We start from the raw sequence: 70,525 nt of genomic DNA on the forward strand, positions 1-70,525 counted from the left end.
CAGGATTTGAAATAAGAGCTCTGAGACATGAATTCCTTCTAAATATCAAATTTCATTAGGATCCGATCACCTATTCGTAAGAGAAAAATAGCCCAATTTTCACGTTTTCCAGGAATTCCGGTTTTACCCTCCAACTCCCCCCAATGTCATAGGATCTAGTCGGAATTTAAAATTAGAGATTTAAAGCACAAGATCCTTCTAAATATGAAATTTCATTAAGATCTGGTCACCCTTTCGTAAGTTACAAATATCTCAATTTTCAAAATTACCCCTCCCCCCAACTCCACCAAAGAGAGCAGATCCTGTCCGGTTATGTCAGTCACGTATCTTAGACAGGTTTTTATTCTTTCCATCCAGTTTCATTCTGAACTCTCCACTTTAAGTTTTTTCTAAGATTTCTGCCCCCCCCCCCAACTGCCACCCCCCAGTGACGCTGGATCCGGTTGAGATTTTAAATAAGAGATATGAGTTACGAGGTCCTTCTAAATATGAAGTTTCATGAAGATCCGATCACTCCTTCGTTAGTTAAAAATACGTTATTTTTCTAATTTTCAGAATTGACCCCCCCCCCTCAATAGATCAGATCCATTCCGATTATGTAAATCACTCGGTCCGATTATGTTAGTCAAGTATCTTAGACAGGTTTTTATTCTTCCCATCCAGTTTTATCCTGATCTCTTCGCTTTAAGTATTTTCTAAGATTTCCGGTCCCCCCAACTGCCCCCCCCAATGATGCTGGATCCGGTTGAGATTTAAAATAAGAGATCTAAGTTACGAGGTCCTTCTAAATATGAAGTTTCATAAAGATCCGATCACTCCTTCGTAAGTTAAAAATACGTCATTTTTTCTATTTTTTCAGAATTACCCCCCCCCCCCAATAGAGCGGATACGTTCCAATTATGTAAATCACGTATCTAAGACTTCTGATTATTTTTCCCACCAAGTTTCCTCCCGATCCCTCCAATCTATTCGTTTTCCATGATTTTAGGTTCCCCCACCTCAAACTCCCCAATGTCACCAGATCCGGTCGGGATTTAAAATAAGAGCTCTGAGACATGATATCCTTCTAAATATCAAATATCATTGAGATCCGACCACCTGTTCGTAAGTTAAAAATACCCCATTTTTTTCTAATTTTTCAGAATTAACCCCCCCCCCCAACTACCTCAAAGAGAGTGGATCCGTTACGGTTATGTCAATCATGTATCTAGGACTTTTGCTTGTTTTTCCCACCAAGTTTCATCCCAATCCCTCCACTATAAGTATTTTCCAAGATTTTAGGTTTCCCCCTCCCAACTACCCCCCCCAATTTCACCCGATCCGGTCGGGATTTAAAATAAGAGCTCTGAGATACGATATCCTTCTAAATATCAAATTTCACTGATATCCGATCACCTCTATGTAAGTTAAGAACACCTTATTTTTTCTAATTTTTCAGAATTAACACCCCCCTAAATACCCCAAAGAGAGCGGGTCCGTTCCGATTATGTCAATCATGTATCTGGGACTTGTACTTATTTTTACCACTAAGTTTCGTCCCGATCCCTCCACTCACGATGTCCTTCTAAATATCAAATTTCATTGAGATGCGATCACCCGTTCGTAAGTTCAAATCCCTCATTTTTTCTAATTTTTCAGAAATAACCCCTCCCCGCCCAACTACCCCAAAGAGAGCAGATCCGTTCCGGTTATGTCAATCATGTATCTAGGACTTGTGCATATTTTTCCCACCAAGTTTCATCCCAATCCCTCCACTCACTCGGTTTCCGATTATGACTCGGTCACCTGTTTGTAAGTTCAAAATACCTCATTTCTTTTAGTTTTTCAGAAATACACCCCCCCACCCAACTACCCCAAAGAGAGCAGATCCGTTCCGGTTATGTCAATCATGTATCTAGGACTTGTGCTTATTTTTCCCACCAAGTTTCATCCGAATCCCTCCACTATATGTGTTTTCCAAGATTTTAGGTTTCCCCCTCCCAAATCCCCCCCAATGTCACCCCCCAATTTCCGGTCGGGATTTAAAATAAGAGCTCTAAGACACGATATCCTTCTAAATATCAAAATTCATTGATATCCGATCACCCGTATGTAAGTTAAGAATACCTTATTTTTTCTAATTTTTCAGAATTAACACCCCCCCCCAACTACCCCAAAGAGAGCGGCTCGGTTTCGATTATGTCAATCATAAATCTAGGACTTGTGATTATTTTTCCCACCAAGTTTCATCCGAATCCCTTCACTCTAAGTGTTTTCCAAGATTTTAGGTATCCCCCTCCCAACTCCTCACCCCCCCCAATGTCACCAGATCCGGTCGGGATTTAAAATAACAGCTCTGAGACACGATATCCTTCCAAACATAAAATTTCATTAAGATCTGATCAACCGTTCGTAAGTTGAAAACACTTCAATTTTTCTATTTTTCCCGAAATAACGGGCCCCCACTCCCCCCAGATGGTCAAATTTGGAAAAAGACTATTTCTAATTTAATCTGGTCCGGTCCCTGATACGCCTGCCAAATTTCATCGTCCTAGCTTAAAGATACGTGACTAACATAACCGGACCGGATCTGCTCTCTTTAGTGGAGTTGGGGGGGGGGTAATTTTGAAAATTGAGGTGATTGTAACTTACGAAGGGGTTACCAGATCTTAGTTAAATTTGATATTTAGAAAGATCTTGTGCTTTAAAGCTCTAATTGTAAATTCAGATCTGTTGAGATTGGGGAGTGGGAGGGGGAAACCGGAAATCTTGGAAAACGGTTATAAGCGATATAGATTCGTGATTGACGTAACCGGACTGGATCCGCTCTCTTTGGGGGAGTTAGGGGGTGGGATTCAGTGCTTTGGCGAGCTTGGTGCTTTTGGACGTGCTATGACGATGAAAATTGGTGGGTGTGTCAGGGAGCTGCACAAATTGACTTGATAAAGTCGTTTTCCCTGATTCGACCATCTGAGGGGCTGAAGAGAGAGGAAAAATTAGAAGAATTGAGGTATTTTTAACTTACGAGTGGGTGATCGGATCTTAATGGATTTTGACAGTTAGAAGGACCTCGCGACTCAGAGCTCTTATTTTTAATCCCGACCGGCATTAAGCCTCTGATTTTCCTTTTAAAGCAATCTATTGATTCTTAAAATTTTGCTTGAGCTCATGCCATATGAGCTCTTGGCTCTTGGCCCTTCTGACCTCGTCACAAATACCATATGAGCTCTTATCTCTTGTTTTCCCCCCTCCAGAAGACAGATCAAGGATGCTTGCTCATTGGTTTGTTAGTTCGTTGTTTTTTCTTATGGCACTTGGTATTAACCAAGTGACATATAGCAATCGCAAATTCTGTCGGTCTGTCGGTCTGTCTGTCTGTCGGTCCCGGTTTTGCTAATTTAGGCAATTCCAGGTAAGCTAGGACGATGAAATTTCGCAGGCGTACCAGGGACCGGACCAGATTAAATTAGAAATAGTAGTTTTCCCGATTTGACCATCTGGGGGGGGAGTGGGGGCCCAATCCCTCCACTATAAGCGTTTTCCAAGATTTTAGGTTTCCCCCTCCCAACTCCCCCAATGTCACCAGATTCAGTCAGGATTTAAAATAAGAGTTCTGAGACACGATATCCTTCCAAACATCAAATTTCATTAAGATCTGATCAACCGTTCGTAAGTTAATAATACTTCAATTTTTCTATTTTTTTCCGAATTAACGGGCCGCCCACTCCTCCCCCTCAGATGGTCAAATCGGGAAAAAGACTATTTCTAATTTAATCTGGTCCGGTCCCTGATACGCCTGGCAGATTTCGTCGTCCTAGCTTGCCTGGAAGTGCCTAAAGTAGCAAAACCGGGACAGACAGACCGACAGAATTTGTGATCGCTGTATGTCACTTGGTTAATACCAAGTGCCATAAAAAAGCAAAACTCCACATGTTCATAAATAGGAGTTTGGTTTTCTTTATGCTGAATCTGATATCGTTATTCTGATTAAGATCGCTTGAGTTTCGAGGTTGTTTTCCTTCTTTTCAAAAATCAGGCAAATTTTCTCAGGCTCATGGCTTTTAGTGGGTAATATTGAACTTAATGAATTTTGTATATTTAGAGCATCATCATAAAAAGCCAAATCTTCTTATGCATTAATTCTCATCAACATTTCTTTGTTTAGAGTTTTGGTTAATATTGGTCCCAGCCGCGTTCTTGCCTACAGTTCGCTTCCACGAACAGTTTGATTTATTCATCAATAGCAATATATGTTATGCTGGATTTAGTTATTCCTTTGAAACCCTCTGCGTTTTGGGTTTTTATTTCTTTGTAATAAAGATTAATTGTCGTTAAGTTTGAATTACAGCATGCATTCATTTGTCCTCGTCATAAATTTTGTTATGGATATTTTCAATTTCTTCGAAAACTTTTTTAGAATTTGTTTTTTAATATGTTCATAGTTATAATTTGGCGGAGGAAAAAGAAAAAAAAACCTATTTTCCTACATTTGGCAATTTGGAGAGATAATTATTTGAACGAGGCTCTAACTTACGTACCAAACCAAAAACGTAGGACAAACAGTACACCAAAACACAGTCAACCAAACAGAAGGATTCTCAAACATGCAAGGATGTGGGAACATTCGTAAAGTAGTGTTTTTTGCTTAAAAACTAAATGTTTGGATTGTAAACTGAAATTTGTCCAAAATATGAGTATTTGGCCAAACATTCATTGACGGTAGTTTTACCCTGTGAATTTCTAATAAAACTTTTATTATAGAATTCAAGTGGTTGGGAAAGGTCATTGTTACCGATACGAATTGAGTTACGTTTAAATTTTAATCCATAGGGTTAAAATCATCACGACCCCCATCTTGTAGACACTCTTGATATATACGTACATTAATCCACCACTTTAATAAAATGATATTTTTAAGTTACAAATTATGTAATTGTTTATTTACATAAATAAATGTATTTAAATGAGATTTATTGAAAACAAGTCTATTTTTTTTATTAAGGAAAATGTTCCAAATCAGTAGAACCAGATTTCTTCACGTTTTTTTTAGTCACAATTTGAATATCCATCCAAAACTTTCGATCGCAGGATTTTTGTGCAGTAAAACTTAATAACAGTGTTATGATAGAGTTTTAGGTGGATGGGAGAGCAAATTATTATCCGTATGAATTGAAAATTTGCTTAAATTTTTATCTTCTCTTGGGCTGAAGTCCGTCCTGAGCCTCATAATGTATACTAATCCACCATTTGATTCAAGTGTAAATTTTAATGCTACATTTTGTAGTTGTGTGTTTTTTTTTATTTTAATTTGATAGCTATATGTCAAGGTCATCATGGTAGCAGCGATAACCGTAGCCTAGTAAAAGCCATTCCATGGCCCATGAAAAAACAAAAAGTTTAAAAACGTGTTTTGAAAGAAAAAACTTTCTATTGAGAAAAACTCGCCATTTGTAGCTGATTCAGAGTGGTAACTTTCATTTTGATAAGTCTTAATAAAAGAAAGTCTTATTGCAAAACAAATTAATTGGAACTTTGAGAATAGCATGAAACCTTTCAGAAATGGCGTGGGATCTAAATAACACAGTACCATTAGAATTTCAAGGTCGAAAATCCTATACGGGGGAATTGCAGCCGATACCTTGAACAACTAGGAAAATCCCTCTTTAGCACGGGAAGAACTGATGTCTTCTTTTGTTCGCTGTTGAACTAGTCGCTATTGAATGTTATTGGACTTAATTGAAAGGTAATCACCATGTTTAAGGTCCATTTTAAGTAACAAAAGAAATCATGCCACAGTAAAGGGGTGTTTTTGCCATTTTGTGCCATCAAGCGAGTGCTTTATTACCATATGGAAGTTTTTAGTATCACTTCTTAGATGGAAAGGCTGATAAGCTTAAAATGGGCACTATTTTAATCTCCATGGTTCAATACCCTTAACTGGTTGTTCAAAATCTCCCCCCCACCACTCTTGTATAACCCTTCCCTTTCATAAATGAAAATTAAAAAAAAGTGCTTTGGGGAAAAACTACCTGATGAAGAATATGGCATTTATTTGTTTCTATTTTTATGAAAATAAGCAATTTTTTTATGTGCCAAGTCTTAAAGATAGCGAAAATGATATCCCACAGATTCTTTATTTATTTGACAAAGTTGTACATATCTTGCACGAAAGTTTAAGAGTTGTCAGAAGTAAATTATATATTTAATGCCCTTACAAAAGCCAAGCTGAATTCTTTAGTTTCATCGCAAAAGTTAAACATAATTATCTGGAAGTTTTTCTTTGTATATATTTATAAAACACGGAAAAGTTAATTGTAAAAATATTTTTTCTTTTATGAAAGTAAAGAGCAAAGTTGAAACCTGAAACAAACAAAAACGATTGCTTCGCCGATTACGCAGGAAATATTTGTTTACACATCCAAATTAAATAATATCCTCGTGATGATATCCAATCCCTGCAGGATTCTAAAAACTTGCGCTTTACTGAAGACTGAGGTAGCTTAAGTTCCATAAATAATTATAATTGTGCGCTAAAGGCTAGGTCTTATTCAAGGAGGAGGGGTTAGAGGGTTTGAACACCCCCCCCCCCAAATGTTTGCCTTACTCGTAAAGACGTTACAAAAACGGATATAAAGAAATTTTTCATGCGTTTTTGAGGGCTTTGTATACCCCTCACCCCCGAAATTTTTTGTAGGAAAGACCCCTCCCCCCCAAAAAAAAAGAAATCTTGGATACGACCCAGACTAAAGGTGATCGATATCATCATTGCTGAAAGACTATTGAGCGACTTGTAAATTAGTCTTTGTTTTCTGGTGGTTAGTCATAGAATTTTCTACTCCTTGTTTCTTATTTCTAGGGATTTGTTTTGTGTTTTTAGCAAAGCATTAGTTTTAAGAATTCTACAGATATTGGATGACTGATTATCTAATCCATTAAGGCATATACGACTGGGAAGATGTACTGGCGCAGAAAGATACAGCAAAGACTGAATTCTCCTTGTCGATGTCCTAGGTGCCTCTGGAGGCAAAGGAGAATCTAAGGTCTATAGTCTAGGATAACAGATCTCCCAAGTAATTCCTAAGATATATACTTCAAAAACTCAGTTTCATACAGTGTCTTGTGTTTTACTCAGGTGCACATTTTGTTTCCAGAATGTAACCTTGGAACATTTTGGGAATGACCTTGACCAAGTGACTATACAGAAGAGCCACTAGCTGATGGGCAACCAAAACGATATATAGACCGCCTTGTTTGCTAAAAGTTATCAGTAAACAACACACAGTTTACATGTTTAAGGTTCATTATCCCTGGGGTTATGAGGATGATTTCAATCCATTAGCCATTTTAGCTCCTTTCGACGTTTCGGAGCTAAATGACTATCTCTGAACTTTTGCTGGCCCACTACTGGAAGGTTGGGACGCAATTGTTGTCGCAATGATTATGGAAACGGGAAAGAACATTGAATCAAATATTCTATATTATTTTTCATTCTGATTTTAGTCTTATGAGTAAATTGAACAGTTTAAATTTCCTTGGTTCATTTCAATTTTAGCTGAAAAGAACAGAAAGAGTGATGTAAGAACTTACGATAACAAGTTTTGCGTAAATCTAATTTGAAGATAAAATTCACCACAAAGATGGACATCGATTTTTTTCAGGGAGGAGCTGTAGCAAACTGTTGGTCTTGAGGGATATCCTTAGTCCCTTTTGTCTTTGGTAAAAAAAACTAATCTGATCATTATTTTGTGCAAAAAAATATTTCCATAATAAAAAGGATTCTATCATTACCTCAGCATCTATATTGTACGCCTAATCCTCATATATTCTTCCACATGAAGGGTGGCTATGTGGTGCAATACCCTCCACAGGAATCTGAAGGACCTCTTATCCTTGATATTTTACCTGCCACTCTGTAGTTCTGTATAGCCATTCCCTTCATTTCCTATGGACCGTAAATATCTTTAGGGTCGAGTGCTCCACATTAAAAGGTTTTTTTAATGGTGTTCCTATATTTCTAGATCAAATAAAAATTGTAAAACTTTAAATCGATTTAATTTTGACCCTAGTTTGGTAAACATTGTCGTTTTTACAGATTAAAACTTGAGAAATTGACATATTTTCGGTTTGTTTAATCCTTTTCAATTAAAAAGAACCCTAAGTGTTCGTTCGAACGGTCTCCCCTCCATATTCTAAGGCTGTTGATTCGGTATGGCAAATATTGATGAAAAAGACAAAACAAACAAAAGCGTATCAGTAGAGGTCTAAATATTTGGTATAGAGCCTTTGGACCTTTTGAATTTGATTGTATAGCTTTCCTTAAGATCATCCCCCCTCCTCCGTCCTAGGTTTGCTTCTCCCTTTTTATAAAATTATGCAACTTTTTTTATGCTAATAACTTAAATGAATAATGTTAAATTTTTACATAAGAAATCCATTGGACACATTGACCTAGTTGGTGCCAAAATTTATCCCAGGAGAAGCAAGAAAACTACCTAAATTTTGAGGATTTCAAAGTAGATAAGATTTAGTGTAGTAGTTATGTATATACTTTTCTTGAAGTTTCGACATTTTGGTCAGGAACCAAGTTTGATCTTCTGGAGTATTTGAAAGCAAACAGCAGTTCAATGAGTGGCCCTCTCTTACCGCTGAGATTAGCAGTGACCCGACTCACTCAAGGGGGGTAGATTTAATGCTGTACCTTAGAAGTCACGTGCCAACTGAACTGGAAACCATTGAGAGCTACGGAAAAAATATTTTAAACTCTTGCGTCTTCTAACGATGAAAATATAACCTTTAAATTCTTGCAGATATAATGGAGCGTTTGAATATGGTGAAAAAGACAAAAATATGTCAAACAGTTGATGGTAACAAACTGTAGTAAGGAGTGACCCGGCTCAATAGTAAATGAAACTCTAAAAATCGGAATTTTGATGCTAAAAGATACATCAAAAGAATTGGATTTTCATGATGATTTTAAATATATAAGTTTCATCAAATTTAGTCTTTGTCATCAAAAGTTACAAGCCTGAGAAAATTTACCTTATTTTGGAAAATAAGGGGAAACACCCCCTAAAAGTCATAGAACCTTATCGAAAATCACACCATTGCATTCAGCGTATCAGAGAACCCTATAGCAAGCTCATATCTATAAAAATGTGGAATTTCGTATTTTTTGCCAGAAGACAGAATTGATCACGGGTGCATGCTTATTTGTTTTTTTGTTTTGTTTTTTCATTTTCCCAGGGGTCACCGTATCTACCAAGTGGTCCTAGAATGTCGCAAGAGGGCTCATTCTAATGGAAATGAAAAGTTCTAGTGCTCTTTTTAAGTGACTGAAAAAATTGGAGGGTACCTAGCCCTCCAATTTTCCGAGGCTCATTTTCCCACGCTCATTTTTTCCCAAAGTCAACACATCAAAATTTTGAGATAACCAAAATAACTATGTCTTTGGGGATGACTTACACCCTCACAGTCCCTGGGGGAGGGGCTGCAAGTTACAAACTTTGACCAGTGTTTACATACAGTAATGGTTATTGGGAAGTGTACAAGCGTTTTCAGGGAGATTCTTTTGGTCTGGGGGGTTGGGTTGAGGGGAGGGTGTTATGTGGGAGGATCTTTTCTTGTAGGAATATGTCATCAGGGAAGAGAAACTCAAGGAAAAGGGCGCAGGATTTTCTAGCATTGCTATAAAAAAAAATAATGAAAAAATAAACATGAAAAAGTTTTTCAATTGAAAGTAAGGAGTAGCATTAAAACTTAAAACGAACAGAGATTATTAAGCATATGAGGGGCTCTAAAAATACTTTATCATAATGAGCGAGGTATTTAGGAGGAGATAAATACGTCGCTCTTTATGCTAAAGCATTTTTAGTAATTTCAACTGCTTATACTACGGCCTTTCTGATTCAGGGGTCATTCTTACAGAATTGGAACAAAACTTAAGACTTAGTATACAGAGCGATGTATTAACGAGGGGATGAACCCCCTCATATACATAATCAAAATATAAGAATATAGAAATTTGTTACGTAAGTTAATTCTTAAGTTACGTATATTTTTTACTAATAAAAACGTTCGCTAAAAATTAAAAGTTCTAGTTGCCTTTTTAAGTATCCGAAAAATTGGAGGGAAACTAGGCCTCCTTCCCCACCCCTTATTTCTCAAAATCGTCTGGTCAAAATTAAGAGAAAGCCATTTAGCCAAAAAAAGAATTAGTATGCAAATTTTATTTTAATAATTTATGTACGGAGAGCCAAAATCAAACATGCATTAATTCAAAAACGTTCAGAAATTAAATAAAAAAAAAAATTTTTGTAACTGAAAGTAAGGAGTGGCATTAAAACTTAAAACGAACAGAAATTACTCGGAATATGAAATGGGTTTTTCTCTCCGCAATCCCTCGCTCTTTACGCTAAAGTTTGACTCTTTGCCACAATTCTAATTTTTAAAACAATTAAAAACTTTAGCGTAGAGAGCGACGAATTACGGAGGAGAAAACTCATTTCATATACGGAGTAATTTCTGTTCGTTTTAAGTTTTATTGTCACTCCTTACTTTCAGTTAAAGAAAATAGTTTTATGTATTTAGTCTACTTGAAGGACTCTGGGTGGTTTATAGCAGCAGCAAGAATCGCCTTACAAATTTGTAGCATCTCTTTGTAATACTGAAAGGTAGATGAGCTATCAATACTGAATGCCAGATGCTAACAAAATCCAAGGCAAACGCAAAACTGAATGAACTTAAATTTTTTGTTGGACAGTTTGCAAAGGGATATAGATATTGTAAATGTCGTTTTGAGTGACATAGATATTGTTATTCTTTTCCTTTATCATTCTAAGCTATTCCATGAAATACTACTAAAATTGGCAACAGCAGACATTTTGACCGATTCCACGAATACTTGGTGCCTATACATCTACTTGAAATGAGTTCACCAAGTGATCTAAACCTTGTTTTCAAGCCACCTACATCCATCACGGAGTTTGACACAAGTTTTGTTAATTATCTTTTTGAGTGCCATGCTCTACGCGGCGAACGTCTTCTCAGAACCCGTGTTCAACCATGATATTTTAGTGCATTTCAATTCTGAAGAACCCGAGTCCAACACGCTTGGAACCTGTAACATGAAACCACTTTAAAGTTTTGTTGGGTTGAACAAAACAATTTTGTCGAACCTGCTAAAAACACGCTTCAAAACCAGTGCCTGAAAACACAACTCTAGTTTTTTTTATCAATCCGTTTCTTCATGCGTTTTCGGGGTATGATACACTTGGTTTTATGATATCTAAGGGTAAAAGAGCTAAGGCTAAGGCTGTCGAAAAATGGCGAATGTAGAAAATGACTGCTTTGCTTTTAAAATTGATAGAGTTCAAAGCTCGACCCCTCCAAGCAAGAATACTTTCTTTTATTTGCAAAGAAGTCATTGTTGCCACATACGATGAAGATCAATTCCTCTTTACCTCTCTTGATGACTAGGTAGCACATTTATACCCTTGAAAGCTTCAGCTTCAATGTTTGCCACCACCTGACGCTACCTTTAAGTGCCAAGCTAAACCCATTCACCTCCAGTTTGATATTTCTTACAAGCAAACCGAATAAAACAACAGTTTTTATATTTCCTACTGCTTGACCTAATTATCTAGGATGGTGAGGTTAGTCCAGTTGCACCCACACTTAAGACATCCCCAGACGATGTTGCCCTGTGCAAAATATTGTTTATCTTCAGGATATAGACATTGTCATTTACTTTATGACTGTGTTTCGAAATGTTTAATAAATATTCTAAGCTTTATGATTAATTCTTCCAGTTCGATAATTTTAAAGTTTCTTCTATTTAAAATTCAGCCTCAGATAGAAAAGTTTTACATCACACGAAATAAATTGCTATTAGAAGAGCATTCCAGTCTCCTTTGTTCATTTTTCACTGAGGTATTACCTTCGAAGTCATACATGAAATTATTTAATTTGCAAGAAACAGCCAGGTCTTACAATTTAGTTTTTTGGTATGTGAGGGGGATGTATGAACGTTTATATTAGTTATAATTCAGACAGAGATGAATAAATAATTTTTCAAACAACTGATTTTTCAAAAAACAACTGATTTTTCTAATTAAAAGAATATAGCAATTTATTAGTCATGAACGTTCATCTTAGTTATAATTCAGACAGAGATGAACAACTGATTTTTCAAACCACTGATTTTTCAAAACAACTGATTTTTCTAATTAAAAGAACATAGTGTTTTACTAGTCATTCTTAAAGAATTGGGACAGAATTAAACCTTCAGCGTAAGGAGCGAGATGTTGAGGAGGAGCAACTGCCCTCATATACATAACAACTTCTGTTCGTTTTAAGTTTTGATGCTGCTCCTTACTTTCTGTTAAAAAAGCTTGCTCTTTCTATATTTAATTTCTAATAGTTTTTTTAAATAATGTCGTGAATTCTGACTGCACCTCCACGGGAAAACCCCTCCTCCTGACCAATTTATTCTCTAGACCAGTGGCTCTCAAATTGTGGTGCTCATACTTCTTTGGGCTATGACAAATTTTTAGGGGGTACATGGCAAGCCAACAAAAAAATAAAATAAAACAACCCTTTACCTCTAGGACTGACAATTTTTTTTTACATTTTGCTAAGGTTTACTTGCCTTGGTAACTGAGAAGGGGTACCTAAAATGTTTCGTGGGTAAATGGGATACAGTGTCTAAATAAGTTTGAGAACCACTGCTCTAGACAATCTAATGCTGGCGAAAATTTACCCCGGACACTTACTCTTAACAACACCACGCGTAGAATTAAATCGATAAAGAGAAAGTAAGAACTCAGAAAAATCTCGTATAGGACAGATGACAAATTTCACCAGTGTAAAATTTTCCCTTAAAAATTCACCTCCTAAAAACTTCCCTCCCCAAGATAAATTGTCCCTATGGAAAATCCTACCTGTAGGTAATTCACCCTCTTCACCCGAAAAATGTATGCGTGCTTTCCAATAGCAAATGCAACATGTAAACAATGGGCAAATTTTTTACCTTAAAAACTCTTCTCCAGGGACTGTGGGGCGTCATGAAATCTCTAAAAATATATTTATTCGGCCTTTCAAATATGCCGAACAAAATAGCTATCTCAAAATTTTGATTGGACAATTTTGAGAAAAAAAGGCTGTGGAAGAAGATTTAGTTGCTCTCCAATATTTTTGATCACTTAAAATAGGGACTAGAACTTTTAATTTTTGTTTGAATGACCCCTCTCCCGATATTCTAGGAGCACTGGATCAATGTGATCACTCCTAGAACCAAAAAATAAAGACGAGTCTATAATCTTTGTTATGTCAAAAAATTCCACATTTTTGCAGATAGGAGCTTGAAACCTCTACAGTAGGGTTTTCTGATGCTCTAAATTTTATGATGCGATTTTCATTAAGATTCTATGACTTTTATGGAGAATTTCCCCCATTCTTCGAAAATCAGACAAATATTCTCAGGCGGGTAGCCTTTGATGGGTAAGACTAAACTTAATGAATCTTAAATATTTGGAATCAGCATAAAATTTTGTTATTTTGATATATCCATTAATATCGAAACTGTGTTTTTTAGATTTTCGGTTACTTTTGAACCGGGTCGCTCCTTAATTACAGTTCGTTACCGCGAACTGTTTGGAAAAGGCAACTTTGGCACTGCATTTGTCAGTTAGTTCATAAAGGTTCCATGTTTCTGATTTCTATATTAGAAACAAATGGATCCATATGACATTCTGCGATCACCCTTTTTAACTAAACAAGGCCAGGAAAAGCGATCGAGTAATGAGGATTAAATGATGTCAGCGTTGCTATTTACTGTGGTGTTGACCAAGGTTTATTGATTTTTTCTTTTTTTGGATTATTGCCAACTATCTTTGATAGTTGAGTTTTGAGTTTTGGTGAGTTTTATTGGAAAATTGCAACTGGAATGAAACATAACTTTGAAGGTACTGTTAGAGGAACAAAATAATCCCTTCCCGCCATTTGACCCAATGAAGGTTAAATTTGGCTAAAATCAAGCTTTCGAACAACATAGAATTTCATTTTTTCCCATAGGAATACATAGAATATGAGAATACACTTATTAAAATAATTATAATTGCAAAAATTAAATAAATCAACAGTAAAAATATAAATAATAAATAACACAACAATAATATTGTACCACTCTGATTGACAAGGATGTAAAAATTGGCTCAATTTGGCTCGTTAAGAACTTGAGTGTGGGCTCATTGACTGACATCATACTAAAGAAACGCTGTACCATATATTTGATATAATTGGTTGGAAACGGGATATCGAGTACAGATTCTTTATAGATGTACAGTAAGTTTTAATTTTCCATCTAGCAATTGGGAAATAGGTGTACAAGTAACAAACTGAAATAGCCAGTAAGATCCCATTAGAAAAACAACTGTCCGTTTGTACTTTGTTCTGTTTAGCAATAAATACAAGAAATTATCCTACCTATTCTGCAATCTATTTACAGAGACACTTAGGTCTGATCTCTAATTAATTGCGATTTTTATTACATCTGTGCTATTTTTAGATTACAACCAATTCTTGCTATTCTTTGCCCACACTGCATCTTTCCTACAGACAAATAATTCAGTATCATCACATTTCGCAGTGGCCCAGTGATTATATTTTGTATTCTGGAGTACTATGACACAGTCATACTTGGGCTCTCCATCTTCCCATTTGTCAAACTTCATTAAACTCCCGTCTGACCAATGAAAATGTGTTTCATTTAATCTAGAAGCACCAATAAAGACTCTGGATACTCCAATATCACTTAAAAAGTCACTCAGATATTTATTCTCTTTATTATTCTTTATTGTTATGAATTGGGCATTGTAGTCTGAACAGTGCTTGCGAGCACTACTCCATTTTGTAAACCAGTTTGGAACAAAGTAGCACTTGCAGTTCATATGCTGATCACAATACATTTTCCAATCGACTTCACATTCTAAAACATAAGAAATAAATGATATAAATTTTTCAAGCTAGGTAGACTCGGTAGACTAGGTATACAAAAAAAAAAAAAAATGCAATATCTGGATCTCAGCATCAAGCACCCATTTAGGGGGGTTAATAAAAATATTTCAGTCATTATTTTTATGCTTGCAAGCAACAATTGGCTATATCTTTTGTATTCTAAAATGCTTGTTAGAAAATGTTAAAAAAAAAGTTCATACAGAGTTTAACGTTATAATTTACTTTCATTTGAATTTTTTTCTAATAAAAGGAGATTAAATGAATAAAGGTTAAATGAGCACTATGTGATAAAGTGATAAATCATTGAGCTGAAAAATTAAATATTTAGCCTAAAGAATAGAGTAGTTGAGATGAGAGGGGATAACCCTCACATACTTAGGACATCTTAAATTTGTTTTGAAATTAAGTATCATTCTTTACTTTTATTTAAGAAATCTAAACTCAATTTTTATTCTATTTGTTTTTAATATCATGTTTAAAGTTGTCCGGGCTAATGGGTTGCATTAGCTATAGCATTTAGTAGAACCTTTGTATTAGAAGTTTCCATTTATAGTAGAAACGTGGCGGGAGAAGTCATGTTAAAAGTAGTTATGCAATGGTCGTGGAGTAGTGGTATAAAAGTGGTTGAAGGAGCAACCGTCGCATCATAGGAGGACAAGACTAATGGCAGGATTATTCTTGCTATGAGAGGTCGTTCTGAGAGTATCCTGAGTGGGATTTGTTTGCTTGGAGCAATGGTGGTATAATTGGGTGTGGTGGGTGCATTAGTAATATCAAGTCTGTGAACAGCTGGATTAGTAGGAGATGCTTCAGGAGTAGTTGTGCTAGGAGTAACTGTCAAAAGAAGAGTTGCCATATGAGTTGTCCTGGTTGAAACAACAGTAGCTGTAGCAGCAGTGGCAGGAGTAGTCGAGTTGGGAAAAGTCACTTAGAAAGGATTGAATAGAAACTGTCATGGTAGGATTAATCGTGGTGGGACAAGTCCCGGCATGATTAATAGCTAATGACGGAAGGAGAATTCGTAGTAACAGTGACGGTAGTAGCATTACCAGTAGTCGTAGTAGAAACAGCACCAGCAGTAATATGGATGGCTGCTTTCTGTGACGGTCTCAATTTAGTAGTTTTTCTAAACCTGAATTTCTTTTAATTTCAAATCGTGACTGAATCCATTAAGTTGGCTAATGTTCAATACCTGAAAATTTTCACAGATTAAAAGAAGAGGGAGAGTAAATTTTGCGCAATCCCTCGATTGTTTCGGGCCCTCCATTTACGGTTCCTCAATTACCACCGAATGATCTAAGTCAAAACAGAAGCAACACGCATAACAAATAGAGCAACAAGGAGAAGAGGGTGAATTTTTTTGAACACCCCAAGCCCCAATTTATTTACTTCCACAATATTTAGTTAACATTATACACAAATAACTTTTAGACTGTTCGATTTTAACTAATGGTTCTGGCCTGATTTTGCGCCATACCCAGCCCAGGCATTTCTAAAATCCTGATTCCCCCTCAAGATATTTAAATTTTGCTATTCAAAATTTTACGTGCATTCACCTGAAGGAAGCTTAAAATGCCTTTGGTTTGATATCTTGGTAACTTTCTTTGGCCGTCCACTAGGTATATTCTATTCCAATGAAAAAAATTATCTGAATACAACACATTTTATGCAACGTATAAAGTGATTTTAATACTATTATGCACCGGTTTTGCTCTTTAAATGCATGTGAATATGAAATTCAAATGGATTTTTTTTTCAAAATTAAGGCTCTGTAATATTGTTGGCCGAAAGGTAACGTCCTGCCCTTTGCCCACCAAAATGTTGCCATTCCCTACCGGTGGGGGCCTGTGGGCCATGTTGGGAATCATGGATTCAGAAAAATGCTCAAACATACTGTCTGAAATGTTTAAATACATTGTTTTGGTTAGAGATCTGATAGTTTAAGACCCTTCCCAATATGATCCCTTAACAATAGTGAGTTGAAAGACGTGCAGCAGATCTAAATTTATGAACGGGAAAGGAGTAGAATTAGCTTTGGCCTGTCAATTTTGATTTGGGACCTTCTATTATGGAGTAAAATTTTTGGACCATCCTTATGCCAAATAGGCGAACATTTCCAATGGCCTAGAAAACCGTGGTTCGCCCTTCTGAGTAGGAAACTTGTCTGATCCTTATTCTTTGGCCGTTCTCTGAGGTGCATTCTCTGAATGTTAATTGAAGGATCAAAAAAGGAAAGAGGTGCAACATGTCAAAATTGGGAAATACACCCTGAGCAATCACAAGCTGGAAGACATGCAATATCTTTATGAAGTTAAAGAGTAAAAGGGGATAGGTCCCCAGGGCCTCTTGATTATATGATCTAGAATATTTCATGATCCTGATTTCGATAAGGCGTCACGTGTCCATACTAACACCTAAATTCAGTTAGGAAGTCATTTTTTACCTTAGTCTTTTGCATAATTTCAGGCTGTCGCCCCTGAGCCTACATGGATCAAGTTCTCTGGACGCATCTTTTTACATTTCTACTGTTTTGATAAGAATAACTTTTTTCAAATGTAGCCCACCACTTTTTAGTGTGGCGGAGGAATCAAGAGACAAAATGATTGGTTACAGGGCACTTTGCCACACTTGATCACTTTCTATCGTTTAAAACAGGGTGACAAAGTTAATTCCCCAATAATACGACCATTTTACGAATAGAACACATAAGTGTTGCCATTTTGGAACATAATTATCTGCAACCTTTTTTCTACCAATTTTTATTTATTTTTTTCAATCTTGTCTTGGTTTCAAATAAATAAAAGCGTGGCTTTTAATAGATACACTATTTTTGGCTATACATTTAGTGATTTGTGACTTTGGGTTCTCTGAACAAGCAGAAATAGGCTTGTTTAAGAAGAAAAGGGAATATCTTCAAGTTATTGTTTGAAAAACAGGTAAAATTACTCCAGATGTGGTTATTTGTGTTTGTATAGGCAAGTTAATTCAAACGATTTACAGTTGAATTACAAAGGGGTAGATAGTATGAGTCAATCCTTGGATAATTTTGCTGATAGAATAGAAATCAGATAAAAAGAAGAAACATGTAATTTGGTATCCCATTTCATATACTTTCCAAACATATTATTCACATCCAATGTAATTGTGTCTCAACTCTCCCCCCCACCTAATAGGGTCTGGTATACATTAAACTCTGAAAATCACTCTATGAAACAGTTTATTAAACATTGTATTCATAAACTAAATTTTATTTAGTTATAGCACTGTAACTTTTCTAAAACTGCTAAAAGGAAAGGCTTTGCTATTTTTTATGCTTATTGGTCATCAAGAGCTGATTAAAACTTCAAAATAAAGTCGATTAAAAAAAAATAATCTTTTGTGCGTAATCTATAGTTATATCTGCATTTTTTCAGACCCCCCCCCACAGGATCATTATATTCTTTTAAGGCTTAAGGCTATATTTGTCCCACTTGGAGGAGGGGGGTAGGGATGCAATTAGATTAAAATATTCTTTCTCTTCAATCGATTTTTGCCTTATATCTTAAATGTAAAATAACAAACAATAAGAAATTTCTTTCTTCACCATATTCAAAAATTTGTAATGAATTTTCAGAGTTGCTTCTGGTGAACTTAAGCCCAGCTCCCCAAACTATATACTAAACTTGCTAATTTTATTGGTTTTCATTTCTTTTTATGGCACTATGTAGTGGTCGCAGTTTATGTCTGTCCGTCTGTCTGTCGTTTCCGGTTTTGCTAGTTCGGGCACTTCTAGATAAGCTAGGATGATGACAGCTGGCAGGTGTATCAGAAACCGGACCAAATTAAATTAGAAATAGTCGCTTCCCCGATTCAACCATCTGGGGGAGGGGTATAGAAAGATCTTATTTCTTAGATGCTCCATTATCAATTTGAATTGGATCCGGGGACATTGGGGGTTGGAGCGGGGAAACAGAAATCTTGGAAAACGCTTAGAGTGGAGATATCGGGATGAAGATTGATGGAAAGAATAAACACAAGTTCTAGATACGTGATTGACATAATTGTAACAGATCCGCTCCCTTTGGGGGACTTGGGGGGATTTCCAGTGCTTTGGCAAGTTCGGTGCTTCTGGACGCGCTAGGACGATGAAAATTGGTAGGCGTGTCAGGGAATTGTACGAATTGACTTGACAACAGTCGTTTACACGATCAGACCATCGGGGTGGGGCTAGAGGGAGGGGAAATCGTGAAAAATGAGGAAAAATCAATGAAATCCGACATAAATTTGGAGATAAAAAAACAATTGAATAGAACTTTGAGCATTGTGTAGTGTATCATAGTTACAAGAGCTTGATGGTGCATGTATATTTGTATAAAACTTTTTCTCAAGTTACAATTTTAAAACTTTTATCCGGCTCAGGAGATTTGATCTTAAAATAGCAGTAAGAAGCGACAGGTATGGATGCTAAAGCTAGCAACAAGTGCGAAAGATCTGCAATCACAATTCCAATATTCTATTTATCTCTTATATATTTTAAATTTTGTCTTAACTCTGTTTTATATCTTTCTTTTATGTCTTAACTTCAATTAAATTGCAATGAATACCAGTAAAAAGTCTGGAAGATCTGTGCACACAACTACTACGTTCTATTCACACCTCTTAAAATTTGTATTTCCGAATGCGGTGTACGGTGTATTTCCGAATCGTAGGAACTAAGACTACATTAAAATATAAAATCATCGGCTCAATACCTTTAGTGTACTTCTTATTTTGTTTGTCTTTAGTATTATCTTCCTTTTTCACTTCTGATTTACTCGGTTGAAGTAGCATAAATTCGTCTTCCTCACCACTGAATATGCTGTCTTCTGAAAAAGATGACTTTTTTAATTCATGAATATTTGGCATAATATGTGAATTATGTTTTACAATCTATAATTTACTAAGGACATGTTATAAACTAATGATTAAAGGTAATTTTGTAAATACCACATGTTGCTCAAAATTATTGAAGCCCTTTATCAGAGTCAAAATCTGATTTATGCAATTATAAAAAAACTAAAAAGAAATTCTATGTCAAACGAAATGGAAGTGAATCTTTTGAGGACGTACCAAAGTATTAAAAGATTGTTAAATTAAGCCATTTGGTTGAAAAAAAATGTGTTGCCAAAAGCCACTTGGAGTGTTGGAATAACTGAGACCCTTTGATCCCAATCGTTGAGCACCATAAGTGACGACATCTGGACTCAAACTCTCGGAGGTGTAAAAAAAGCTCTTAAGACTCATCCCTGCGCAATTCAATATGGACCAGACACCTAACAGTACGACTAAAGCCACTAATTGAATTTTGTCATTGAGTTTCGCTAATTCACCAATTAAAGTATGTTGATACGTTTGCCTTCCGTCCATCCAAAGCGAGTGGATCAGATCAAGGCTGCAACAAGGCACAGTTATGAGCCAAGCTCTTACTTCCCATAGTTTGGATCCAACGTTTCTAACTGTTAAAATAATTGTGACTGGAATTAGCCAACCCCTTCTTCCTCTTACGCAGTGGTCGACAGTTTTTTAAATATGCCCGCCTTGGAGTTTTTGCCCTTCGGGGTTTGAAGTAGGTCACTCTGTTCAACTGTCTTTAATTTATACCCATTTTTAAATTCTTTAGCTTCCCCTACTCCTTGAGGGGTTTGGGGTCAACCCTCCTATTGACCGTCGCTTTCCTTTTTACACCCCGATGGGCTGCTGTTATTAACGTTAATACAATTTATCAGATATTAAACGTTTTAGATTTCCATTTATTCAGTTTTAACTGCTTATATTTTTGTATAATTTCAAGGTTTTATTGCTTGTTTCTTTTTCGAGTTTCAAGTGCGTGTTTTTTGTAGTTTCAAGATTTTAACGTTTCTTTTTCTTTGATTTCAAACTTTATATTGCTTATTTTTAACTTTTCCAAGATTCTGATGTTCTTAATCATTCTAATGAAAAGATAGTCAATGGAACGGTTGACCCCAAATTCCTCATAAGGTTAGGGAAGGCCTCCAACGCGGAGGGAAGCGTATAATCTCATCCGTTCGCTCCGGAAAAATATAGCAATAAAAACAAAAAATAGGCTGAGCTAAAAGTTATAGAATAGACTCCAACACACAATGTTATAATAAACTCAAACAGGACGGCCGGCCCAATACTCTTGAAGGGCCAGGGCCCCAAGTTGGGAGTATGTTAAGAAAGTTTCTCCGTTACAAATATGAAAATAAAATTAAATGATAAGTCTTCTCGTAAAACAACTTTAAATAGTAAAAAAACTGAATATTCTAACTTCACGTCCGGAAGGCTTTATTTACGGAAAAAAAAAAATCTGTTTGACTCATTCCATCGGAAAAAAAGAACGTGATCTCAAAATAAAAATTCTTTTCTTTGAAAGAGAATGTAATAAAATTAGCAGGATTAAGTCGCAGGTGTTTAAACTTGATGAATTGGCAAGATGACGCTTTTCAGATGTTTAGAAGGTTGCATCTCGTTACAAACATACTGTATGCCCTTTACTGTGATTAATATATTGGCGATAAGGAACACCTATAGGTATTTGCCGCCGAACGCATAAAAAATAAATAAATAAATAATAAAAATAATATGTACACCAAGTAGCGAAAAACCCCTGAATATGCCGTACAAGGCCCCTAGGAAATACCGTATAGGTACACCATGTAGCAGGGAGTTAGCAATCCGAAAAAATGCTTTCGCATGCCCAACAGATAAAAGATAAAATACCAATTTGTCAGTATGCCCCATAGATGTAAGGTAAATTGCTGTGGTATGCCCCATAGATACAAAGTATAAAAGGCATTGCGATGTCAGGGTATCCTTTCTTGCATAAACCATGATTGATATTTCTACTAAAGTAGTAACTAGAAGTGATTCCAAGGGCCTTATTTACCTGCCAGGGCAGTCCATTGAGCTCCCACCGAAAGTCAATTAAGTAATATCAAATATTTGGATTATTTAAGTTATACTTTTGCGTACACTTCTATAATAGGCAAATTCCTTCGAGATCCAACCAGGAAGAGAAACTACCGTCGAATGCATTTTAATAACATAAACTTGTTCAGAGTAAAGAGAACTAACACTTTTTACCATTAGTCTCAAGTTTTATTTATTTCAAGTCACCTGTTTGAGGTGTAATAGGACTTTGAATTTATTAAGACCTAAATTTTACGAGCTTGCGTTAGCAGCAAGTTCCAACAGATTTCCTTTGCACTTTAAATGGTAATGAGATTTATGAGTGGTTTTTACTTATAACAACGTTCATAACAGAATTTATTTTGCCCAAAATAGAAACTGGACCAAACTCTTATAGTGCATAAAATGTACGTCAGTTCTTCATCCCCATCGATGAAATATATTCCTATAATAATGGTAAAGATCAAAAACGTTTCCAGCAGCTCCAAAAGTGCTGCCACCTAATACTACTGGGCATTTCTACTCGAGATTTCATTTGAGATTATCATTTCTGCTTTGTGGGATGCAGCAGAGGAATAGTGTCGCATGTTGTTCCTCTGCTTTATTAGTTGTCTGATTGCTAAAGGAATTAGAACTAATACTTTTCTTATTTCCTAGCAGCAACATTCAAAAGATCAAGCAGAAAATTAGAAATGAGGCAATGTTTTAATGATATTATATAAGGATTATCAACCTGTATAATCAGGACAAAATTTGGCCCTCTACTCCTCTAAATCCACCCCCACAATATGTTTTCCAGCAGAAAGACAGACACGATTTATTCATTTTTTTACCGGTTGGCTTAAAGCTTATTGGATACATGTGTTGGACCAATGGGACATAGGAACGATGATTTTCAGAGGCTTCGGTTGCAGTTATGCTTGAAATAGGGTACCCATAACTGCTTAAAATTTTGAGGCAAGTTTGACGGCTAACAGAGGGGACAAATTTCAGAGATGCATACCAACACAAACCCCCACTTGTTTTTTATTGAAAAGCCTGGATTTGCTTTAAACTCTGTAGCCAATAAGATTTTACGCAATAATTTTTATACCGCATACCTTGGCTAGTGTTTGTACTAGCTTCTTTTTTAGGAACCGCTAGCCGTCAACAGTTTTCCGTTGACAATCTGTAAACGGCGTCGCGGATTCAGTAGAATTTTACGTAACCCACTAGGGGTCACAAACGTCCCATGGTCAGAGTGCATGACCGCAAAGCCCGACAGCTTTTCCGTCCCAATCGTCCACAGTTTCAGGATTGGAATTTCACTCAGATTTGAAAACTTTTTCACTTGTGCTGGCTAGTAAGGTTCTCCAAACTCTTCTTTTTTGTAAAAATTTTGTCTCAAACCCTTATAATGAAAAGTATCGATTCCCAACACCACAGACAAAATTTTGTCGCAGGCCAGATCGTGCTAAAATTCGGATATGGTGACTCATATTAAAATCAAACCGAAAATATTTTTTAGCAGAATTTCCCGGTAATTTGGGATAAATATTGTCATAGGCAGCGCAATAGCGCTTCCAAAGTAAAGAGCGATGTGGACACAACGTATTATTATTATTATTTTTTTTTTTGGTTTTAGACCAGGCTACTTCGTATCAAAGGAGTTGTCTTAGAAACTTTGAAAAGGGCTCATTCAATTAGGAATTGAAAGGGCTAGTGCCCCTTTTAATAGTCAAAAGTGGTTGGAAGGCAACTAACCCCCCTCCCACGCCCACCATTTCCTCAAACACATCCGATCAAAATTTTGAGATAGCCATTTTTTTTCAACGCAGTTGAAAGGCCCGGGAATTATGTATTTAAAAATGACACGATCCTCCCTATAGCCCTCAGGGCAAGGGTTGCAAGTTTTGCCCTGGGGGCATATAAGGTTTAAATAGAAAGGATAATTGTATACACTTCGGAAGGGCCTTATTGGATTGCTAAAAAAAAATTTAATGCCCTTTTTGAGATTCAGAGGGACGGTAGGGTGGATAATCCCCCCCACATATCGTATTTTCACGAAATGTATCTGATAGAAATTTTGAGATGACCATTTGCTGTTCTAGAAGCTTCAAAAAAGTCTCATTCGATTGCAAATTGAAAGGACTAGTGCCCTTTTTAATAGTCGAAAGGGATTAGAGGGCAACTAGCCCCCCTCCCACGCCCACCATTTTCCCATATACATCAAATCAAAATTTTGAGATAGCCATTTTGTTCAACGTAACTGGAAGGGCCAGAAATTAAGTATTTGAATATGATCCGCCCCCCCCCCCCCAAATCCTTCAGGGCAAGGGTTGTAAGTTATTCCCTGGGGGCATATAAAGTATATATATAGAAAGGGTGATAATATAAACTTCGGAGGCTGCTCATGCGTTTAGTAATCAGAAGTTATAATGCCCTTATTAAGATTCAGAGCGATCAGAGGGAGGATACCCCCCCAACCTCGTATTTTTCCGAAACGCATTTGATAGAAATTTTGAGATGGTCATTTGTTGTCGTAGAAACTTCGAAAAGAGCTTATTCGGTTGGAAATTAAAAGTTTTATTGCCCTTTTTAATAGTCAAAAGTGATTGGAGGGCAACTAAACCTCCACCAGTGCCAACAATTTTCCCAATCACATCCAATCAAAATTTTGAGATAGCCATTTTGTTCAATGTGATTGAAAAGCCTGGAAATACTAAAAAAGAATGGAAAGAATACTAAAAAAAGGGAAAACACTAAGAAAAAACTAAAAAACTAACAAAACTAAAAAATGAAAAAACCTAAAAGAAAACAAAAAAAGGAAAAAAACTAAAAAACTATCTTCTATAAAAAAAAGGAGAAAAAACAGAAAAAAACTAAAAGAAAACTAAAAAAATGAAAATTTTTTTAAAAATATAAAAAAAATACTAAGAAATTAAAAAAATACTAAAAAAAACTAAAACTTGAAATAATTAATTACAATAAAACTGCAATAAAATGAAATTATATTAAAATCGCAATAAAATATTTTGCAATATTTCATTTCAGTAATTTGCAAAAGTGAAACTTGAGGCTCTTATTAAATTTTATTAAATTACTTAAAGAGTAAGAAACTGGTAATTGCACTACTGCAGAATACTAGTGTTACTGCTACATTTACTACTACTACTACCTTTATTGCAGCTACTTCTAGGGCCAACAGAAATGAGATGAAAATTTCAAGAAGTATATAAACATACAGATTATTAGAAGGACAAATCAGCAATGGCTAATTGTATTAAGTTGAAACCTCCGGGACTTGATGAGAGGGATGCTCAGCTGACCAAAAGGCATTAGGTTAATACTATTGCTGCTAGTAGTCCTACCGCTATTCAATATTAGTGCTAGTAATACCATTACTACTACTGTGACTACTATTACAACTATGCCTAAGGGTATAAAGGAGAAATTTTCAAAAAATTTTGAGGGAGAAGATGAACTGAATCAGAACTGGCGCCCTCTGTATACAGGTTGCTAAAAGGGTGTAACAGCAATATCTTGGGAACAGTTAAGTGTGGGAAGTTGAAATTAACAGGGCTTGTTATGAGGGATATTGTACTAACCAAAAGAAAATATTCGCATCCCAATGCTTCTGCTTCTACTCATACTATTATTACTGTTACTATTATTACTACCTCTATTACTGCTACTGCCTCTACAGCTTAGGCTACTATAATTAATTCTACAGCGACTACTATTATTACTATTGCTGTTAAAACTAAGGATATTAAGGGAATAAATTTGGAATACATAGAAGATGTATGGACCTAAATCGAAACACACTATGCCCACACAGGTTTTCAAGTGGACGAATCAAAAACATTTCGGGAATGGTTGATGGTATGTATTAAGCTTGAATTTTCAGCTTCTGTTTTAGGGAATGTTGAAGAAACCTAAGTTTCTATGTCCATATTACTATTAATGCTGCTACAACTATTACTACTGTGCAAGCTAAGGGTATTAAGGTGAAGCTTCTAAGGAATGTTGAATGTTGAAGTAAATAATAAAAACCAGGAGCTTGAGAGCTTTCAAAAAGGTTTCAAAGCAATATCTGAAAAAACTACTTAATATTTTTGGTTTAGAGTGCCTTCTCGCCAAAAGGCACTATATGTATACTTTTAATCCCACCACTACAGTTAATGTAATTAATGACGCTATAGGTATTAATAAGAAACATTTAGGGAATGTTTATGAGTTTCAATTAAAGGAAAAAAACTGTAGGCATGCAGATTTTCAAAAGGGCATATAAGCAATATCAAAGGCAGCACCACTCTATAATGGCTAGAAATATCCTTAAAACTTGTAAAGGAGCTAATTCAATTCAAAATTGAAAGCTCTGGTGCTCTTGTTAAGAGTAACAAGCGATTGAAGGGCAGGCAGCACTTTTCTCAAGCCCCTTCATTTTCTTACGCGTCCATTCAAAATTTTGAGACAATCATTTCGTAAAACATCCACAATTAAGCAATTGGCCCATTATGCTTTAAAATGAAATGTTATTTTGAAATAAATCCAAAGGTATTGTGTTTATGGTTGCCAATAAGAGACCTCAGCAACACATTGAGAACGATGGGGTAATAAGTTGAAACTTTTAGGGATACTACTATTGCTATTCAGCTATTAAGATTTAAATAAATAAAAAGATTGTAAGTGTATCCAGGTTGTCAAGGAGCATAGATAGAATATTTTGGGAGTGATATTAAGTTTTATTTTTCAGGTCAACTTCAGAAACTATACAATTACATTAAAAATATAGTTTGTGTCAGGATTAACAATTGCTAAAAAAGTTTCTCCAACATACAAATAGCCATCCCTACTATGGATTCTTATAGAAATTAAATAAAAAAAAGTTTTTTTTAACTGAAAGTAAGGAGCGACATTAAAACTTAAAACGAACAGAAATTACCCCGTATATGAAAGGGGCTGCTCCTTCTTCAGCGCCTTTCTCTTTGCACTAAAGTTTGACTCTTTCTCTCAACTCTACTTTTTAAAACAGTAAAAACTTTAGCGTAAAGAGCAGGGTGTTGAAGAGGGAAGCCCCTTTCATATACGGGGTAATTTCTGTTCGTTTTAAGTTTTAATATCGCTCTTTACTTTCAGTTAAAAAACTTGTTTTTTTATTTAATTTCTGAACGTTTTTTAGTTAATCCATGTATTGATTTCGGCTCTCCGCACATAAATAATTAAAGCGAAATTTGCATATTTATTTATTTGGCTAAATGGCTTTCCCATAGTTTTGATCGAATGATTTTGAGAAAAAAGGAGGGGGAGGAGGCCCAGTTGCCCTCCAATTTTTCGGGTACTTAAAAAGGCAACTAGAACTTTTTAGTTTTTACGAACGTTTTTATTAGTAAAAGATATACGTAACTTACGAATTAGCTTACATAACAAACTTCTATATTTGCATGTTCTTATTACGTATATGAGAGGGTTCGCCCACTCGCCAATACCTCGTCATTCGTCAATAACTTTTTACATTAAAGCTTTAATTTTGTCCCCTGAATCACAAAGGCCGTAGAATAAATAGTTGAAATTTACTAAAAATCCTTCAGCGTAAAGAGTGAGGTATTAGGAGGAGGTGAACCCCTTATATGCGTAATATTTTCTGTTCGTTTTAAGTTTTAATGCTACTCCTTACTTCCAGTTGAAAAAACTTTTCCATATTTATTTTCTCATTGTTTTTTTTTAAATAATGCTAGAAAATGCTGCGCCCCCTTTATGGAAATCTTCTTCCCGCATGACAAATTCCTCCATGGAAAATTTCCCCCACATAACCCCCTCTTCTCAACCCCCCTCCCAACCAAAAAATCCCCCTGAAAACGTTTCTACACTTCCCAATAACCATTACTATATGCAAACACTGGTCAAAATTTGCAAATTGCAGCCCCTCCCACGGGGACTGTGGGGGAGTAAGTCGTCCCCAAAGACATAGTTATAAGGTTTTTTGACTACGTTGAATGAAATGGCTATCTCAGAATTTTCAACCGACGACTTTGGGAAAATAATTAGAGTGGGAGGGGGCCTAGGTGCCCTTCAATTTTTTGGTCACTTAAAAAGGGCACTAGAACTTTTCGTTTCCGTGAGAATGAGCCCTCTTGCAAGATTCTAGGACCACTGGGTCGATACGATCACCCCTGGAAAAAAAAGAAACAAACAAATGAACACGCATCCGTGATCTGCCTTCTGGCAAAAACTACCAAATTCCACATTTTTGTAGATAGGAGCTTGAAACTTCTACAATAGGGTTCTCTGATACGCTGAATCTGATGGTGTTACTTTCGGGGTAGTTTCCCCCTATTTTCTAAAATAAGGCAAATTTTCTCAGGCTCGTAACTTTTGATGAGTAAGATTAAACTTGATGAAACTTATATATTTAAAATCAGTATTAAAATGCGATTCTTTTGATGTAGCTCTTGGTATCAAAATTCCATTTTTTAGAGTTTTGATTACTATTGAGCCGGGTCGCTCCTTACTACAGTTCGTTACCACGAACTGTTTGAAAACTGAAAAGATATAAAATATAAATTTGTCCATGAAAAAGACCATGTCAATAAAAATAAACAAACAAAAATAAATTTAAAAAAACTTTCCATAGTCAAGTTTTTCGAAGAAAATTAAAGAGCTTAATTAAGCCAAGATTGAGCAAAAATAAAGTCAAATAATCTTCCAAGCGTAAAAATGCCACAAACCAATATCAATAAATAAATGAAGCTTAAAATGAACAAAAATTACAATAAATAGCCAAGTCAAACTCAAAACAAGCAAAAATTAACACGAATAGGGCTGATAACCCCCATGCCTTCTCAAGACCAGAACACAATTTGCGCTTTACCGAAAATAAAACACATTTCAAATGTTTTTACTTTTCTAACTTTTATAAATACGAAATTATCAAAACTTTTAAGGAATAAATATCAGTATATATTAATTAAACTGACAACCCATGGTGATTTGTTTTTTTTGTTGTGTTTTTTTTTCTTCAGTAAAGGGCAAAGTGTGTTCTGGTTTTGAGAAGACATGGGGGTTATCAGCCCTACCCATGTCAACTTTTCCTTGTTTTGAGTTTGACTTGGCTGTTTATTGTAATTTCTATTCGTTTTGAGTTTCATTTATTTGTTGATAGTGATTTGCGGTAGTTTTACGCTTGGAAGATTGTTTGACTTTAGTTATGCTCATTCTTGGCTTAATGGAGCTCTTTACTTTTCTTAGAAAAACATGTTCTGTGGAATTTCTTTTAAAATTAATTATAAGGAAAGAGTCAATGTGATATTTTCAATAGGATTCCGTTTTTTTCGTATATTGTATAACTGTGTTCTTTTTTCCGTTGAAAGACGCATCAAATTAAGTGGACCCACGGAAAAATCCGTAGAAGTAGAAACATTGACCTCGACGTTCCAGTTTTAAAGTTTCTATATTTGGGGATTTCAGTTTATCACAGGGAGTGACTTAGTAGTGAGAATCGCAAAACATGTTCGTTTCCATAGAAAGGGTTAGACAGTTCTGCTAAGTTTCTTTTATTGACTCGGGACCAGCATTACAGGGTAGACTCCCCCCCCCCTATGTCAATCTTGGAGAGTGATTATGATCGCAAATCGTGATCAGGGCCGTAGGCAGAATATTTTTGGGGGTGTTTTACACAAAGATTTTTTTTCATGAGGAGGTCGTTTAAACCAAAAAACTAAAAAACACATTAACAATTTGTTTTTATCCATTTTTGTTACGTTTTTAAGAGTCAGAGAAATATTTGAGAGGGGGGAGTCCAAGCCCCCAAATAAATTTTCTTGATTAGGACCGTATGCAGAATATTTTTTGGGGTGTTTTACACAAGGTGCTTTTTCGGGGGGAGGGGGTTTAAACAAGAAAACTAAAAATCGCATAAAAAACTTGCTTGTATCCATTTTTGTTACACTTTTACGAGTCAGAAAAACATTTGAGAGGGGGGGGGGGGGTTCCAAACCCCCAAATACATTTTCTTCGTCCAAGATGTATCTGAGGGTAGGAAAATTGTCCCTCGGTAATTGGCTGTTACTAATGATTCGACAAGGTAGGTAATGATTGGAATTGGTCTTATTAAATAAAAAAAAACAGTTTTTTCAAGTGAAAGTAAGGAGCAACAGTGAAACTTAAAACGAACAGAAATTATTATGTATAAGAAGGGGTTGTCCCTCCTCAAATCCTCTGGCTTTATGCTAAATTTTTATTACTCTTAAAAGAGCTTCGTAGTTCTAATTAAACGTTTCTGGATTTGTTCTAAAGGAATTGAGACAAAATTAAAACTTTAGCGTAATGTTTGAGGTATTGAGGAGGGACGATCCCCATCATATACGTAATAATTTTTGTTCGTTTTAAATTTTAATGTTGCTCCCTGCTTTCACTTGAAAAAGACTTGTTTTCAAGTTTTCATTTCTGATCTTTTTTTTTTAATAATGCCAGGAAATCTGGCTGCGCCTCCATGGAGAAATACCTCTCCCCACTGAATAATCCTCTAGACAAATAGATTCCAGTGAAAGGTACCCTAGACAATTACCCTTAACTTCTCCACGGGTAGAATAGAGACAGAAAAAAGAAAGCATAGCATCAATGCATCAAATAGAAAGCATCAATGCCCCGCTCTTTATGCTAAAGTTTGACTCTTTCTTTCAATTCTTCTTTTTAAAACAGTAAAAAACTTTAGCGTAAAGAGCGGGGCGTTGATGAGGAAGCAGCCTCTTTCATATACGAAGTAATTTCTGTTCGTTTTAAGTTTTAATGTCGCTCCTTACTTTCATTTCAAAAACTTGTTTTTTTTTATTTAATTGTTATCAAGACTCTGTTTTTTAGAGTTTTGGTTACTATTGAGCCGTGTTGCTCCTTACTTACAGTTTGTTACACGAACTGTATGATTATTAAAGCTGAAAACGGCTTGATGGAGGCCCTTGCCAAAATATCTCCATTTTATTTCCTTGTTTGCATTTAAAATTATGTATGAAATTTGCGTTTTATATGGGACTGGTTAATCGGGCTTCGCTTAATCATCGCCGTGCTTATCATGTCCATAGGAACACTTTCTATGAATATTTCAACTGTTTTGATTAAAATAGCACTGCTTAAATTTAGATCTGAGGTCGCATGATATTGATGGGGTACCTGGGGGCATACAGGACTTTCAATGCTTGGCAGGATATCCTTAGACCAGCTTTGGCCCTTTTAAGGGCACTGAAACTCAGAATTTGCTATTGAATGAGACTTTCCCTAATTTTTACCACCATATATTCTGTCTGATAAGCCCCGGGAGAAAACAAAATTGACTCTTCCCTGTTTGCTAAGCCAACGCTACTATAATTAACATGATAAGAAGTATAACTTACCCATTTCTTGTGACCAAAACTCAAAATGCTCTTGATCTGAGAGCAACTTGCCGATTCGAACTGCTTCTCGTCCACTTCCCTCAACTATAAATAAGATTTGCTGTTAGCTCATTTGAGTTCAATCACTGTTATAAGTAACTCCTATTAATTTAGACAGCAGTATGGCTGTTGGTCAAGAGTGTTTCGACCTGCTAAGCTCCACTCTCTTTTCGATTTTTATGGCACTCGGTATTAGCCGAGTGGGATCGCAAATTCTGTCGGTCGGTCTGTCTGTCGGTCAGACAGACAGACCAAATTTCAAATGAAATTTGGCAGGCGTATCAGGGACCGTACCAGATTAAATTAGAAGTAGTTGTTTTTTTTCGATTTGATCATAAGGGGGGGGGGAATGGGAGATGGTTAATTCGAAAAAATTAGAAAAAATGAAGTATTTTTAACTTACGAACGGTTGATCGGATCTTAATGAAATTTCATATTTAGATTGATATTTTGTCTCAGAGCTCTTATTTTAAATCCCGACTGGATCCGGTGACATTGAGGGAGTTGGGGGGGGGGCCAAAAATCTTGGAAAACGCTTAGAGTGGAGGAATCGGGATGAAACTTGATGGGAAAAATAAGCAAAAGTCCTAGATACGTAATTGACATAACCGGAACGGATCTGCTCTCTTTTGGGGAGGTGGAGGGAAGGTTGATTCTGAAAAATTAGAAAAAATGAGGTATTTTTAACTTAAGAAGGAGTGATCAGATCTTAATGATATTTTATATTTAGAAGGACCTCGTAACTCAGATCTCTAATTCTAAATCCCGACCGGATCCAGTGTCATTGGGGGAGTTGAGGGGGGGAGGAAATCTTGGAAAACGATTAAAGCGGAATGATCAGGATGAAAAATGGTGGGAAGAATAAACACAAGTCCAAGATACATGACTGACATAACCAGACCGAATCCTCTCTGTTTGGTGGAAATGGGGGGGGGGAGTAATTTGGAAAAATTAGAAAAAATCAGGTATTTTTAGCTTACGTACGGGTAATCAGATCTTAATGAAATTTAATATTTAGAAGTATCTTCTGCTTTTGAGCTTTCAGTTTAAATCCCAACCAGATCCAGTGACATTGGGGGGAGTTGTAGGGGGAAACCGGAAATCTTGGCAAACGTCAAAATTGAGGTATGTTTATCTTACGAATGGGTGATCGGATCTTAATGAAACTTGATACATAGAAAGATCTTACGTCTCTATGGCTCTTTTTTCAATTTGAATAGGATCTGGGGACATAGGGAGCTGGAGGGGGAAACAGAAATCTTGGAAACCGGAAATCTTGAAAAACGCTTAGAGTGAAGGGATCGTTATGAAACTTGATGGGAAGAATTAGCACAAGTTCTAGATACGTGATTGACATGGTTGGAACGGATCCGTTCTTTTTGGGGGAGTTGGGGGGATTTTCAGTTCTTTGGCGAGTGCGGTGCTTCTGGACCTCCTAGGACGATGAAAATTGATAGGCGTGTTAGGGACCTGCATAAATTAACTTGATAAAAGTCGTTTTCCTGATTCGAAAATCTGGGGGGCTGGAGGGAGAGGAAACATTAAAAAAATCAGAGGTATTCTTAACCTACGAATGGGTGATCGGATCTTAATGAAATTTGATTTTTAGAAGGATCTCCTGTCAAAGAACTCTTATTTTCAATCCCGACCGTATCTGGAGATATTGGGAGAGTTGGAAGGGGAAGCGAGAAATCTTGGAAAACACTTAGAGTGGAGAGATCGGGATGAAACGTGGTGGGAAGAATAAGCACAAGTCCTAGATACGTGATTGACGTAATCGGACTGAATCCGCTCTCTTTGGGGAAGTTGGAGGGGGGGGGGGGTTAATTTGGAAAAATGAGAAAAATTGAGGTATTTTTAACTTAAGAGCGGGTGACCAGATCCTAAAGAAATGTAATATTAGAACGAACTCGTGTCTCAGAGGTCTTATTTCAATTCCTGACCAGATCTGGTGATTTTGGGGGGAGTCGGAGGGGGAAACCGGAAATCTTGGATAACTCTTAGAGTGGAGAAATCGGGATGAAACTTGGTGGGTAGAATAAGCAAATGTCGTATATACGTGATTGACGTAACCGGACTGGATCCACTCTCTTTGGGGGAATTAGGGGGTCCAGTCCTTTGGTGAGTTTGGTGCTTGTTGACGTGCTAGGACGATGTCAATTGGTAGGCGTGTCAGGGACCGGCACAAATTGACTTGATAAAGTTGTTTTCCCCGATTCGACCATCTGGAGGGGCTGAAGGGAGAAAAACAATTAGAAAAAAATAGGTATTTTTAACTTACGAGTGGGTCATTGGATCTTAATGAATTTTGATATTTAGAAGGACCTCGTGTCTCAGAGCTCCTATTTAAAATCTCAACCGGCATTAAGCCTTTGATTTTCCTTTTAAATCAATCTGTTGATTCTTATAATTTTGCTAGAGCTCATGCCATATTAGCTCTTGGCTCTTCCGACCTCGTCACAAGTGCCATATGAGCTCTTGTTTTTTCAAGAAAATAAAGAGTGACATTTAAACCTAAATTGAACATAAATTTCCCTATTGATGAGAGGGAATACCATTCCCTCGACACCTACTGTTTAAGTTAAAGTTAAAAAATTTTTCTCAATACTTCAAGATTGATGGCTCTATTGTAAGAGAGTTTCATAAGAAGTTAAGCTTTTTTTTTGTCACGATTCTTTAATAAAGAAAGGGTTGATTTGCTTCTCTTTGCCTCAGACAATAGTATTGTGAATTCAAATCACTAGAAGGGAAATCAATAAATAAATTATCTGCAATAGTCAGCCGGATTTATTTCACACTCTAAAAAGTTTGTGAGAAGTATTGTGGAGGCTTGATAGGGTTGACAGAATACCTGATATTTAGAAATCTCATATATTCTTTGAGAAACCTTTTTTCATGAAGCATTGTTGAGCCAATGTCAAGCTTTTGTGTAAAGAACAGCGTTGATGATGGTGATATTGATGAGTTGATGTTGATGAGTGTTTATGTTTGACCTCAGCTTTCTCTCACAGTGCTTCGATGTCTAGAACTAAATTTGTTCATTAAAAACTGTTGTTTTGGCAAAGAAGAGGTGAGATTCTACCCCCTCAAAACCCACTTTACACACTCTCTGTAAATATATTTTTCCAGATGAAGGGATAGTTATGTGGATCACTAATCATGGACAGTTTGAAAATTTGGGTACAGGAATGGTCTTTTCAGAGGCTTTAGGCCCCCTTCCCTCGGAGCAAAATTCTAAAATATTGCACAATTGATATTTTTCTGGATAAAGTTTTTTACTTATAGGCTTATTTTTATGGGCAGCTTATACAGATAGGGAGAAAATATGGGCTCTGAAACAGTAAGGTTATTTAATAATATTTCAATAGTTCTAAGCTGATTGACTGTCTCATAGTTATTGCTTGAGAGCATTTTGGCACAGCATGAGCCAACAATGTTGTCTTGCGAAAAAAATCAGCCTTTTATATGGTATGGTCTCTTTTATACAAAAAAGCACTAGAACTTTAAATCTCCATTGAAATAAACCCTTCTCCGATAATCTACAATCACTGATTCAACGCAATTACCTCTGTGAAAAATTGAACTCATCCATGACCTTCCTTCTCTGAAAAAAAGGAAATTACGAAAATTTATGCAGCAGCTTGATTTTTTGTGTGTTTTGCCTTAATCAACACCGTAGCGGATGGTGGTGACGAGTCTAGGCGTTTCCTTCCCAAAAAACTCACCTCCCCCTATTCCCCCCGCGAAAATATCCCCCCGCAAAAACTCTCCAGATTTTTCCCACCATTTTTTCCGAACGCATGCGATCAAAATATTTGAGATAGTCTTTTTGTTCAAAATGGCCCTAAGGTCAAAGATTTGTGCCTCCGGGTTTGACAACCCCCTTCCAGCCCATGGGGCAAGGATTGTAAGCTATGGAACTCGCCCATTGTTAAGATATAAGGTCGTCTTGGGAAAGGTGGCCGTACAAACCATGGAGGGGGGCAGATGCCTCAAAGGGTGTATTTTAATGCCAAATCATCCTTATTTTCTTTTAGTCTTCAGGTAAACACAGTATTAGTTCTAAGGAAGGTACGGGGGGGGGGTTAGACATTTATATTGTATTCCCGCAGGGAATTTTCCATGGGAGAGAAAATACCAGCTCCCGGTGGTGACAATTTATTGGCGATGTCCATAAGAATATTAGGCACAAATAGTTGCCCCCTGGACATATTAACCACCCATCCGTAGCAGAAGTGGAGATTTTAGAGGAGTAATCCAAACTGGAAGAAAAACCTTCTTTTGCCAATACCAGTTCTGAGTATATAATGCCGCTTGCAGCATGATGGGCGGCATTTTATTAGTGATTCTCCCCTCTCTTTTGAGGGATGAGTGGAGCCTGCCTAAGCTGATGATTTGAAGCTGGTATGTCAGGTTCATGGAATGGGGAAGAATAATGGGAGACACCTTGACACTACAAAGGAAGGCTCTTCTATAAAGGAGAAAGAAAAAAGAGACAGGCAAGCTTTATTTAATATACCATTCCCTGTTCTTTTTTCAATAGTAATGGGGATTACGTCCCTCTTTCGCGGAGTTTCTCTCTTTCCTAAAACTATGCACCGTTTCTCATGCTAGTTACTTTTAATGAGTAAGTTGAAAATTAATAAAATGTATACATTTAAAGTTGGTTTAAATTCGATTCATTTGATGCGTATATGGTAATCAAAATTTCGTTTTTGGATTTACTCCTATTTGCTGATAGTTGGTTACTACAAACTGTTTGATAAATTGAACATTAAATCAAAGTAAAAGTATACCTTCACATTCTTGAAAAGGGTTATGAAATCCAAAGCGACATAATGGACTCAAGGTAAATGTTCGCAAGAAGTTTGTTGAGGTTTCAAAGAATGTTGCTGTTTGGTGTAAAACAGATACAATATATCTTTTCTTCTTCTCTATTAGATGAAGAATAGTCCCTCCAAGAAGAAACCGAGCGTCATTTTGTTCGCCCATTGAGGGCTGAATTTCTGGTATAGTTTGATTTTCCGTTTGTTGGAAAGACTCTGTTGATACAGCCCTGAAAAAAAAAATAGGAAAGAATACATCTCCGGATGAATTAGTCCAACAGTTCGTGGTAACGAACTGTAGTAAGGAGCGACCCGGCTCAATAGTAACCAAAACTCTAAAAAAAGAAATTTTGATACTAATAGATACATAAAAAGAATCGGGTTTTAATTTTGATTTTAAATATATAGGTTTCATTAAGTTTAGTTTTACCCATCAAAAGTTACGAGCCTGAGAAAATTTGCCTTATTTTAGAAAATAGGGAGAAAAACCCCCAAAAAGTCATAGAATCTTAACAAAATTCACACCATCAGATTTAGCGTATCAGAAAACCCTATTGTAGAGGTTTCAAGCTCCTATCTACAAAAATGTGGAATTTTGTATTTTTTCCAGAAGGCAGATCACGGATGCATGTTTATTTGTTTGTTTGTTTTGTTTTGTTTTTCTCCCACGGGTAATCGTATCGACCCATTGGTCCTAGAATGTTGCGAGAGGAGTCATTCTAATTGAAGTTCTATCGTCCTTTTTAAGCGACCAAAAATATTGGAGGGCACCTAGGCCCCCTCCCACGCTAATTATTTTCCCAAAGTCACCGGATAAAAATTCTGAAATAGCCATTTTATTCAGCATAGTCGAAAAACCTTATAATCATTTTTTTGGGATGACTTACTCCCCCGCAGTCCCCGTGGGAGGGGCTTCAAGTTACAAACTTTGACAAGTGCTTACATATAGTATTGGTTATTGGGAAGTGTACAGACTTTTTCAGGGCGATTTTTTGGTTGGGGTAGGGGTGGAGAATAGGGGGATATGCTGGGGGAACTTTCCATGGAGGAATTTGTCATGGGGGAAGAAAATTTCCATGAAGGGAGCGCAAGATTTTCTAGCATTATTAAAAAAAAAAAACAATGAAAAAATAACAAGAAATAACTGAAAGTAAGAAGCAGCATTAAAACTTCAAAAATTATTACGCATATGAGGGATTCACCTCCTCCCAATACGTCGCTCTTTACGCTAAAGTATTTTTAGTAATTTCAACTATTTATTCTACGGTTTTTGGGACTCAGGGGTCATTCTTAAGAAATTGGGGGACAAAATTTAAGCTTTAGTGTAAAGAGCGAGGTACTGATGAGGGGGTGAGCCCCCTCATCAGTACGGTTGCCCTAGACGGTTGGCCTAGACGGCTAACCATCTAGGGCTAAACGGAAAGCAGGTCTTCCTCGTCTGGGATGAGAGGACTTCATGAATAAGGATTTAAAGGAAATGGGAACTTCCTGGGAGGGTGTAAAGAGGGAGGCTTTGAATAGATTGGGACGGAGTAAAAGTGTGCGTAGCTGTGTTGGCCTTAGGTGGCTTGGTGCTGCGGTGAGTTGTTAGTAGTAGTAGAAGTAGTAGTAATAAAAAAGCATGTCAAGCAAGTCCAAGTAAATAAAGAAATGCTAAAAAGTAAATTAACTACGAAAAAAAACAACGGTAGTTTTCTTATGAAAAATAAGATAAGAAATCCTAGCGTTCAGTTCTCAAACAGTTCGTGGTAACAAACTGTAGTAAGGAGCGACCCGGCTCAATAGTAACCGAAACTCTAAAAAATGAAATTTTGATACCAATAGTTCATCAAAAGAATCGCATTTTAATGCTGATTTTAAATATATAAGTTTCATCAAGATCAGTTATACCCATCGAAAGTTACGAGCCTGAGTTAATTTGCCTCATTTTAGAAAATAGGGAGAAACACCCCCCAAAAGTCATACAATCTTAACGAAAATCACACCATCAGATTCAGCGTATCAGAGAAACATAGTGTAGAACCATTCAAGCTCTTATCTACAAAAATGTGGAATTTCGCATTTTTTGCCAGAAGACAGATCACGGACGCGTGTTTATTTGTTTTTTTGATTTGTTTTTTTTCCCAGGGGTGACCGTATCGACCGAGTGGTCCTAGAATGTCGCAAGAGTGCTCATTCTAACGGAAATGAAAAGTTCTAGTGCCCTATTTAAGTGACAAAAAAAATTGGAGGGCCCCCTCCCACGCTCATTTTTTCCCAAAAGTCACCGGATCAAAATTCTGAGATAGCCATTTTATTCACCGTAGTCGAAAAATCTAATAACTATGTCTTTAGGGACGAATTACTCCCCCGCAGTCCCCGTGGGAGGGGCTGCAAGTTACAAACTTTGACCTGTGTTTGCATATAGTAAAGGTTACTGGGAAGTGTACAGACGTTTTCAGGGGGATTTTTTGGTTTAAGGGGGAGAGTTGGGGGGGGGGGGGGTACGTGGGAGGATATATCCACAGAGGAACTTTCGTGGGGGAAGAGAATTTCAATGGAGGGGGCGCAGTATTTTCTAGCATTATTTAAAAAAACAATGAAAAAATAAATATGAAAAGTTTTTTCTACTGAAAGTAAGGAGCAGCATTAAAAAACGAACAAAAATTATTACGCATATGAGGGCCTCCTCCTCTTTATACCTCACTCTTCAAGGTAAAATATTTTTAGTAATTTCAACTATTTATTCTACGTCCTTTGTGATTCAGAGTGTGATTTAAGTTCTAAAGCATAAAGCTTAAAGCTCAAAGTCACTAAAGCTTAAATGGGACATTTAAGCTTTAGTGTAAAGAGCGAGGTATCGACGGGGGTTGAATCCCCTCATATACGCAATAAAAACATACGAATATAGAAGTTCGGTACGTAAGTTAATTTGTAAGTTACGTATAATTTTTACCAATGAAAACGTTTGTAAAAAATTAAAAGTTCTACTTACCTTTTTAAGTAATCAAAAAATTGGAGGGGAACTTGGCAACCTCCTTCACTCCTTTTTTCTCAAACTCTTCCGATAATTGCAATGAATTAATATACAAATTTTGTTTTAATTATTTATGTGCGGAGAGCCAAGATCAAAACATGCATTAATTCAAAAACGTCCAGAAATTAAATAGAAAAAACAAGTTTTTTTAAATGAAAGTAAGGAGCAACATTAAAACTTAAAACGAACAGAAATTACTCCGTATATGAAAGAGGCTTTTCCTCCTCAACGCCCCGCTCTTTACGCTAAAGTTTCTTACTGTTTTAAAAAGTAGAGTTAAGAGAAAGAGTCAAACTTTAGCGTAAAGAGCGGGGCATTGAGGAGGAAAAGCCCCTTTTATATACGGAGTAATTTCTGTTCATGGGAGTAATTCTGTCATGGGAAAAGAAAACTTCCATGAAGGGAGAGCAGGATTTACTAGCATTATTTAAAAAAAAAATTAAAAAATAGATGTGAAAAAGCTTTTTCAGCTGGAAGTAAGGAACAGCAATAAAACTTAAAACAAACAGAAATTATTACCCATATAAGGGGCTCACCTCCTTATGATACCTAGCTCTTTACGCTAAAGTATTTTTAGTAATTTCAACTATTTAGTAATTTCAATTTCAACTGTGATTCAGGGGTCATTCTTAATGAATTGGGATAAAATTTAAGCTTTAGTGTAAAGAGCGAGGTACTGACGATGGGGCGAATCCCCTCATATATGTAATAAAAACATGAGAATACAAAAGTTCTTTACGTAAGCTAATTTATAAGTTACGTAAATCTTTTACCAATAAAAAGAAAAATTAAAAGTTCTAGTTGCCTTTTTAATTAACCAAAAAATCGGAGGGCAACTAGGCTTCGCCCCCACTCTTTTTTTCTCAAAATCATTCGATCAAAATTATGAGAAAGCCATTTAGCCCCCCCCCCCAAAAAAAAAAATATGCAAATTTCTTTTTGATTATTCCTCTGCGGAGAGCCAAAATCAAAACATGCATTGATTCAAAAACGTTCAGAAATTAAATAAAAAAAGGGGTTTTTTTAACTGAAAGTAAGGAGCGACATTAAAACTTAAAACGCACAGAAATTACTTCGTATATGAAAGAGGCTGCTTCCTCATCAACGCCCCGCTCTTTACGCTAATGTTTTTTACTGTTTTAAAAAGAAAAATTGAGAGAAAGAGTCAAACTTTAGCGTAAAGAGCGGGGCGTTGATGAGGAAGCAGCCTCTTTCATATACGAAGTAATTTCTGTGCGTTTTAAGTTTTAATGTTGCTCCTTACTTTCATTTAAAAAAACTTGTTTTTTTCTATTTAATATTAAGTAAAGCTGAAGTGTTGGACGAACTTTATCGAACTGTATTCATATTTTTTAACTAGTGTTTTTAGAATCAGTGATTTTAAAGAGTAAAGTATTTTCAAAGTAGTTCATTCAAAATTATACATTAAAACTAATATTTTGAAAATCAAATAACAATTTCTTGTGCTAGGCACTATTGAGAAAGGTCGTAAATGCTGAAAGTTGTTGAGTAAAAATAATTTTGGACACCTGAAACCAAACTATTTGACGGCATTACACTTTTAACCAAAAAATTAAAGCTTTATGTCAGTTCATTCACTCAAAAAAAAGTACAAAAAAAAGAATACAAAATAACTTAGATGATCTCTGAGAAATACAAAATTAAATGTTTCTTATTATACTGGCTTCAGATATCGGCTTACTCAGGCATGCTAAATTTGACGGTGCATTTTTTTTCTATCGAAATTGCCCCCTTTTTAAATCGTTTGCCTTCTTTTTATGGCACTTGGTATTAACCAAGTGACATATAGCGATCGCAAATTCTGTCGGTCTGTCTATCTGTCGGTTTGTCCCGGTTTTGCTACTTTAGGCACTTCCAGGTAAGCTAAGACGATGAAATTTGGCAGGCGTATCAGGGACAGGACCAGATTAAATTAAAAATTGGAAATTTTCCCGATTCGGCCATCTGGGGGGAGTGGGGGAGGGGCGGTTAATTCGGAAAAATAGAAAAAAATGAAGTATTTTTAACTTACGAACGGGTGATGGGATCTTAATGAAATTTGATGTTTGGAAGGATATCGTGTCTCAGAGCTCTTATTTTAAGTCCTGACCAGATCCAGTGACATTGGGGGAGTTGGAGGGTGGGAACCTAAAATCTTGGAAAACGCTTAGAGTTGAGTGATCAGGATGAAACTTGATGGGAAAATAATCAGAAGTCCTAGATACGTGATTGACATAACCGGAACGGATCTGCTCTGTTTGGGGGAGTTAGGGGGGGGGGGTTAATTCTAAAAAAGTAGAAAAATGAGGTATTTTTAACTTACGAAGGAGTGATCGGATCTTTATGAAATTTAATATTTAGAAGGAACTCGTGTTTCAGATCTCTTACTTTAGATGCCAACTGGATCCAGAGTCATTAAGAGGGGGAGTTGGGGGGCGGGGGTGAGGGATTAATTCGAAAAAATTAGAAAAAATGAGTTATTTGTAACTTACACCAGATTTTTTGTAATCCCGACCAGATCCAGTGACATTGGGGGGAGTTGGAGGGGGAAACCGGAATTCTTGGAAGACGTGAAAATTGAGGTATCTTTATCTTACGAATGGGTGATCGGATCTTAACTAAAATTGATATATAGAAGGACCTTATGTCTCAGATGTTCAATTTTCAATTCGAATTGGATCCGGGGACATAGGGAGTTGGAGGGGGGAAACAGAAATGCTGGAAAACGCTTAGAGTGGAGAAATCGGGATGAAACTTGATGGGAAGAATAAGCACAAGTTATAGATACGTGATTGACATAATTAGAACGGATCTGTTCACTTTGGAGGAACTGGGGGGTGTTGATTTGTGAAAAATAAAAAAATGAGGAATTTTTACTTAAGAATGGGTGATCGGATCTTAACGATATTTGATATTTAGAAGGAACTCATGTCTCAGAGCTCTTATAATTCAAAACCCGATTAGATTTTTTGATACTGGGGGGAGTTGGAGGGGAAAACCCAAAATCTTGGAAAACGCTTAGAGTAGAGAAATCGGGATGAAACTTGGTGGGTAGAATAAGCAAATGTCGTAGATACGTGATTGATGTAACCGTACTGGATCCACTCTAAATGGGGGAGTTAGGGGGTGGGGCTCAGTGCTTCTGGACGTGCTAGGACGGTGGAAATCGGTAGGCGTGTCCGGGAGCTGCACAAATTGACTTGATAAAGTCGTTTTCTCCTATTAGACCATCTGGGGGGCTGCATGGAGAGGAAAAATTGAAAAAATGAGGTATTTATAACTTACGAGTGGGTGATCAGATCTTAATGAATTTGATATTTAGAAGGACACCATGACTCAGAGCTCTTATTTTAAATCCCGACCGGTATTAAGCCTCCGATTTTCCTTTTAAATCAATCTATTGATTCTTAGAATTTTACTAGAGCTCATACCATATGAGCTCATAGCTCTTGTTTATCTGTAATTTTGCAAAGTTTCTCATTTACTAATGGATTTGGACGTTCAACTTCAAAATCAAAACCACTACACATTTTGAATCACCATGAAAAGATGATTCTTTGGTTTAACATTAAATAAAAAAAAACAAGTTTTTTTTTAACGGAAAGTAAGGAGCGACATTAAAACTTAAAACGAACAGAAATTACTTCGTATATGAAAGGGCTGCTTCCTCATCAACGCCCCGCTTTGTACGCTAAAGTTTGACTCTTTCTCTTAACTCTACTTTTTAAAACAGTAAAAAAATTTAGCGTAAAGAGCGGGGCGTTGATGAGGAAGAAGCCCCTTTCATATACGAAGTAATTTCTGTTCGTTTTAAGTTTTAAAGTCGCTCCTTACTTTCCGTTAAAAAAAAATTTTGTTTAATTTTTGAACGTCTTTGAATCAATGCATATTTTGATTTTGGCTCTCCGCAGATGAATAACTGAAACGAAATTTGCATTTTTGGCTAAATGGCTTTCTCATAGTTTTGATTGAATGATTTTGAGAAAAAAGGAGCGGGGAAGGAGGCCTAGTTGCCCTCCGATTTTTTGGTTACTTAAAAAGGCAACTAGAATTTTTAATTTTTTACAAATATTTTTATTTGTAAAAGATATACGTAACTTACAAATTAGCTTACGTAACGAACTTCTGTATTCTCATGTTTTATTACGTATGTGAGGGGGTTCACCCCCTCGTCAGAACCTCGCTCTTTACACTAAAGCTTAAATTTTGTCCCAGTTTCTTAAGAATGACCCCTGAATCACAAAAGCCGTAGAATAAATAGTTGAAATGACTAAAAATACTTTAGCGTAAAGAACAAGGTATTAGGAGGAGGTGAGCCCCTCATATGCGTAATAATTTCTGTTCGTTTTAATTTTTAATGCTGCTCCTTACTTTCAGTTGAAAAAAACTTTTTCATATTTATTTTTTCATTGCTTTTTTTTTAAATAAACTAGAAAATCCTGCGCTTAGTTATAAGGGTTTTTGACTACGCTGAATAAAATGGCTATCTCAGAATTTTGATCCGGTGACTTCGGGAAAATAATAAGCGTGGGAGGGGGCCTAGGTGCCCTCCAATTTTCTTGGTTACTTAAAAAGGGCATAAAACTTTTCATTTCCGTTAGAATGAGCCCTCTCACATGATTCTAGGACCCCTTGGTCGATACGATCACCCCTGGAAGAAAAAAAAAAATAAAATAAAAATAAACACGCATCCGTGATCTGCCTTCTGGCAAAAAATACAAAATTCCACATTTTTGTAGAGAGGAGCACGAAACTTCTGCTATAGAGTTCTCTTATACGCTGAATCTGATGGTGTGATTTTCGTTAAGAATCTATGACTTATAGGGGTTGTTTCCCCCTATTTTCTAAAATAAGGCACATTTTCTCAGGCTCGTAACTTTTGATGGGTAAGACTAGACTTGAAGAAACTTATATATTTAAAATCAGTATTAAAATGTGATTCTTTTGATGTAGCTATTGGTATCAAAATTCAATTTTTTAGAGGATACTATTGAGCCGGGTTGCTCCTTTACTACAGTTCATTACCACGAACTGTTTGATTATAGATATTTAGGTCCTTATGCTTTTGTTATTGATAACGATCGCTATTTAATTACTGTTTATTACTGTGGAGAACTTGATTTTTTTTTTTTTTACTCCAACTAAATCATATAGAAAAAATGTGTATGGAAAACTGGGAAGGGGTAACTCAGTGACAAATTAGAACTATACAGATCTTGTTAAGGGTCGAAACCTATTGGCAGGAAGACAAATATTGGCCAGCACACTTTTTTCCCATGGTTTTTCCCTACTCTGCTCTTTCTTTTGATTTCCTAATCATTACTTTATAGTCCCCTATCACCAGGGGGGCCAAGGCCGCCTACCCTCTAGTCTCATATAACCTTGTTTGAGTCTCTAAATATTTCATCCAAGTGATCCATTAGGTTACTGGAGATCCCATAATTTACAGGATGTCCAAAGCGTTCTTCAACAGTATTATTGGCGTTTAAAAAGTAGATTTGCCTGTATAAAGATGGTTAAAAATCACTTTCAGGGGATGCCGCTAAATTGATTGTGTGATAAATTTTTCCAGCTAATTTGAAGCTGAAAACACTACGGCTGGTCATGGTTCGATCATTGCTTACTTTGAATGAAGCTTAAGCGAAACATGAGTTCAACTATCATATTTTGTCAAGGAACCAATTCATTTAGAAATTGTGGAGGTGGGGATGTAATTCAATCAAGCTGGCAGCAGCCTGTTTTTGAATCAAATTTGTTGGCTCCTCTTCCCTCGGGAAAATGGAGGATTCAAAGGGAATTCATACAGCCGTGAAGGGTTCCAGTAACTTATAATTGACACTTACGTAGCTTACTGCATCTTTGTAGGTTTATACTGGGTTTTGTGCCATAATTTGTTGGCGTCTTTAATTGTGATGGCGCTGTTTTTCTTAGTATTGCTTTCTTCTTCACTGTCGTTTTTGACTCTTCGTATCCTTACTGTTGCTTGTCTTCTAATAGCACAATTCTTTGTCCCTCACTTTCATTTTTGACAAGTTCTGATATTCACTTTTTTGTGCGCCTTCTAGCTGCACACTTCTTTGTTCTTCACTTTTATTTTGACAAGTTCCTATTCTTGATGTTTTCTGTATTTTTTGCTGCCGCTTATCTTCTAATGGGCCATCTCTTTGTTCTTTATTTTCATTTCTCGCTACTTCAAATATTTTTCAATGCCTTTTGGCTTAGCTGCTTGGGTCACATTTGATAGTCTAGGACACTTGGTTATTCATTTTTAACCGTTGTAAATTTGAATTTCTCAGGTCGTCCTCTTGATCTTGTCTTACTTGTTGGTTCAGTTTGTTCATTTAGGCATGGCTAATTTACTTTTTCTTCTTCTAGGTATTATTAAACTGCTGAAAATGGCTTTTGTAAGTAGAGTCCTTGCACTTGGTATTTTATGCTTAGTCATGTCTTGTGTAATTTTGTATGCGTCATAAACACAAAAAATAATACGATTTCTCCTGAGGCACAAATGATATTTTTATGCTCTTGAATCGTGCTCATAGATATGACGTTACTCATATGATTTTTTGTCAAAAATTAAGACTCTTAACCAATTTTCTCAAACTCAAGACCTATCTAGATCTCTTTTGGATGCCAGAAAATCCCAGGATGCCAATATCCCCCCCCAAAAAATTATTGAGCCGTTTTCGAAAAAAAGCTTATACAAACACACAAAAATAAATAGATTTATAAGTATTACTTGTTTATATATATATATATATATATATATATATATATATATATATATATATATATATATATATATATATATATATATATATATATATAACTTAAAGGTAATGTAAACTATTCCATATATGATAGGGCCAATCCCTCAGTCCTCCCCTCTTTACGTGAAAATTTGACTTTTGTCCAAAGTCGTCCTGCAGTTGTTTTTCGAGGAGAATTGCTCAAAAACAAGGGCCATTAAATTGGAATAAGAATAATATTAAACCACTAATGAACCTTTGTTCAAAGAGTGGGGGGGGCTAAGGAGAAGCTAGGAATAAATTGGAATAAGAATAATCTTAAACTACTAAAGAACCTTTGTTCAAAGAGTAGAGGGGGGCTAAGGAGAAGCTAGCCCCCCTCATAAGCGGAACTATTTATTCAGTTTATTTTTTTAATATCGCTCCTTACTTTCATTTGAAAAAGCTAGTTTATTTTATTTACTTTCTTATTGTTTTTTGAACTACGTCGAGGTCTATTCAAGATATAATGGGGGCTACCAGCCCCGTAGACCCCCACTGCAGGCACTGAAATTGTATATGTCAATACTTGTAAATTGATTGGTTGTGTCCTAGATTCGTAACTTAAAAATGTGCCTGAGTATTTACACGAAATTTTTTAGCACTTAATCTGTTTTATGCGGTAACAAGTAACTACATCGAATGCATTTGAAAAAAAAAAATAGCAGAATATTAGCTAGTTTGAATTTGAAACCGGATGCAATTTGCGAATGAAGGAGTATAGTTCTGAAATTGTATCCAATATTTTTATAAACAGACCGAAATTTCTCAGTCTCATAAATTTTTATTGTGTTAGTTTGGAATTGACGAATTTCATATCATCAGAATCAACCAATTCATGGTAATGAACTTTGAGTTAGGAAGAACTTGGCCCAATAGTAACAAAACTCTAAAAAACAAAATTGGTAATAATAAACACATTTTTTTTTTTTTTTTTACAATTCTTGATATATGACATTCATTAAATTCAATCCGCCAATAGCTTTGAGCTTGAGAAGATTTGTCTGATTTTTTAGAAAGCGGGAAACACCCAGAAAGCCAAGGGATCAAAATGAAAATCATGCCTTAAACTTCACCATATCATAGAACCCTACTGTACATATTTTAAACTCCGATTGACAAAAATGTGGTATTTTGTATTTTTCCCATAAGAAAGATCACTGGTGCGTGTTTTTTGTTGAAGTTTTTTTTTTTTTTTCAATCGTATAGAACAAATGATCCTAGAAGATTGGTAGATCACTCATTCAAACGGGAATTAAAGGTTTAAGTGCCCTTTTTGAGTGACCAGAGAGGGCGAAGGGCAACTAACCCTGATCCTTTTTCCCAAAGAAATCTGAGCAAAAATTTGAGGTAGCCATTTTTTTCAGTGTATCTAAAAGGTCCAATAACAATGCCTCTAAAGATCACAAGAGCCATCGCAGTCCTTAGAAAAAGGGCTGTAAATAAGGAATTTACCTATTGTTTACGTATAGTATTTATTATTGAGAAACTTGCAACTTTTTGCTGGGAGGGAAGGGGTGGGAATTTTCCGTGAAAGAGACTCTCCGAGGATGAATCCTCACTAAGGGGAAGGGGGATTTCCTGGCCTTATTTAAAAACGGCCACAAATTAAATTAGAAAACAAGTTTTTTCAACAGAAAGAAAGCAGCATCCTTTAAACTTGAAATGGACCGAAATAATTCTGTATACCTCTTTCTCAATCCCCCACTCTTTACGATAAAGTTTGATTTTTTTCTGTCTTAATGCTTTGAGAACGACTGGTGAAATCTAACTTTTATGGAGGTTGGTATGGAACAAGAACCTTTTTCATAGTACTAGGAAACTTTTACGTAACAATCGAAATGTTAATGGGTGGGGGGGGCAACCTCCTCATATACAGAATAATTTCTGGTAGTTTCAAATTTTAATGTTGCTCCTCACTATCATTTTTTTAAAATTAAAAATAGGTGAAAATGTTCACAGTTCAATAATATTGGAAAGAAAAAAAATTCATTAGAGTTGTAGGGCTTTAATATAATTGTTTCCTATTCCTAACATTTTGCTTACCTGAAATTTTTAGTCTCGATCGACTCCGAATTCAATGGAATATAAAAACTGGATAATTCCTTGATCCAGCTAAGGTGACGACCCTCACGAAATTCGCAGTCTGGGAGTCCATGTGCAGGCAAGATGCATTTTGGGATTACTGTAACTGTTTTCGTGACTACACTTACTTTACTGACTGTGAAAAGCGGGTTTCTGTGACTAAAATGAAATCTGGGCATCTTATCAGATACTTTTCTTGTAGCTCGTCTAAAGAACTTCGACTGAATCAAGCTGAGAAATGACTCTTGATTTGAAATAGCGAACAATGTAATTATAACGTATATAAGCCTGGAAAATAGAAGTACTTTCTGAATAATTCAACCTGAAAATTCAAAAGTCCTCGAGCACAGTTTTAGCAAAAAGCCAAAAAATTGGGCTGGAACATTGAGAGGAGCACAAGCCTAATGTCCTCTTTTAGGGCATTGATTTCAAACATCTTTGTATTCAAACTATCAATTACGATATTCTTTTCAAATAGGCTTATTTCACAATTTGAGGCCTTTACCCAGGGAGCTATACAAATCGTGTCACCTCCCGTGGTAGTTTTTCTGATTTTCCAATCGTTCTTGTTAAAACAGCAATTTTGGGAATTTTTATTTTATGCCACGTGGGATTCCGAGCATAAGGGTATCTGAGCATACCCAGTTGCAAGAAGGGCAATGAGGCCATTAAGGTAATTAAATGCCTTTTTTTTTAAATGCAGTTTTTTACTGTTTTAAAAAGTAGAGTTAAGAGAAAGAGTCAAACTTTAGCGTAAAGAGCGGGGCTTTGAGGAGGAAAAGCCCCTTTCATATACGGAGTAATTTCTGTTCATTTTAAGTTTTAATGTCACTCCTTACTTTCATTTTAAAAAACTTGTTTTTTTTATTATTAAAACAAAGCACAATTCAGCATTCCAAGTCAAAAGAAACAAATGAATGTTGCTTTTCCTTTTTTAAGAATACCATACTTGTTTTGTATAAATATATCCTATTAACTATAATAGCTGAATTCAAAAAAAAACCTCAAACGATATTACCTAATCTTTTCTGTAAGTAAAAGGTTTATCTTTAAAGTGCTAAAAAAAAAGGAAAGATAACTTAAGCCTATTAAAAAATCTGCTTAATCCCGACTGCATCAGGCATTCACATTTGTAGTTACACAATTTTTACGAAATAATAACTAAAATTCAATTTTTTTCAACAATGGGCATAGCTATTGTTAATCCAGCAAATCCAGTCCTATAGCTGAGTAAAGCTGCTCACAAAAAAAAAAATTGAATCAAAATTGTTTAAAAAAAAATTTAAAATGCCGACAAACAATTGTGATAAAATTAGATTTTATGCTAATTCGGCCCATCTGGCTCGTGACATACATTTAAAAAAATAGATATCTTTCTCTAATTAGTAAGCTATAAATTGATGTTAATGTAAGAATATGACCTTCCGAAGCGCTCCATGGGTCTTTGGAACAAGTTCAATTTTTGAGCCGTGTCACGTTTGACAAAAATACTTGCCCTGGATCTGGCATAAAAAAAAATGTTGAGCTATTGTTTATTATTTATTTTTGATCTGCATTATACAATATAGTCTAATAGGTGGGGTAACATATAAAAAATAGACGAAAAACAAACAAACAAAGCAAAAAGCGGAAAAAAGTCACTCACAATTGGAAAACCCTTTAATAAGATGTTGTGGAGAAACATGGGTACAAGCTGCATTTGAAAGTTTTCTTTGTAGTACTTCCAGTCTTGCTTTAACCTCAGGAACAAGAAACTTTCTAAAAAGAACCAGTTTTTCGTCCAAGGTGGAAGAAACAACAAAAACTTCAAAAATTTATTCAAGAGGGGCAAATTCGAGAATCAAACAGAATACAATGATAACAGAAAGATGAGTAGAGCTTAGGAAACACACATCTGTTAAATTTTCCCCTGTTGACAACAATCTTAGCGTGTTCTAAATGGATTTCATTCTTTATCTCTGAGACAGCGCGGTTGTAAAGGCTTAGAAGGCTTTTAGCAACAGTAATACCGAATATGTGGAGACAATCTGCGAGAGGGATAGCAATGCCATTACACCGAAGGGAAATATAGAAGTTTTGTTGAGAAAATAAAATTCATATTCATCAATGTTAAAAGAACGGCCTATATCTGAGAAAGGAGAAACAGCAAGAGAAATCATATTAGACAAAACAGTTTTCAGACGGCCTATAAGAAGCACGTCATCAGCACAAGCAAAGTATAAAACAGGCGCATGAAAAAATCATAATATACTTAAATTTCAGTGGATGAGGTAGAATGCTAGGTCCAAAAGATCCCCCCCCAAGTTTTGGAATAGATGAAAAGTTTAAAATATAATTTAAGCTATAAAACTCGCAAAATTTATCAACTCTTAGTATTATTTGGCATAAGGTACCAAGATAAAGGCTTCATTTCTATTCATTGGCAGCAATTTCTTTTACTTTATAAACGATGCGTGTGGTGCAACAGGTTTACTTTTCTCTGGAACAGCATCTTACAGCTAAAAGAAGCCCCTCCCCTTTCATCGGAAATCCCAAACTATTTCTCAAAAACGATTTATAGAAACAGCAACGACTTAAAACCTTAAAAAAAGAGAAAAAAAAATCATAGACTAATTCTTAAATCTAAATATCACCAGAGATTAAGTATTCATTAAATTCCGTTTGATCAATTTACCTAACATAAGATGATATCATGGAAAAAAAAACATTAGTTGTTGGTTGCATACCTTGTATCCATTATTGCATTATTCCTTATTGTTAGTTTACTAAAGATAAACTAAATGAAATATACTCTCTACAAATATATTTGTAAAGTCAAAGTTTGAGTTTGCTTGCGAATTGGGTTACTTGATGCCCAGAGGTCATTCTTTTGCCACTGTTATTTCATCGCAAGAGACAATTTCGGCGCTGTAACATGGGAGGTACTTTCATCTTTATTACCCTTCCCTAGCTTGTAACATTTTCGTATGTGAAAGACTGGTCCTTTTGCATAACATTTAGCAAAAAAAAAAGAACAGGTTTATGAAATGAAAATAAACTATGGAATTAAAACTTAATACGAACGGAAATAATCCCATATACCGAGGAGGCTACCAAGCACCCCCAGCCCCTCATCCAGTCTTTAATCAAATGATTATCATTGGATCATACTTTAACTTATCGATTTAACATAATATACAAGGCATCAACTTTTAACAAAGTTAGACAGAGAGATGTAACTCGATCTGTCTCCCTTATTAAAAAAAAAGGGACAAAGTAAATTAAATGGAGGTAGGGTTGGGAATCAGAAAATAATTTTAAGCATAAAAAGCTCATTTGTTAAAAAAAATGAGGATTTGAAAGGAGAGGTAGCCCCTCTCGTTCATAGGATAATTTGTATTCGTTTTAAGTTTAAATTCTAATCTTTATTTTTGCTAATAAAATAAGAAAAGCTCATTGTCAAATGATAGAAAAGTCTAAAATTAAAATACTAAGTTTCAGGGGTGTTGGAAACCCCTCACTCCCTGCTCTCTGCTTAAAAGCTTAATTTCGGCATAACAATTCTTCAAAATAAAAAAAATCACTCAGAAGAAGGTACCCCCTCCCCCTTTTAATGGGGTGGACAGGAAAATGGTCAAAAAAGTTGTTTTCAGATGGTAGTGTCTATATTTTCAAGGATAGGAGGAGGGGGTATTGGAAAAATATTTCTCAGAGAAATAGTCCCACTTTTTCTAGGACAGTCATGTAGACAAGTCTTAATGGGTGCCTCTGAACTTACAGATATTACATTTTTGGAATCAATCAAGATGGTGGCCGGTTCTTACCTGGAGTGGGTCTTTGGTACGCCGGCCGCTGCTATATGGGATGTAAAATCAATAAAAAAGTAAAAAAAAAGTAAAAGAAAAAACTTTTTAATAAAAAAGTTTCGGTTCCGAATGACAATTTTTTCAGTCAGGGTCTAAGGGGTGGGGTATCCTTGCGTAGGGCAGCCTCGGATACTTTATAGCACAGATAAGTGTTTTATTCTGATGTTTTCTCTTATGTTTATTTTGAATGTTTTATTCTCATGGCAGTAATTGCCATAAGGTATAAGGGGGCTACCGGATGGATATTGGCCATTTCGGATCTTAATTATACAACAGATTATGATTAAAAGCCCATCATGAATCTGATTCTAACAAGGTTCAACATGCCAACAGTTATGGTGACCAGTTAATACCAAAATGGTTGGTAGTCTAAAGACTTATTGTTCCCGTTGAACAGCTTCAAGATATTTGCCGGTTCTTACTCGGAGTGGGTCTTTGGCGTGCGGGCTGGTGCTATCTCAGATCTAATATCTGGGTAGCACTTTGCTAATTTCAGACCCAAAGCCATTAGCCGCATGGAGAGCAGCCAGCTATCTCCGGTTCCCTATAAAAAGTTTCAGCTCTGACAACTTTTTCAGTTGGGATCTAAGGGGTGGGGTATCCTTCGGTAGGACAGCCTTGATACTTCATAGCACACATAAATGTTTTATTCTGGTGTCTCTGCATTTTTAATTCTTGACTGGAAACTAGTAGAGGTAGTAAATCAACTAAGATATGTCCTCAGTTCTCTTCCATCTATATAATACAATTATTATTTTCAAGCATAACTGCTTTAGCTAGTTGGAGACCCAACGAATTGTGCTATTATTTTACTTACATTACTTAAGTGATTTTCCTGAGAATAAGCAAGTTTAGATTCCTTTAAATTTCTTTGGCTCCCAAATTAGCAAGGAGCTGCCCTGATCCAGTCATTTGTTTCCCAAATTTGGTTTTTATAGTTTTGATTATTATTGCTTTGGGTAGGACTTTATTTGGTCTTTATTGGCTGCTTCTACTGGTTGGTCCTGCAGTTTCATCTGAAACTTATATATTTAAAATCAGCATAAAAACCAATTCTTTTGATTTATCTATTAGTGTCAAAATTTCGTTTTTTCAGAGTTTCGTTTACTATTGAGCCGGGTCGCTCCTTACTGCAGTTCGTCATCATGAACTGTTTGAAAATGGATTATGATTAAAATCCCTTCCTTGAATCTGGTTCAAAAAAGGTACAACATGCCAACAGTTAGGCTGACCAATTGGAACCTGAAGGGCTGGTAGTTCAAAGACTTTTGAAGGCCTAGTTGCCCTTCAATTTCTCGGTTACATAAAAAGGCAACTATAACTTTTAATTGTTAACGAACGTTTTTATTAGTAAAAAATATACGTAACTTAAGAATTAACTTACGTAACCAACTTTATATTCTTATATTTTTATTATGTATATGAGGGGGTTTGTAAAATCGTTAATACTTCGCTCTTTACACTAAATCGTAAGTTTTGTCCCAATTCTTTAAGAATGACCCCTGAATCAGAAAGTCCGTAGAGTAAATAGTTGAAATTACTAAAAATACTTTAGCTTAAAGAGCGAGATATTTATCTCCTCCTAAACACCTCGCTCTTTATGCTAAAGTATTTTTAGAACCCCTCATATGCGTAATAATCTCTGTTCGTTTTAAGTTTCAATGCTACTCCTTACTTTCAATTGAAAAAACTTTTTCATTTTTATTTTTTATTGTTTTTTATAGTAATTTTAGAAAATCCTGCGCCCTTTTCATTGAATTACTCTTCCCCCATGACATATTTCTCCAAGGAAAGATCCTCCCACATAGCCCCCACCCCCAAAACTAAAAAAATCCCCCTGAAAACGTCTGTACACTTCCCAATAACCATTATTATATGTAAACACTGGTCAAAGTTTGTAACTTGCAGCCCCTCCCCCAGGGACTGTAGGGGAATAAATCATTCCCAAAGACATAGTTATTATGGTTTTTGACTATGCGGAACAAAATGGCTATCTCAAAATTTTGATCCGTTGACTTTGGAGAAAAAATGAGCATGGGAGGGGGCCTAGGTGCCCTCCAATTTTTTATTCACTTAAAAAGGGCACTAGAACTTTTCATTTCTGTTAGAATGAGCCCTCTTGCAACATTCTAGGACCACTTGGTCGATAAGATGGCCCCTGGGAAAAAAAAAACAAACAAACACGCACCCGTGATTTGTCTTCTGGCAAAAACTACGAACTTCCACATTTTTTGCATATAGGCGCTCGAAACTTCTACAATAAGGTTTTCTGATACGGTGAATCTGGTGGTGTAATTTTCGTTAAGATTCTATGACTTTTAGGGGGTGTTTCCCCCCTATTTTCCAAAATAAGGCAAATTTTCTGAGGCTCGTAACTTTTGATGACAAAGACTAAATTTGATGAAACTTACATATTTAAAATCTGCATAAAAATCCAATTCTTTTGATGTATACTTTAACATCAAAATTCCGTTTTTTAGAGTTTCCTTTACTATTGAGCCGGGTCGCTCCTTACTACAGTTCTTTACCACGAACTGCTTGATAAGCATTTTGGAAATGCTTATTAATCTCGTATTTTTCACCCAATCTATCTTGTAGTGTCCAACTTGAAAAAAAATTGTTTACATCTGGTGTATATTGAGTTTTGTCACTTGTGACGAATTGGGAAAAGAATAAGTGACCCAAAATAAGCCTTTCAAAAGCTTATTTATAAAAGAAGCTTGCCTTTAAACAATATAAATAGTATATATTTTTTTTCTCAAATTTTTTATATTGCTTTTTTTTAATCCTCCATATCTTTCTTTCTCTTTTATCTCATGATTTGAGTGAAAGCCCTCTCAAGGTTAAATTTTTCATGCTAGCTTTGTAATTTGTCTCATTATAACAATGATATTTTCTCAATTCATCATTTATTTTCTTTTCGCACTCAATGTCTTATACTATTTAGCGATTCAGAAGCGATCCAATTAATATATATAAACACAAAATATTTACACATATTATTTTATTGAAATATCGAGTTATAAATAAATAATAAAAAATGTTTGCTCAGTGCTTCTGAACGGTAACGACAGGGGCAGAATAGGTTAGAGGATGTACTGGAACAGGAACTGCATACGGCTGAGCATATGGAGCTGCTACAGGAACCTCTACGGGTACCTTCCTAACTTGAACTTCTGGAGTAAGGTGTACGTCAAATTGAGGTGTAATTTTCTGGGAAGCTCTGACTGGGGCATAGACTTTTTGCTTTTGAACGAGCTCTTCTGGAGCTGGAGCATATCCTTCTGGTACGGGTGCTCTCAGATCAGCAGTATAAGCTACAGCATGAGGAGCAGCATAGGGCAGAATAGTTTTCTCACCTGATCTTAGGGCAACTGCAGGTACAGCTCCAAGGGTTGGTTTGTAAATTTGACTTGTGTATCCAGAAACAACTGGTGTATCTGCATATGTCACCGTCTTTACCAGGGGTGAGACAACTGGTGCTGAATACGCAAAAGGTGATAAATAGCTAACGTATGTTGCTGGTGCAGCAGTTGCGTACGCAACAAGAGCAGATATCGTTACCTATAAAAATGATTAAAATAAATTAAAGCTTTCAGCTCAATCCCTCATAACTAAAAACTAAAATATCAGACTTGCAGATGTCAAATTAAACGGATTACTAGGCATACTATTCTAGCGACTTTTTAATAACTACACCACGATGATGGTTCTTATAAATTATTTCCAGAACATTCAAAATGAGGGACTTAATAATGTTTTATAATATCTTAATATCTTAGCTCTAATATCTTACAGTGTAACATCTTAAATGATATATCTTAAGGACTGAATCTACTGTCTAAATCTGTAATATGTCAAATATATCGAACTATTATAAGAGATTAGACATAGAGTTTTTTGGAGGGTTTTCCTGCTGTTATTTGCAAATTTTCGGCATGTTCTACTCAGGTCCAGATTTAGAGCAAAGTCTTGGTGGGGGGGGGGGTGACAAGGGCGCCAATGAGCAAAATCTTGGGAGGTCTATTGTGAAGGGTGCCAATAATTTACCAAACTGACAATTTTTTCTTATAAAAAAGAGTTAAAAGCAGAATAGAACAAGGTACCAGAATAAATCTTACGAGGAGTCCCCTGGCCCCCCTGGATCCACCAGTGGTTATACCACTATGATAATTTCTGCAATCACACGCTAAGTAGCAATGGACATCGAAGTAAGCAAATTATCCACGAAGGAATCGACATTAAACGAAACTTAAATGGTAATGTATCCTTAAATATGCACTTGGGCGAGAAAAAACTTAACTCCATGTAGAAACGATAATAAAAATATTTTGATGCAAAAAAGTAAACTAATTAGCCAATCGAAATGAGCCCATGTCCAGAAAATATAAGAGGCAAGCTGCCAAAAAAGTAAGCAGTACAAAAAGGAATTATTAAAATTTTTAATACAAGTATATAACAGGATTCAGTAGCTTTTTCTTCAGTCTTTGCTGAACTTTTATGATGTAATTGTGCCAAGGCTGTGCCAAAGGCATGTTCTCAAAATCATGCTATGTCCTAAAAATATGCAATTCTTACCTATTCTCCTCAGTTTATTTTGATCTTCATTATCTTTGCTTGGTTCTATATTTTGGCAGCCTCCCCCACCCATTACAAAATTTCCTGAGCCAAATAACAGACTTTTAAATGAAATAATGGGAAAATTTTTTGACATGAATATATAATAAATGGTTAACACAGAGAAAGGGGTGGGGGGGATTAGAGAATCTCGTATCTTATCAGTGGGTGTTTTCAGGCATAAAATTTTTAAGTTTTCGGATACTTTATTTATTTATCTCCTTGTGCAGATACTAACTTATTTGTGCATGTCTATATGTGAAGATAGGGACATTCTTATTTAGAAGCAAAGTTCTATATGTCGATCCTATATTTCAAGTAGTTATAGTAATGAAGGATTATTAGTAAATGTTTGCAAAAGAAATTACTTACAAAAGCGTTCATGGCTAGGAGATTGAGATTAGTTCAAGAAGACTGGAGCTGTACTCTGTTGAAATAGAGTGGTGAATAGGATTTTATAGAAATCTAAATCTTGGAAAGATTTAACACACCCAAGCTTGCGGCTACAAGATTTTGAACCTTAGTAAATATAAAGTATTGTACTGTAAAACTGGTTGTATTTACGTCATTTTTTTGAATAGGATGAACAGGATGTGTTAATTACTAAGCGTCAATGAGACCAAAGTCTATGACATCACGAAAACCAGTTTCATTACCATTATCGATTGCAGTCTATTCCTAAGGGATTAGTCTAGCAAACATAATTGTATATCTAGAAATGCAAAAGACCGTGCAGGACAAGCACAGGGTTACCGCCTAGGGATTTATCACTATTTCTAGTGATTTCTCGTATTGCCTATAAACACATAAATTTTACCATAAATCACTAGATTATTGAAGTTATTACTAAACCAACCAGAAAATCACAAAAACCTGGTGACTTTCTTGTCAACGGGTGACAACACAGAATTAGCATATATGCTGTCTTCTTCCTCTAGGATATAGCTGGGGCCCTTATCTCTCTAAATAATTCGCGCTATTTTAGCAGTTAATGGCTCACTAGACTCGGCAAGTAGGTTGGCCCGGGGGATAAATATTCAGAGCCTAGACCCTAGAAGAACTCAGAGCCAGACTAGAAGAAGTGCAATGTCTCATTCGGATTTTGAACATGATCTGATCTTGAATGTTTTACCAAATATTATTTCCCATGAGCTGTAATCTGTAGAAAGGGAAATTTTCATTGAATAGAAAAGAACGTTGTTTCTCCCCTCCGCTTTCTTAAAAAATAGCCTTCGGTTAAACATTAGAACAACTGGTATTGCAGCATTTGTGTATTTGAGAACAATCTGAAAGTATATTTTGATATCCTCTGGTGCTGTACACACGCCAATGATTAAGTTTCATTTGTATTCGCAAACATTCTCATTTACACTTAAGTTATACTTGCCATTCATTGTTACTGAAAAAATGATAATCATGCTGGTGATTTCATGCTGGCACATACGCTCCCCCCCCCCCAAGTCCAAAGGCTTTCATAATTTATTTATCTTTCCTGATAGTTTCGACTACTATTTGCTGTCTTTCCACTTTGTTTCAAAATTTTCCTTCTTTTAAAATATTGCAAAGATTGATGTTAAAACAGTTGAAATAGTAACAAATTTGGCACACGAAAATGACGTTTTTTTTTTAGCATTTGGGCATGTGCCATTTTTTCCACGAAACTCTAAAAAAAAAGAGCTTAGACTTCACCTTTAAATGTCAAGATTTTAAGCACCTCATAGTCAGCCTGTTACAATTATTAAATAAATAAAAAACAAGTTTTTTAAATGAAAGTAAGGAGCGACATTAAAACTTAAAACGAACAGAAATTACTCCGTATATGAAAGGGGCTTTTCTTCCTCAACGCCTCGCTCTTTACGCTAAAGTTTGACTCTTTCTCGTAAATCTACTTCTTAAAACAGTAAAGGGATTCTAAAAATACTTTAGCATAAAGAGCGAGGTATTTAGGAGGAGATAAATACCTCGCTCTTTATGCTATAGTATTTTTAGTAATTTCAACTATTTATTCTACGGCCTTTCGGATTCAGGGGTCATTCTTAAAGAATTGGGACAAAACTTACGATTTAGTGCAAAGAGCGAGGTATTAACGAGGGTACAAACCCCATCATATACATAATACAAATTTAAGAATATAAAAGTTTGTTACGTAAGCTAATTCTTAAATTACGTATATTTTTTACTAATAAAAACATTCGTTAAAAATTAAAATTTATAGTTGCCTTTTTATGTAACCGAAAAATTGCAGGGCAACTAGGCTTTCTGCACCCCTTATTTCTCAAAATCGTCTGATCAAAACTAAGAGAAAGCCATTTAGCCAAAAAAGGAATTAACATGCAAATTTCATTTTAATAATTTATGTGTGGAGAGCCGAAATCAAACATGCATTAATTCAAAAACGTTCAGGAATAACATAAAAAAAAACTAGTTTTTTTAACTGAAAGTAAGGAGCGACATTAAAACTTAAAACGAACAGAAATTACTCCGTCTATGAAATGGGCTGTCCCCACCGCAATCCCTTGCTCTTTACGCTAAAGTTTGACTCTTTGCCACAATTCTGATATTTAAAACAATTAAAAACTTTAGCGTAAAGAGCAAGGGATTGCGGAAGGGACAACCCATTTCATATACGGAGTAATTTCTGTTCGTTTTAAGTTTTAATGTCGCTCCTTACTTTCAGTTAAAAAAACTAGTTTTTTTTTATGTAATTTCTGATAAGGGACACTCCTTATTCACCGTCTTTTACTATGAACGGTTTAAAAAGGAAAAATAAATCCAGTTATACTCCATTTGGGAAGGTGGAGGAGTTTCGAAGAAGGCCGCTGCAACCTCTTATGTTTAGGAATTTTTGGATGTTTCAAGTTTTAATCACTTTTCCTTCTGTATTTTTGTGCTTGTGCTTTTTTTCCTTTATATATTCCTTTTCAAAATGGATTTTTTTTTCCAAAAAATTAACCATAAGCTATAGAGAAAGTATTACCGACTCTGATCAAAATTATTGCTTTGCAGGCTTGAGACTCGGATGAATGTTTGGGCTTTCAGCCCGTGAGAATGGTTTTTCGTGATTAAACATGCCGTCCTTTCAGCTAATAGAGATATAAGAGGGGCTTGGAGAAGTAGCAGGCAAAACTTTTGCTTCCAAATATGTTAGGTTCTATGCATGACTTCAGTCTGAATGGCCACATTTTCTGCAAAAATGTGTATGCGAAGAATAGGACCATTATCTATCAAACAGTTCGTGGTAACGAACTGTAGTAAGGAGCGACCCGGCTCAATAGTAAACGAAACTCTAAAAAACGGAATTTCGATCAAAAGAATCGGATTTTTATGCTGATTTGAAATATATAAGTTTCATCAAATTTAGTCTTTGTCATCAAAAGTTACGAGCCTGAGAAAATTTGTCTTATTTTGGAAAATAGGGGGTAACACCCCCTAAGAGTCATATGATCTTAACGAAAATCACACCATCGCATTCAGCGTATCAGAGAACCCTATTGTAGAAGTTTCGAGCTCCTATCTACAAAAATGTGGAATTTCGTATTTTTTGCCAGAAGACAAATCACGGGTGCGTGTTTATTTGTTTTTTTTTGTTTTTTTCCCCCAGGGGTCATCGTATCGACCAAGTGGTCCTAGAGTGTTGCAAGAGGGCTCATTCTAACGGAAATGAAAAGTTCTAGTGCCCTTTTAAGTGACCAAAAAAATTGGAGGGCACCTAGGCCCCCTCCCACGCTCATTTTTTTCCCAAATTCAACGGATCAAAATTTTGAGATAGCCATTTTGTTCCGCATAGTCGAAAACCATAATAACTATGTTTTTGGGGATGACTTACCCCCACAGTCCCTGGGGGAAGGGCTGCAAGTTACAAACTTTGACCAATGTTTACATACAGTAATGGTTACTGGGAAGTGTACGGACGTTATCAGGGGGATTTTTTTGGTTTGGGTGTGGGGTTCAGGGGAGGGGGCTATATGGGAGGATCTTTCCTTGGAGGAATATTTCATGGGGGAAGAGAAATTCAATGAAAAGGGCGCAGGACTTTCTAGCATTACTATAAAAAAAAACAATGAAAATATAAACATGAAAAAGTTTTTTCAATTGAAAGTAAGGAGAAGCATTAAAAATTAAAACGAACAGAGATTATTACGCATATGAGGGGTTCTAAAAATACTTTAGCATAAAGAGCGAGGTATTTAGGAGGAGATAAATACCTTGCTCTTTATGCTAAAGTATTTTTAAATAATTTCAACTATTTATTCTACGGCCTTTCTGATTCAGGGGTCATTCTTAAAGAATTGGGATAAAACAAGATTTAGTGTGAAGAGCGAGGTATTAACGAAGGGACCAACCCCCTCATATATATAATCAAAAATATAAGAATATAAAAGTTTGTTACGTAAGTTAATTCTTAAGTTACGTAGTTTTTTTACTAATAAAAACGTTCGTTAAAAATTAAAAGATCTAGTTGCCTTTTTAAGTAGCCAAAAAATTGGAGGGCAACTAGACCTCCTTCCCCACCCCTTATTTCTCAAAATCGTCTGATCAAAACTAAGAGAAAGCCATTTAGCCAAAAAAAGAATTAATATGCAAATTTCATTTTAATAATTTATGTACGGAGAGCCAAAATCAGACATGCATTAATTCAAAAACTTTCAGAAATTAAATAAAAAAACAAGTTTTTTTAAATGAAAGGAAGGAGCGACATTAAAACTTTAAAACGAACAGAGATTACTCCGTATATGAAAGGGGCTTTTCCTCCTCGACACCCCGCTCCTTGCGCTAAAGTTTGATTCTGTTCGTTTTAAGTTTTAATGTCGCTCCTTACTTTCATTTAAAAAAACTTGTTTTTTTATTTAATACTATTAGAAGCCATTACCCTTGGCGAACTAACCAATCACACGCTATCGCGTATATAGAATAACATTACTTTATCACTTAGTCTATTTAATATTTAATGCTATTACAGAAACACAGGTGAATAATGTGTTTCATTGCTGAGAAAAAAATCGCATTATATTTTATAGAATTCAATATGAGGGGGTGGGTGTGAAAACCTTATGACTTAGAAGAAATGGTAGATAAATCTAATAAAAATGTCCTTGCAAAAATAGAAATATAATAGCCAGGCACAAGTGCAATCATTTTTTGCACTTGTAAAGTATACTGAGAAGTTGTACAGTATCTTGAGTAGGGAGGTATCCCAAAAAACAAGTAAATTAAAAAAAAAGAACTTTTGAACAATTTAAAACACAAAATGTTTCGGAACTTTGGAGTACACACAACCACCTCAGCCCTGTATTAAGTTCTTATCAAATGACATGCCTAGACATGTCATGACATATCACATGACGTGCTCGTCATCCCACAATGCCTTGTTGTCAGATTTGATATAGAAATTAAAATACAACATGTGCTTAGATAAACCATTTTGATTCGGCATTCCGTCTAACAGGTGAAAGAATGGGTACTTTACATTATTTCCACGTAATATATTTGACTCCATTAGAGCAAAGTCTAAAAAAATTACATTACGAAGTTTATACAAATTACACACTAAAAATCAGTCATAAAAAATTAAAAAAAAGTATAGTCTTAAAAATTAGTAAAGGCTGATAGACCGAAATAACAATCTACTGAAATGACTGATTGCAATAAAACTGTGGTTTTTTCGTTCTTATAACAAATGTCAGTCGATCATCATAATTTATCTTTGTCCAGTCGGCCTCTTTAATACGACAAAACACAACTGCATTAGCAACCACACCAAGACAACATTTTTGACATATTAATTAGATTTATCCATAATTGTCGGCATCCTTTGATCTTCTCTTGTGAAACTATGTCGGTTTTTGTCAAGTTCTGTTTCGGATGCACTCAAAGAACATTAAACGAGTCATACTACAGAGGACAAAAAAAAAGACAAAAAAAGAAAGTATTCTATGAATAAAATAACCGTAAATTGTGACCTGTTTTGTTTCGCAATAAGAAAAAATTAAAACATCATGACGAAAATTAATCACATTCTCTCTCTCTCTCTCTCTCTCTCTCTCTCTCTCTCTCTCTCTCTCTCCCCTCTCTCTCTCTCTCTTTCTTTCTTTTTACGGTCTGGGCTGCTTTTTATACTACGGAGGATTGGACACACTACGTCAGACAGGTTACAGGCCCAGCTGATGTACAGGATGTTGGACTGGAGGCACATATCAGTACAAAACCACGCAGCAATTTTTGCCGCCTAGACTGCACAGATTTATTGTCTTCGACTGCAGTCATTCGAGACTGCACAGCTTTCGTTGGTTCAAATCCTCTATAACGTATAAGCAGACCGGAAAGCTGTACGACACGAATAATACCCTACAAAAAGAGTGGGAATAGTTTCCTTGATTGTCGGTGATTCTCGACACTTAATACATTTTACTCCATTTGTAGCAAAAAATTCGAAAATTTTAAACGCTGAGGGTGTGGCTCATTACACATACTTTATTACAGCGGTATTATGATGAATAACTTTAGGTTGTTGACACTAAATGTCTTTTTATTGATGGCTTTAAAAATCAATCTACATTATCGGAGGACCAAAGTGTTTCCATGGTACCTCTTACATCCCCTTCTCCAACTTTAGCAGAAAGGTTGGCATGCTGCACCTCCTTTAATAAGAAAGCATTTACTGATGGTAAACCTGTATAATTTGAAGCACTAAGCGGGTCAATGGCACCTGAAACAACAATCCTGTGTCTCTCCGAATTAGCAAAATGTAACGATGGAAGCACATTGTGGGTTTTTAACTTCTTCAAAACCTCCAGTTGCAAACACACTGTGCAACACTAACTCTTCAGCAGAAGGGTATATTTGCTTCACCTTGTTTGAACCAGAATCACGCTAGGATTTACACTTGTATGAGATCAGAGCCTGGCCTGTGGCTCCTCCAGCACCCCTCCCCCTAGCTGCAAACTTTTTAGCTAAAAAGTAGGCATGTTGCATGCTCTTAGGAGCAAAACCATTCAAAGTTTTGCATCTTTATTTTTACCGATTGGTTTGAAATTTACGGGACATGTACCTTTTCGCTAATAGGACACAAAAATGGTGTTTTTTCAGAGGCTAATTCCCCTTCTTTACACACCTGAAACATTTCACAAAGATATTCCGATCCACTAGAAACATATGGGGCAAGTAATTTTTGTCGGAAAAATTTCAAAGAGATTATTGAAAAATTTTGCGAGACTTCAGCCAGTTCATAGCCCTATCTACTTTTCCATCTACTTTTCCTATCTACGTATTCACTTCAAATTTGGTAGGAGTGCACTGCATTTAAACATTGCTTCACTCCCAAAAATCTTATATAAAAAATTCAGTTGATCTTGTAGAAAATTTCAAACAAATAGACATTTCTGAAAATTCCATATTAAGCAGCTTTGACATAGTTTCTATGTATACTAGTATTGATGTTTCAAAATCTGAACAATTATTACAAAATAAACTGGAAAGCAATTACCATCTAATCGAAGAGTCAGCAATAGGTCTAGACATTGATGTTCTCATGCATTTGGTTCAATTATGTAACAAATATTCCATGCACTTCCAGTTTCGAGATTCATATTACAAACAGGTAAGGGGCCTTCCTATGGGAGCACCTCTATCAGGCCTACTCGCAAATATTTGCGTCGAGAATCTTGAAAATTGGGCCCTAGATTCGTATTTTCTTAATCATGTGTTTTGGGGACGTTTCATGGGCGACGTAATTTCAGTTTGGAATTATTGCGAAAGTGAACTTAAAGGTTTTCTAGAACATTTAAATACTTACGATAGAAACCTGCAATTCACTCTAGATACCGAAAGAGATGGAAAAATACCTTTTTTAGATGTATTGATAATACGCAGTGTGAATAAACTTGATTTTACGGTTTACAGAAAACCTACGCATAATAATAGATAGCTTCACTTCAAATCTAACCATCCTCCACAGGTTAAAAGAGGTGTGGTAATATATCTTGTGGATAGAGTACTTAATATCTAGAGCCGTATGTTAAAAAAGAATTAAATTTTATTACAGACATACTTTTTGGCAACGGGTACCCAATTTCTCTCATAAATACTGTTATTGCTCAAAGATTAAAGATGCATTCTTCTGAAGCCTTAAATCCCACACCAGTAAATGATTCGAATAAACCCACAAGCACGATTTACCTACCTTATATTCCGAAAATTACTTCAAAACTGAAAAAAGTTTGTTTAAAGAACAATTTACGCGTTGTATTCACAAGCAATTTCAGTATAATGAATCTTGTCAATTCTGGTAAGGACAAAACCCCAGTTACTCGTCTACGAACCCACCAAACCCACCAATTTTTAAAACTACCCACCTAGGGATACGAACCCACCAAAATTTAGGAACAAGATTACAGCAACACAAAGAAAGTATTGAAAAAGCACTAAAGTCTAGAAATAACTCCATATCTTTCGATTCAGCTTTTAAGTAATCATATTTTCGAAAATCCAAACCGTTATGTTCTATTTGACGAAACAATTCTAATTAGCAATGACCTAGGAATAAAAAAAACTGTCCGCGAGGCAATCGAAATCAAACGAAACTTAAATAATAATACATCCCTAAATAGAGACTTGGGTGAATAGACACTCAACCCTATGTACACAAAATTAATTATAGAAAATAATCAAATTCAAAATAAAACAGAAATAGGAACGAACAAAAACAAGCCCAATCCCAAAAGAACTATCAGATTAGCTGCAGAGAAGGCAAATATCAAACAGTTCGTGGTAACGAATTTGTAGTAAGGAGCGACCCGGCTCAATAGTAAACGAAACTCTAAAAAACGGAATTTTGATGCTAAAAGATACATCAAAAGAATCGAATTTTTATGCTGATTCTAAATATATAAGTTTCATCAAATTTAATCTTTGTCATCAAAATTTACGAGCCTGAGAAAATTTGCCTTATTTTGGAAAACAGGGGGAAACACCCCATAAAAGTCATAGAATCTTAACGAAAATCACACCATCGTGTTCACTGAATAAGAGAACCCTATAGCAAAAATTTCAAGCTCTTATCTACAAAAATGTTGAATTTCGTATTTTTTGCCAGAAGACAGATCACGGGTGCGTGTTTATTTATTTATTTTTTTTCCCCCAGGGGTCATCGTATCGACCAAGTGGTCCTAGAATCTCGCAAAAGGGCTCATTCTAACGGAAATGAAAAGTTCTAGTGCCCTTTTTAAGTGACCAAAAAATTGTAGGGCACCTAGCCCCCCTCCCACGCTCATTTTTTTCCCAAAGTCAACAGATCCAAATTTTGAGATATCCATTTTGTTCCGCATAGTAGAAAACCATGTTAACTATGTCTTTGGAATGACTCACTCCCCCACAGTCCCTGGGGGAGGGGCTGCAAGTTACAAACTTTGTCCAGTATTTACATACAGTAATGGTTATTGGGAAGTGTACAGACGTTTTCAGGGGGATTTTTTTGGTTTGGGGTGGGGTGGAGGGGAGGAGGCTATGTGGGAGGATTCTCTTGGAGGAACATGTCATGGGGGAAGAGAAATTCAATGAAAAGGGCGCGGGATTTTCTAGGATTACTATAAAAGAAACAATGAAAATTTTCATTGTATATTTTTTACCAATAAAAACTTTCGTTAAAAATTAAAAGTTCTAGTTGCCTTTTTAAGTAACCTAAAAATTGGAGGGCAACTAGGCCTTCTTCCCCACCCCTTATTTCTCAAAATCGTCTGATCAAAACTAAGAGAAAGCCGTTTAGCCAAAAAAAAATTAATATGCAAATTTCATTTTACTAATTAATGTGCGGAGAGCCAAAATCAAAAATGCATTAATTCAAAAACGTTCAGATATTAAATAAAAAAAACTAGTTTTTTAAACTGAAAGTAAGGAGCGATATTAAAACTTAAAACGGAGAGAAATTAATCCGTATATGAAATGGGTTGTCTCCTCCGCAATCCCTTGCTCTTTACGCTAAAGTTTGATTCTTTGCCACAATTCTACTTTTTAAAACAATTAAAACTTTAGCGTAAAGAGTGAGGGATTGCGGAGGGGACAACCAATTTCATATACGGAGTAATTTCTGTCCGTTTTAAGTTTTAATATCGCTCCTTACTTTCAGTTTAAAAAACTAGTTTTTTTTTATTTAATCGCAATATGAAATCATTCAAAATTTTTAATAAATACAGTTAGTGAAATGAATGAACCTTTTGTCTTGTAAATTGTTAGCTTTTATCACACAGTCTTGGCTGAACTTTCAAACAGTTCGTGGTAACGAACTGTAGTGAGGAGCGACCCGGCTCAATAGTAACCAAAACTCTAAGAAATTGAATTTTGATATCAATAGCTACATCAAAAGAATCGCATTTTAATTCTGATTTTAAATATATAAGTTTCATCAAGTTTAGTTTTACCCACCAAAAGTTACGAGCCTGAGAAAATTTGCCTTATTTAGGAAAATAGGAAGAAACACCCCCTAAAAGTCGTAGGATCTTCACGAAAAAGACACCATCCGATTCAGCGTATCAGACAACCCTACTGTAGAATTTTCAAGCTCCTATCTACAAAAATGTGGAATTTTGTATTTTTTGCCAGAAGACAAATCACGGGTGCGTGTTTATTTGTTTTTTTTCCCCAGGGGTCATCGTATCGACCAAGTGGTCCTAGAATGTCGCAAAAGGACTCATTCTAACGGAAATAAAAAGTTTTAGTGCCCTTATTAAGTGCCCCCTCCCACGCTCATTTTTTTCCCAAAGTCAGCGGATCAAAATTTTGAGATTGCCATTTTGTTCAACATAGTCAAAAACCACAATAACTATGTCTTTGGGGATGCCTTACTCCCCAACAATCCCAGGGGGAGGGGCTGCAAGTTACAAACTTTGACCAGTGTTTACATATAGTAATGATTATTGGGAAGTGTAATGGTTAATGGTTATTGGTTATTGAGATTATTACGCATATGAGGGGTTCTAAAAATACTTTAGCATAAAGAGCGAGGTATTTAGGAGGAGATAAATACCTTGCTCTTTATGCTAAAGTATTTTTAGTAATTTCAACTATTTATTCTACGGCCTTTCTGATTCAGGGGTCATTCTTAAAGAATTGGGACAAAACTTACGATTTAGTGTAAAGAGCGAGGTATTAACGAGGGTACAAACCCCCTCGTATACATAATAAAAATATAAGGTTATGAAAGTTTGCTACGTAAGTTAATTCTTAAGTTACGTATATTTTTTACTAATAAATACGTTCGTTAAAAAGTAAAAGTTCTAGTTGCCCTTTTTAAGTAACCGAAAAATTGGAGGGCAACTAGGCCTCCTTCTCCACCCCTTCTCCACCCGCATATGAAATGGGTTGTCCCCTCCGCAATCCCTCGCTCTTTACGCTAAAGTTTGACTCTTTGCCACAATTCTACTTTTTAAAACAATTAAAAGCTTTAGCGTAAATAGCGAGGGATTGCGGAGGGGACAACCCATTTCATATGCGGAGTAATGTCTGTTCGTTTTAAAATTTTAATGCCGCTCCTTACTTTCAGCTAAAAAAATTAGTTTTTTTTATTTAATTCGTTAAGAAGTAATGACGCCAAGGCTATTTTATAAAAAAAGGCTATTTTATTAAAAAAAATGGATTTTTAACTGAGAACTTTTATTGTAAGTGTTTTATTGTTTTTTATTTTCTTTGCTGAAGACGGCCCTTAGATATAGGGCCAAAATATTCAAATAGGTTTTGGTTGGTTCACTGTCTTGGGAAAAAAGTCCTCATTATTCTTTTTTGTTGTTGTTGTAAAACAGTTTGTGGTAACGAACTGTAAGTAAAGATCGACTAGGCTCAATAGTAACCGAAACTCTGAAAACAGAGTTTTGATGTAAATAAATACATAAACAAATCAGCTTATTACGCTGATTCCAAATATATAAAATTCCATCAAATATATTGTTGCCCGTCAAAAGCTACGAGACGGAGAAAATTTGCCTGATTTCGGAAATAGGGGGAAACACCCCCTAAAATTCAAAAAATCTCAATGAGTCACATCATCAGATTCAGCGTACTAGGGAACCCTATTGTAGAAGTTTCAAGCTCTTATATTCAAATTAAATAAAAAAAAAAAAAAAACTAATTTTTTTAGCTGAAAGTAAGGAGCGACATTAAAACTTAAAACGAACAGAAATTACTCCGTATATGAAATGAGTCGTCCCCTCCGCAATCCCTCGCTCTTTACGCTAAAGCTTTTGATTGTTTTAAAAAGTAGAATTGTGGCAAAGAGTCAAACTTTAGCGTAAAGAGCGAGGGATTGCGGAGGGGACAACTCACTTCATATACGGAGTAATTTCTGTTCGTTTTAAGTTTTAATGTCGCTCCTTACTTTCAGCTAAAAAAATTAGTTTTTTTATATTTAATTTCTGAACGTTTTTGAATTAATGCATGTTTGGTTTTGGCTTTCCACACATAAATTATTAAAATGAAATTTGTATATTAATTCTTTTTTTGGCTAATTGGCTTTCTCTTAGTTTTGATCAGACGATTTTGAGAAATAAGGGGTGGAGAAGGAGGCCTAGTTGCCCTCCAATGTTTCGGTTACTTAAAAAGGCAACTAGAACTTTTAATTTTTAACGAACGTTTTTATTAGTAAAAAATATATGTAACTTAAGAATTAACTTACGTAACAAACTTTCATAACCTTATATTTTTATTATGCATACGAGGGGGTTTGTACCCTCGTTAATACCTCGCTCTTTACACTCAATCGTAAGTTTTGTCCCAATTCTTTAAGAATGACCCCTGAATCAGAAAGGCCGTAGAATAAATAGTTGAACTTACTAAAAATACTTTAGCATAAAGAGCAAGGTATTTATCTCCTCCTAAATACCTCGCTCTTTATGCTAAAGTATTTTTAAAACCCCTCATATGCGTAATAATCTCTGTTCGTTTTAAGTTTCAATGCTACTTCTTCCTTTCATTTGAAAAAAACGTTTTCATGTTTATTTTTCATTGTTTTCTTATAGTAATGCTAGAGAATCCTGCGCCCTTGTCATTGAATTTTTCTTCCCCCATGACAGATTCCTCCAAGGAAAGATCCTCCAACTTAGCCCCCTCTCCTCAGCCCCATCCATAAACAAAATAAAATCCCCCTGAAAACGTCTGTACACTTCCCAATAACCATTACTATATGTAAACACTGGTCAAAGTTTGTAACTTGCAGCCCCTCCCCCAGGGATAGTGGGGGAGTAAGTCATCCTTAAAGAAATAGTTGTTATAGTTTTTGACTATGTTGAACAAAATGGATATCTCAAAATTTTGATCCATTGACTTTGGGAAAAAAATGAGCGTGGGAGGGGGCCTAAATGCCCTCCAATTTTTTTGGTCACTTAAAAAGGGCACTAGAGCTTTTCATTTCTATTAGAATGAGCCCTCGTGCGACATTCTAGGACCACTTGGTCGATACGATGACCCCTAGGGAAAAGAAAAAAAAACAAACAAAAACACACGCACCCGTGATTTGTCTTCTGGCAAAAAATACAAAATTCCACATTTTTGTAGATAGGAGCTTGAAACTTCTACAGTAGGGTTCTCTGATACGCTGAATCTGATGGTGTCATTTTTGTTAAGATCTTACGACTTTTAGGGGGTGTTTCCCCCTATTTTCCTAAATAAGGCAAATATTCTCAGGCTCGTAACTTTTGATGGGTAAGACTAAACTTGATGAAACTTATATATTTAAAATCAGCATTAAAATGCGATTCTTGTGATTTAGCTATTGACATCAAAATTCAATGTTTTAGAGTTTTTGTTACTATTGAGCCGGGTCGCTCCTTACTACAGTTCGTTACCAAAAACTGTTGGAAATGTGGAATTTTGCTATTTTCGTCAGAAGAAAGATAACGGATGCGTGTTTTGTTGTTATTTTATTATTGTCACGGATTTATTGTTATTTTTTGTGTTTGTTGTTCCCGGGGGTGTTGTATCAAAATAATCGTCCAAAAAGATCGGGGTAAATTGCATTCAAACATATATTGAAACTTCT

At 35.7% G+C, this 70,525-nt stretch overlaps 2 protein-coding genes across 3 annotated transcripts; both read right to left on the bottom strand.

The window, feature by feature from the left end:
- Nucleotides 1-14,069: 14,069 nt before the first annotated feature.
- Nucleotides 14,070-50,829, bottom strand: LOC136042060 (uncharacterized). Of its 2 annotated transcripts, none has more exons than XM_065726940.1 (6): nucleotides 50,770-50,829; nucleotides 48,005-48,331; nucleotides 36,125-36,384; nucleotides 31,290-31,373; nucleotides 19,722-19,832; nucleotides 14,070-14,962 (listed from the first exon to the last, which is right to left on the bottom strand). In XM_065726940.1, the coding sequence occupies exons 1-6, from the start codon at nucleotides 50,778-50,780 to the stop codon at nucleotides 14,544-14,546; spliced, it is 1,212 nt and encodes a 403-aa protein (XP_065583012.1). In that variant the 5' UTR covers nucleotides 50,781-50,829; the 3' UTR covers nucleotides 14,070-14,543. The 2 variants fall into 2 exon arrangements, with proteins under 2 accessions (XP_065583012.1, XP_065583003.1); XM_065726931.1 differs by having other exon boundaries at nucleotides 19,722-19,835.
- A 4,048-nt stretch (nucleotides 50,830-54,877) lies between these two features.
- On the bottom strand, nucleotides 54,878-57,014 carry LOC136042073 (uncharacterized). Its single transcript, XM_065726952.1, has 2 exons — nucleotides 56,878-57,014; nucleotides 54,878-55,452 (listed from the first exon to the last, which is right to left on the bottom strand). The coding sequence occupies exons 1-2, from the start codon at nucleotides 56,887-56,889 to the stop codon at nucleotides 54,937-54,939; spliced, it is 528 nt and encodes a 175-aa protein (XP_065583024.1). The 5' UTR covers nucleotides 56,890-57,014; the 3' UTR covers nucleotides 54,878-54,936.
- Nucleotides 57,015-70,525: the final 13,511 nt, after the last annotated feature.

Source organism: Artemia franciscana, chromosome 2 (assembly GCF_032884065.1).
Source record: "Artemia franciscana chromosome 2, ASM3288406v1, whole genome shotgun sequence".
NCBI classification, from domain to species: Eukaryota; Metazoa; Arthropoda; class Branchiopoda; order Anostraca; family Artemiidae; genus Artemia; species Artemia franciscana.

What these genes read in the sequence shown, in the direction of transcription:
- LOC136042060 (XM_065726931.1), bottom strand. An exon ending in ATCGAGACTAAAAATTTCAG is followed by an intron (nt 36,385 to 48,004) that starts GTAAGCAAAATG and finishes TTTTTTTTTCAG; the next exon opens with GGCTGTATCAACAGAGTCTT. An exon ending in AAATAAGAAGTACACTAAAG is followed by an intron (nt 14,963 to 19,721) that starts GTATTGAGCCGA and finishes CTTATGTTTTAG; the next exon opens with AATGTGAAGTCGATTGGAAA.